General features: G+C 34.2%; 10 protein-coding genes across 12 annotated transcripts; 6 read left to right on the forward strand and 4 right to left on the reverse strand.

Moving 5' to 3' along the window:
• Positions 1-1,922: 1,922 nt before the first annotated feature.
• On the forward strand, positions 1,923-3,510 carry LOC108193275 (hydroquinone glucosyltransferase). Its single transcript, XM_017359865.2, has one exon. It carries the CDS (start codon positions 1,989-1,991, stop codon positions 3,381-3,383), a length of 1,395 nt encoding a protein of 464 aa, XP_017215354.1. The 5' UTR covers positions 1,923-1,988; the 3' UTR covers positions 3,384-3,510.
• A 4,228-nt stretch (positions 3,511-7,738) lies between these two features.
• On the forward strand, positions 7,739-12,651 carry LOC108193302 (histone H3-like centromeric protein CENH3). 3 transcript variants are annotated; one of them, XM_064081430.1, is made up of 7 exons: positions 7,739-7,970; positions 8,070-8,083; positions 8,179-8,197; positions 8,292-8,425; positions 9,095-9,169; positions 11,515-11,590; positions 12,366-12,651. In XM_064081430.1, the coding sequence occupies exons 1-7, from the start codon at positions 7,919-7,921 to the stop codon at positions 12,419-12,421; spliced, it is 426 nt and encodes a 141-aa protein (XP_063937500.1). In that variant the 5' UTR covers positions 7,739-7,918; the 3' UTR covers positions 12,422-12,651. The 3 variants fall into 3 exon arrangements, with proteins under 3 accessions (XP_063937500.1, XP_017215394.1, XP_017215393.1); XM_017359904.2 differs by having other exon boundaries at positions 7,744-7,970; positions 8,179-8,212; XM_017359905.2 differs by lacking the exon at positions 12,366-12,651 and having other exon boundaries at positions 7,741-7,970; positions 8,179-8,212; positions 10,545-11,590.
• A 73-nt stretch (positions 12,652-12,724) lies between these two features.
• LOC108193301 (abscisic acid receptor PYL9) lies at positions 12,725-14,084 on the reverse strand. The gene is made up of 3 exons (XM_017359903.2): positions 13,756-14,084; positions 13,308-13,523; positions 12,725-13,201 (listed from the first exon to the last, which is right to left on the reverse strand). The coding sequence occupies exons 1-3, from the start codon at positions 13,867-13,869 to the stop codon at positions 12,995-12,997; spliced, it is 537 nt and encodes a 178-aa protein (XP_017215392.1). The 5' UTR covers positions 13,870-14,084; the 3' UTR covers positions 12,725-12,994.
• A 6,804-nt stretch (positions 14,085-20,888) lies between these two features.
• On the forward strand, positions 20,889-23,534 carry LOC108194899 (phospholipase A1 PLIP1, chloroplastic). Its single transcript, XM_017361837.2, has 5 exons — positions 20,889-21,576; positions 21,648-22,178; positions 22,302-22,361; positions 22,454-22,870; positions 22,970-23,534. The coding sequence occupies exons 1-5, from the start codon at positions 21,064-21,066 to the stop codon at positions 23,348-23,350; spliced, it is 1,902 nt and encodes a 633-aa protein (XP_017217326.1). The 5' UTR covers positions 20,889-21,063; the 3' UTR covers positions 23,351-23,534.
• On the reverse strand, positions 23,532-25,781 carry LOC108194340 (receptor-like protein EIX2). Its single transcript, XM_017361292.2, has 2 exons — positions 24,017-25,781; positions 23,532-23,924 (listed from the first exon to the last, which is right to left on the reverse strand). Exons 1-2 carry the CDS (start codon positions 25,541-25,543, stop codon positions 23,871-23,873), a joined length of 1,581 nt encoding a protein of 526 aa, XP_017216781.1. The 5' UTR covers positions 25,544-25,781; the 3' UTR covers positions 23,532-23,870.
• A 459-nt stretch (positions 25,782-26,240) lies between these two features.
• LOC135147966 (receptor-like protein 35) lies at positions 26,241-28,183 on the reverse strand. Its single transcript, XM_064082050.1, has 3 exons — positions 27,988-28,183; positions 27,167-27,351; positions 26,241-27,053 (listed from the first exon to the last, which is right to left on the reverse strand). The coding sequence occupies exons 1-3, from the start codon at positions 28,181-28,183 to the stop codon at positions 26,241-26,243; spliced, it is 1,194 nt and encodes a 397-aa protein (XP_063938120.1).
• On the forward strand, positions 28,121-29,867 carry LOC108194900 (uncharacterized). Its single transcript, XM_017361839.2, has 2 exons — positions 28,121-28,987; positions 29,072-29,867. The coding sequence occupies exons 1-2, from the start codon at positions 28,544-28,546 to the stop codon at positions 29,507-29,509; spliced, it is 882 nt and encodes a 293-aa protein (XP_017217328.1). The 5' UTR covers positions 28,121-28,543; the 3' UTR covers positions 29,510-29,867.
• Positions 29,742-30,991, reverse strand: LOC108194901 (uncharacterized). The gene is made up of 2 exons (XM_017361840.1): positions 30,394-30,991; positions 29,742-30,316 (listed from the first exon to the last, which is right to left on the reverse strand). The coding sequence occupies exons 1-2, from the start codon at positions 30,989-30,991 to the stop codon at positions 29,742-29,744; spliced, it is 1,173 nt and encodes a 390-aa protein (XP_017217329.1).
• A 3,222-nt stretch (positions 30,992-34,213) lies between these two features.
• On the forward strand, positions 34,214-40,207 carry LOC108195702 (uncharacterized). The gene is made up of 3 exons (XM_017362675.2): positions 34,214-35,038; positions 38,775-39,357; positions 39,823-40,207. The coding sequence occupies exons 1-3, from the start codon at positions 34,401-34,403 to the stop codon at positions 39,967-39,969; spliced, it is 1,368 nt and encodes a 455-aa protein (XP_017218164.1). The 5' UTR covers positions 34,214-34,400; the 3' UTR covers positions 39,970-40,207.
• A 1,244-nt stretch (positions 40,208-41,451) lies between these two features.
• LOC108195701 (protein REDUCED CHLOROPLAST COVERAGE 1) lies at positions 41,452-55,665 on the forward strand. Its single transcript, XM_017362674.2, has 24 exons — positions 41,452-41,867; positions 41,998-42,059; positions 42,751-42,843; positions 42,936-43,008; positions 43,090-43,413; positions 43,528-43,592; positions 43,691-43,822; positions 44,425-44,466; positions 44,615-45,136; positions 45,675-45,832; positions 46,107-46,635; positions 46,706-46,768; positions 46,844-46,945; positions 47,509-47,826; positions 47,921-48,013; positions 48,118-48,219; positions 48,396-48,500; positions 48,724-48,857; positions 49,840-50,023; positions 50,309-50,440; positions 51,323-51,435; positions 51,908-51,998; positions 52,801-55,018; positions 55,381-55,665. Exons 1-23 carry the CDS (start codon positions 41,804-41,806, stop codon positions 54,883-54,885), a joined length of 5,586 nt encoding a protein of 1,861 aa, XP_017218163.1. The 5' UTR covers positions 41,452-41,803; the 3' UTR covers positions 54,886-55,018; positions 55,381-55,665.
• The last annotated feature ends 341 nt before the right edge of the window (positions 55,666-56,006 follow it).

Here is a 56,006-nt window from a genome sequence, read left to right on the forward strand (position 1 = left end):
ATATAGATGATCGTATATAATGTTATAGACACATATCATATCACCATTATATTGAAGACTACCACTATGTTTTTATAATGTTAAAAAAATAACATATTGTTAATAATCAAATCAAAACATAACGTTAGCGACAAAAAAAATCCAATGTTTCTTTATGGAAAAAAAAACCAACACTAAATTTTATTCTGAAAAAATAAAATAAAATAATTTTTGAAATTTTTAGGAGTCTCAAAATGCGTGTCCAACTCTCGTCCTCTAAGGTAAACTACCTAGGACACTACATATAAAGATATAGACACATATCAGATCGCCATTATATTACAGACTAACACTATATTTTAATAATGCTAAAAAAATAACATAGTGTTAATAATCAAATCCGAACCTAACGTTAGTGACAAAAAAAAGGTCCGAACCTAACATTAGTGACAAAAAAGAAAAAAATTATAGTTCAGTGGTAGGTTCCTAAACAAATAATAAGTTGGGTGGCAAAAAAATCTATTTTCCCTTAATTAATAACATAAAGCTTCATTGACGGGAGCTTAATTCCAAAGAGACGCGGTTCGGAGTCTTCGGACAAGTAAAAGAAGTTGCTTCTACCATGACATAAGGCTTATGTTGGTTTTGACATCACAGCACACCACTGTACTAAATTTCTCTCTCATCTATTATCAGAAAGACAGAAATATGTGTACATCAGCGTGGACATCACCACCACGTGGACCTGCCTCGCCTAGGAGGCCTTCCTCAGTTTCATCTGTCGAATCCGGAATCCCCCACAACCTTATTTAATAAATTAACAGCTACGGGATATTGTATTTACTTTTAAATTTATTCCCAAAAGTGTTACAGAAATCGGGGATCGGACCTAATCGGTTGAGCTACTGATTCAAGGATTAATCGGAAATCGGGGATTAATCGGAAGGATTAATCGGTGTGAAAATCGGATTTATTTTAATATTAAAATATTATTTAATATTTAGTTATTATTATATTAGCTATTTAGTAACTAATATATCTACTATATTCATAAACTTTATAATTACTCATATTTAAAGTGATATAATATTTTAATTCTAATAATTTATTATATATATTTCAATTAAGAAATGTATATAAGGATTAATCGGATTTCAAAAATCGGATCGGTGACCGACCTTGTAGGGGATTAATCGGGGATTAATCGGTTAAATCGGGGATTTTTAGAACACTGGACTTATAAGTTATAAGCTGAAAGATGCGAGAAAGAACCTATTACAATAATACAATATCTGTCTCATAATTTGATGCTAATTTGACCACGTGTGTAAAAAATAATGGGTGGTGTTTTCAACTTTAATATATTAATTTTTATTTGCAAATTTAGCGAGTTATAAATAATCATGAATCTAAATTGTATTAGAATCAGATAAAATCTTGTGAATTTTGTTACTAGATTTTCTGAAATTTAGGTCCAATATTTAAAATCTCAGAAACTATGAAAAGATTTTGAAAGTACATTCACTCTAAATTATTGAGTATTTGTTTTTTTGATTTTGATATCCAAATAAATTAAATTTGAAAATTTTAAAAATAAATTATAATTATAACACTCTTGAGTCTTGACTATCATTTAAATTCAACGACGGTACAATCTGATCGACGTTCAAAGATACTTGACTATCGTTAAATTCATGAACCGATATGTCTCGGATGTTTGATAAAACCGAATTAGATATCAAATTATGATTTTGAATTATTCAAACAAACAAGTTGATATATGATAAATATTTTAAGTTATTTATAAAACCCGTCAAATATCGACCTATTTTATAAATATGATAACCTTAAATAAATCCCCATATCAGAAATCTGAATTGAATATTGCACGCACCACATCACTGTTCAATCTCGTATATAAATAAAGTAGCTACACATCTTTTTGTTTCATTCACACAAATACATTACCATTCTCCTCTCATTTCACAATATTCAGCTGCAAATTTGCAATGGCGAGAGCCTCTCACATAGCCATTTTCCCCACCCCTGGAATGGGTCATCTCATTCCCCTCGTCCAGTTTGCTAAACGACTCATAACCCTTCACAAATTCACCGCAACTTTTATTGTACCTACTGATGGACCTCTTTCTAAAGCTCAACAAAAATTTCTCGACTCGTTGCCTAATGGTTTAGACTATGTTGTTCTTCCCCCTGTTAATGTTGATGATTTGCCCAATGATGTTATGATCGAAACACGAATGTCGATTTTGATCTCGAGGTCTTTGCCTTCGCTTCGTGACGAGTTTGAATCGTTACATGCAACCAAGAAGTTGGCGAGCTTTGTTGTTGATCTTTTTGGCACGGATGCACTTGATGTTGCTATTGAATTTAAGGTGTCACCTTATATATTTTTTCCTTCAACTGCTATGGGCTTGTCATTGTTTTGTTATCTGCCTAAGCTTGATGAAATGACGAGTTGTGAGTATAGAGACTTGCCGGACCCGGTTCAGATTCCCGGGTGTATTCCGGTTCATGGGAGGGATCTGCTGGACCCGGTTCAGGATAGGAGGAATGAGGCTTATAAGTGGGTGCTTCATCATGCAAGGAGGTATAGTTTGGCTGAAGGGGTCATGGTGAATAGCTTCATGGACTTGGAGGGGGGAGCTATTAAAGCTTTACAGGAATTGGGTAGGCCGCCGGTTTACCCGGTTGGACCGCTCATTCAGAGGGATCAGTTAAGTACTGGTGCTGATGGGTTGGATTGTTTAAGGTGGTTGGATGGTCAGCCTTGTGGTTCTGTTTTATTTGTCTCTTTTGGTAGTGGGGGAACTCTGACGGCTAATCAGATCACTGAGTTGGCCTTGGGATTGGAAATGAGTGAGCAAAGATTCTTATGGGTTATTAGAAGTCCTAATGATGATTCTGCCAATGCAGCTTTCTTTGAGAGCTATAGTAAAAAAGACCCACTTGATTTCTTACCACAAGGGTTCATTGAGAGAACCAAAGGCCATGGTCTAGTGGTGCCTGATTGGGCTCCTCAGGCTCAAATACTTAGTCATGGCTCAACTGGTGGCTTCTTGACTCATTGTGGCTGGAACTCGATTCTGGAGACTGTGACGAATGGGGTGCCTGTGATTGCGTGGCCACTCTATGCAGAGCAGAAGATGAATGCTGTAATGCTGAATGAAGATCTTAAAGTTGCATTGAGGGCACAAGTTGGGGAGAATGGTATGGTGGGACGCGTTGAAATCGCGACGCTTGTGAAGGGATTGATGGAAGGAGAAGAAGGCAAGGGTCTTCGGACCAGGATGAGAGACCTGAAAGATGCAGCTGTCAAGGTTCTTGGTGAAGAAGGGTCATCAACAAAAGGCCTGGCTCAAGTAGTTAGCAAATGGTGCAGTTAAGGTTATCATTCAGATAGTGCTCATGTTCTGTTTCTTATCTTGTTCTTTAGAATTTCTTTAGTTTGTTCCCCTGCTGCTAGATGTTTTACATGCTTGGCCTATTTTTATTTAAGTGGATTTCAAACCAGGTTCACCGGTGAAACAGAAACGAAACCGCCCAAAACTTCAAATCTAATGAACCATATACATTTTAATTGTACATTTAAATTGTTTTTTTTTGTTTCTCCTAAAATTACATGATTGAGTAGGTGAGATGGGTTCAAACTCCGCTATATTGTAAAATATAAACTCAGACAATGAAATGGGAAAGAGGACTAGCTTCACAAGTAAATGGTTTCCCACTAAGACTTATTGGAGTTGGTGGCTTGCCTCAACATCCCCTCACCTGGTGAATGGTGCTAAATTCTTTGAATGAATGGTGCTAAATTGTTTTAAGTTGTTAGCATGCGTGGTGAAATAAGATGCATGTGGGGCATTTGTACGACATTTTGAAATTTTAGATAAATCGATTCTGAGCATCGTATATCAGAAAATTCAGATTTCACGTTTAGTGAAGATCTCGAGTCTTTTCATCCATTCAAATATTTTAAAAATATAATATGGACACCAGTAGTTGTCCCGGACCCATTATGACTTGTGCCATTTCTTATATTCCATACCAAAACACGTTGAATTAATAAATTTTACAATTCTGGGTCACGCGGTGTGTTCTAGTTCTACTATTATTTAAGCAGAGTTATGAGAAGAACTAACTAGCATAAAATTGTACTCACTAATATTAGTAACACATGCTCTAGGTCGAAGTGGTTAATTATACCTGTGAACATTACAGAACAATCGTCAAAAGAGAAAAGTCTGAAGAACATGGGTTACAAAGATGTTAAATTGTCTCCATCCCTGAGTTGCATTATTGGGAGGGAAACTTCACCGTCTCCCTTTCATACACTGATTTTCAATGGCCCATCACTTCATCTATCTTTTTTTTCTTTTTTTTCCTATTTTATACATATTTTTTAACTTTCATGTCCAAATAAAATGTAAAGAATTGGGAACAATATCAGACACGACCCAGACCCGAACCCGCAACCCGATTTATTGAGACAAAACCCGAAAATGACCCGAAAATCATCCGATTGACCCGAAATGGACCCGAAATGACCAAAAATTAGAATTTTATTTCTAAACACTTCAATTTTCAGTTTCATTCAATTTTAAATGATTTTAGCTTGATCCGAAATCGACCCGATTGCTGACACAAACACGACCCGTTACTCGAAATTGCCACTCTTAGCATACGGAGGGAGTATAATTTAGTTTTCAGATTTCCGAATTTTGAGATGAATGTTTAAAGGTGTTTTTAATAGTTGTTCTTTAAAAAGACTTCGCGAAATTTATATATATATATATATATATATATATATATATATATTAATTTTGATAAATAAAAAAATTGAAAATTTTCGGCGAATCTTTCTAAAGAACAACTAAATTATACGGAGGGAGTATAATTTAGTTTTCTAATTTCCAAATTTTGAGATGAATGTTTAAAAGTGTTTTTAATAGTTGTTCTTTAGAAAAACTTCGCAAATATATATATATAGGGGAGGGTTCTGGTACAAACTTACAAACTTTTTTTGTTCAACACATATATAACTTGAGTTCAACATTTTTTTAACATATTTTGTTGAACATCGATTAAAATAGTGGTGGAGAAGTACATAAACCAATTTTTAAATGTAAGAACTAAGGTAAACATGTTATTTAACTAATATTTATGTTTCTAGACCCTACCCAAACCCCAGAGGTATAGTTTAAACATCTTTTTAGATATATTCAACACAATGATAATTAGTGTTCAACACCCGATGTTGAACCCCAGTTATAAATGTGTTGAAAACGCGATTTATTTATGCGTTATTTTTAAAAATTGTGATGTTTTTTGAAGAATTTTCAACATGGATACTTTATATAACTAAGGATTAACACGATGGGAGAATAAAAAAAAGTTTGTAAGTTTGTAACTTAAAAAAGTTTTTATTTGATTCTATCCCTATATATATATATATATATATATATATATATATATATATATATTAATTTTGACAAATAAAGAAATTGAAAATTTTTGACAAGTCTTTCTAAAGAACAACTATTAAAAACATCTTTGAAACATTCATCTCAAAATTAATATATAAATATAGTTAATAATCATTTTGAAAGGCACAAAATCTTTATTAAAACATATAAGTACCGTCGCATTGGTTGTGGTCAAAAAATTCCATCACAGAAGATGGAGTAATCCATAAACAAGTAGGAAAGTCGTAAATATGATATAGAATTCACTGGAAGTGATTTCAGAAAAAAGAATTCACTAGAAGTGAGTGCGTAAATATAAGAAAAATGTTAATATCTCAAAAATTATCTTAAGAATGTCTTCAAAAATTGACGCGGGATATATGTAAATGATAAACTTCTAAATAATACTAGCTCACTGCATGTATGTTCATCAACAAATACAAATAAGCCGTCACTGAATTACCTATCAATATTCTAAATATAATTGGCAATGATTAATTAAAATAAGAAACACTACTAAAGCAATAGAGAAAGAAGATTATTAAATTCAAATTTGGAAATTATTAAATTCTAATGAATCAATCATGATTTAAATTGTATCTGATTCTGATAAAATTGAATAATTAGTAAAAAGACTCGTGTTCTCAATTTCTTTTTTCATAAACACGTTTAAAATTGTATATGTGATTGCAGCTTAGTCGAAAACGGTTGTGTGTTCGGTTGTGACAATTGGAATTTTTGATTTTTTCTGGTTTTGGTTGATTTTTAAAACCCCATAAATAATTCACATTTACTATAATTTACTATAAATATAAATAAATATATTAAATATAAATAATTAGTTACGTACAAATTTTGCAAAAACTATGATTTGACATAAGTCATGCCTGACCTTTTTTTTTTTTTACAGAAAGCAAGGAATTTAATAAATAAAAAAAATTCGAGAAAAACCTTGAACTATCAGTTACAACCTGATTAAGAAATAAAAAATGTGTTAAACATATGGCCGGTTTGTTTTTAGATTGTTTAACATATTGAATATTTAAATTTTTTAATCCAAAACGTATTATAACTATATATCGAGCAATCCAACCTATAGAGTTACGATCATAATAGCATCGCAATTGATCATCACATAAGCTGTAATTCAATGTTCAGAATTATCAATTACCCTAATTGATATTGATCAACAATGACATTAAAACATGTGCAATTTTATGTCGTAAAAAGTGAGCTCTTCCGATATTCACCACTATGTCATATTTGATCCAAGCCTTACGGATCACCCAAAATATCATGTAAGTCCTTAGAAACGTTAAACCCATAACAAAATACACAAAAACATCAACAAACACAAATATCTCAAAAAGATGGGTACAATCTTGATGACAAGATACTCAACAAGAATTCATTCAGAAAAAGTTAGATCTTAATTTTATTAATAAAATTGATAAATATGAGAGAAGATGAAAAAACAAAAATGATTAATTACTAAAAAAGATGAAGGTAAGAGGATGAAAGTTGAAGAAGGGATATATGGCACCTAGAGCCCGTAAGAGCAACTCCAATGCAATGCTATACTTGGTTCTATTGCTATATTATAGCATTAAAAGTAAAAAAACTCAACTCCAAAGGGGTGCTATATTTGGATGCATCCATGCATAGATGCATCCTTGGTTCTATATTTGAAACCAAAGATGGATCCATCCATGTTGCCACATCATCAATAAATAGAAATTGGAAACTAGTTAATGAGTTAATAAGTTAGGTAAAAGTTAAAGAGTTGGTTCTATATAGAAGTTAGGTAAAAGTTAATGAGTTGGTTAAATTTGAAACAAGTTATAAAACTTAGCATTGGAGTGCAAGTTTTATTTTAGCACTAAAAAACACTTTTTGGTGCTATATTATAGCAATAGCAATAGATATATAGCATCTAGCATTGGACTTGCTCTAACAGCAAATCCCGACATGGAGCAAAAATTAATCCAAGTCATGATTGAGTTTAAAATTATTAAAAATAAAAATTTATTTTGTCATCTATATTTATTTTAATCATTCGTGATTTGTAAGAACAAATATTTAATTAAGATACATATAAGATTAAATAATTTAAAAAAAGAAGAAGAATATTATGAATCCGTCCTAACAATTATATGTCGAGACATATTGTCGAAGAAAATAAACTGTTGGGTGAGTTAACTCTAAATGCAAGATAATCCAGTAACAAAAATGACATTTTAGGATTTTAATTACGAACCACTGAATTTATAAACAGTACACGTAGACTGAAAATTAGGACAGCGGGAACGAAAATTTGGTCAGTGGCAGTAACGGCTCTTTCGACGTTTAAATCACTCCCTCCGTCTTATTTCAAATTAATCGACAACCATTTGGAATAAAAAAAAATCATAATTTTATAACCGCCCGTTAGAAATCACGGTCATCATTTCCGGCAAGTGATGGCCCGAACGAAGCACCCTGCCAAACGTACCTCCGGTCACCGCTCCCGAGGTCTCTCTCCCTCACACACTTATTTTATTAATTTAATTTGTACTGTTTTTCAATTGCTCTTTACAAGCCCTAAATTATCTTCCTCCTTTTTTGTTACAGGTCCCCCTCTCTCGGTATCTCTCTCTCTCTCTCTCTCTCCCCTCTCTTTCTCTCTCTCTCTGAAATTGGAGTTATATAAAATTTTGAATGCTGATGAGTATTTATACAGGGAACTCCGAGACGAAGAAGTACTGCTACCCCGAGTAAGTCTATAATCTTCGTATTGTTCGAGTTAGGGATTCAGTTTTTGTTAGTCAAATGAAACTGATTTCGTTGATATAGGAGAGGCAGATGCACAGGGACAACAACAGCGAAAGCCCCACAGATTTAGGCCTGGTACCGTGGCTCTTCGTGAGATTCGTAAGTTTCAGAAGACTTGGAACCTTCTAATTCCTGCTGCTCCGTTTATCCGCACTGTAAGTTATCGCTACTTGTTTAATTTCTGTTTATTTTTGTATTTGGTTTGGTATTCGGATATAATTGCCCTTAGTAATGGATGGAAATTTGAATTATATCGACTGTGGAAGTGTGAACGGATAGTAATTAAAGTTTAAATGCTTTGAACCAGAATGGCACGGGATATTGTGGTATGATTTAATTGAAGTTGTACCTAATAGGTTCTTATTTGTTGCGTACACTCAAGATCTGCTAGCTTCTTTATATAGTTAGATGCACTGATTTATTTTCATGACTAACAATGTTAATGTAGGTATTTTAAATGTTCTCAAGAAAACTTTTTATTTGGTGGATAATATGGAAAAGTTCTTTTCTTATTGAACTATTATTTGTTGAAAATTTACCCCCCAAATCTGGTTTTCTTTTCGTGTATGATAGAAGTTATTTGGCAGAATGTGTTATTATGTGAATATCAAACAACCTGAGCAACAGAATACTGATTTAATATGGACTATAATTGTAAATCTAGTTGAAATTGTCTGTAGTATCATGAGTGACTAGAATATATTGTGCATATATGTACCGCACCTTTGTAACCTACAACTCTCATTTTGAAATGGTAATAGTAATATCAAATATGTCTACTTGTGAATTCAGTTGGTATTTGATGTCATAATAATTGTTAACAGGTTAGGGAGATTAGCTTCTACCTGGCTCCCTCAATCACACGTTGGCAAGCTGAAGCACTAAGAGCAATTCAAGAGGTATTTAAAAATTCTGTCCAACTAAATTCTGTTGTTCAGTACTACTTTGTCATTTTTTTTAAAGCATTATAGCTGAATTAGAAACACTATCAAATGACCAAGACTTTAACAGTACTACTCTGGGTACCCCTTTCCGGCTTTCCTATATATAATACAAAGTTTGGCTCTGGAAGAAACACACTGCATATAGGCAAAGGCTTAATCAGCTATTTAATGTTATACTTGTCACATTTAATGCCATAAGCATACATATCAAATTTAAAAGACTTGACCAGCTTATTTTGTTTCCAAAATCATACAGAAGAAATACCATTATTTTACTCACTAGATATTGTAAATTTTCTTATGAAGCTTCCTTTGACTTATTGAAAAGATATACGATAATCCACTTAAGATAAATCGTACTCCTTAGAATTGTAAAAACAAATGATTGTGCATTTGTGCCCCTTCCTGCAATAGACGACATATTAGCTTCATGTAGAAGCCCCTTACAAATATCAAGTATTAGTACAGAATTATGCATAATGACTAAACCTTGACAATTGGAAGTTTGCAATTATTTCATTGTGGAATGAGTTTTTTGTTTCAAAAATTTATCTCTTGTGGAACAAAGTAAGTAAAATTTTATTTAATAATGAAACCAAATAACTATGTTAGTTATTTTATTTTAGAGGTTGTACAATTGACATAGATGAGCATGAGATAACAGAGCAAATAATAATTTCAAATGATATACCGCTCTTTTTTTTAAACATAACTTCTTCCATTATCGCATTCTAGGAACTGCATCTCTAACCGCATATTTTTTTGTTTAGATCAGTAAAATCGATAACCCCCGATTTTTTCGTAAACTATTTCCTTTCTCTACATGCTAGTACATAGAGTTTTCCCTTTCTTAGCTAGGCTGTTTGCATCTTTGCACTTTTAAATCTGCTCTCTAAATGTTTTTTGGAGATATTCTCTGATGTATAGAGACCTAATATCCTGGCTCACAGTTATAAATTTATTAGTCATTTTTTTGGTTATAATATATTTACAGTACCTGTGTTTGAAGTTGTTTAAATATATTTCCAGCAATGAATACCTTTTCTTTATCTGTTTTTTTATGGTTTTATCGTTGGTTATGTTTTTAGTTTTGGTCCTTCAGAGGGTAAATTGTCATGATTTTCAATAATTATAATTGTATATATTGTACTTCTCTAGATAAGAGTCGACAAAGATAACATGAAACAAAAGAAAGGTTCTTTCAAAGCGTTGATATAATCTCTGTTCTTTCAAAGTGCCATCATCATGTTTTTTAGATATGATCTCTTTTACTTATTAAGGCCCAATGTCAAATAGTTACACAGTGGCTCTGAAGCAATCTGAATTCCAGGACTCAATTTACCAATATACAAAATCTGTGCTCTACAAATCTGTTTTTGTGCTTGCAGAGTTGCAGTAATGTTCTGAGTGGAGTATCTTAGTCCTGCAAACCTTTCCACTAAACTCACGCCAACACAAGTCACTACTTACATCGTTGCATATTTAAATGTCTTATTAAGTTTTTTAGTTACTTTTTAGGTCTTTTACAAGTTAAATTCCAAAAAACACCTCCCAGACACGATAAAAGTGGTATTTCTCTTTATATCTTTAAGATTTATTACAAAAAGTGGTGTTTCTCTTGAATCCACGATTGTTCTTCCTTATTTTCTGCTGAAATTCTCACGGCTACTTGTTTGTGTTTAAATTCAATGATATAAATTGGAATCGCATATCTGAATTGCCCTAATTGTTTAGGTTCATATTGAATGATAAATTGATAACAAGTGGTGTTTTTCTTTATACCTATATGAAAATTTCTTTCAAATCCATGATTTATACTTCCTTATTCTCTGCTGAGATTCTTGCGGCTACTTGTTTGGGTTTAGATTTTATGATATTATTTGGGCTTGTATTTCTGAATTTCCTTTGTTGTTTGGCTTCATTTTACTTGAATTCTATGTGTTTAATTGAGCAGTTTATGTTGAGTGTGGTATTTTCAAGAACTGGCTCAAGAAAACCGGAATCAGAACGGATCAACTAACTTCAATTAAAGACACAGGAAAAATACATAATTCAAACGATTAGGACAAGTAAAAGATAATTCAAATAATTTCATTCGATCATATATGCATTTTAGCTGGCCAGCAGCAATTCTATACTGTGAGAATTCAGATTCTAAATTGTATGTTTTTTAGTAAAGGTACTGTTCATTTTGAAGTAGTATTATATTAATGATATTCTTTGAGTTCTCTTGAAATATTCTGGGAATCTAATATACTTGCAAAAGATATACTTTTACTTAGATGTAGCCATCTTTGCAGGCAGCAGAGGATTTTATCATTCATCTATTTGAGGATGCGATGCTATGTGCAATTCATGCAAGACGTGTCACAGTTAGTAAGTGTAAATTGATGTTTTGACATTTTTGTTTTTATCAGCCATTGCATCCCCTTTGTCTCTTTATGTTGCATCCTGAATTCATATTTAGAATATGGACTAGAGTTCGTGTTCTCTTAAATTTGCATATATATATTGAAGCTCACAGATGACAGAACCACTAGAGCATTGTACATCCTATTTCTTCTCTGTGTAGCATTTCTAAGAATTAGATTGACTTCATTAAAATTGTAAGTAATCCCAGTTAGCCATTATAGTCTCCCTGAATGGCTGCTGCACCTGTGAATTCTTGCATTACAGCTACTCACCTAGAGTTTAAATGACAAACACAATTTATAACCAGATCATGGTGACTGGCACTGGCCCAAAGCTTTGTTTAGTTGAATGAGGTATCATATACATGTAGAGATTAGCCACTACACGGGGGTTTTCTTTACTGTTTATTGTTTTTATCTGCTTTTTCATTGAGTTTGTAGAGTGTTGTAAAAAGCGGAAATCGGAATTAATCAGCGGAGCCACCGTCTAGCGATTAATAGATAAGCAGGGATATTATACTAGTTCTAAAGAAAAATGTAGTGATTAATCGGTAATAAAAAATCGAATCCGCAGAGTTCCTTGTAGAGATTAATCGGTCAAATCGGCAACTTTTAGAACTATGGTTTGTACTAGATGCAAATTGACTCAATTAAGATTTTTTTTTAGTTTTTACTAGGGTCACTATTACTCTCTGAGCAAGCAGCTACTTATTCGTTGTTATTATTGTTCTGGCTCATAGTGAAAAAAGACTGGGAGTTGGCACGCCGGCTGGGAAAGAAAGCGCAGCCCTGGTGAAAACTGATCCTGACCTTTTGGAAGTTATTCTGGTAGTTTGACAACAATGTGAATCCGTAATTTATATATCTGTAGGTACCAGGCTCTGTTAATGTTTGAATTGTTATGTTGCATTAACGTCTTTCTAGCTTAATTAGCATGCAGTGTTGCAGGATACAAAGATTTGAATTGTAGAACTTGTAGATCAATGTCTTTCTACAAAAAGTTCAGTTCAGAGTGATTTATATTTAGTAGTTTGTCATACTTAGATAGCAATGCGGCTGATCTAAAATCGACTGCATCACGAACTTGAGGTGCAATACGTTTTCTAAGAACACATAGCTACATATAGGACAGCAAAGATTTATAGTACACCATTTACAAAACTCGAGCAGAAGTAAGACCAGTTTATCAGAGACAGAGACCAACTACAGAGCAAGTAAAATCAAGAAAAGCTTCACCTAGAATCTGTATAAAGCATCTGAAATCGCAGAAAACCGGTTCCAGGTTCCTACTAAGAACTCCACAAAGCTTTAGAGATCCTAGAGAGCTTGCACAGTTTATGAAAAAGAACTACACTCTATTTTTACTAAACTAAACTTGAGGGCAAGCCAGCATGGCCATCCTCTCAGACACTTCCACCAGTGATTTAAGGTTGCAGTTGATCAGCGCTGTGACGAAGTAGCAAGTCTCGTCTTTGGTGTTACCTTCGGGGACATCAACCAGGAATGATTCGATGACCAGGGTGCCAGCTCTCCCATCAACAACTTCTGGATGGACGGTAATGACTGAGGAATAGTTCTGCAGAACAAGTAGAGAGTTAGCTTGTGAATAAAGAATGCAGTGATGCTTAATATTGAATTTCCTGTGACAATTGATCGATGCCTCGACTATGGATTGGTTGTACCTTAAGCCTGTGATCACCACCAACAATTTTGACACCGAGGATATGCTCAGTGTCATCGAAGAGTTCTAGCCTTTCAGTGCTTGTTGTGGCTGGAAGACCTGACTTGACGTTCACCTCTCTAACGCTTCCAATCTTGAGTTCACCCTGCACGGTACACCTGCTAACGAAGGGCTTGTACTTCTGAGGTTGATCGAATCTCCTAACCAATGACCATACCTGATAAAATAGCATATGTGCTTAGAAAAACAAATAATGTGAATAAATTTCTAAATATAACAGAGCAACCTTATGACCATAGGGAGAGAGAGATAGAGATAGAGAGAGAGGGGGGGGGGGGGGGGGGGGGGGGGCGGGAGGGAGACAGAGAGAGAGGGAGAGAGAGGGAGGGAGGGAGGGAGGGGAGAGAGAGAGAGAGGGAGGGAGGGAGGGAGATGGAGAGAGAGATTACAATATCAACAGGAGCTTTGATGTGTTTAGAAACAGAGGAAGTGCACTGATGGGTAGCAGGAACATGCTTGTGGTGTCTTTCTACATACTGAATACTCTCCATCCCCAATTCCATTTTTCACTGAAAATAACTTCTTCTTTGGCTACTTGAATACTGATTACCAAGAAACCTTAAGAATGAATCTTGGGCTACTTCTTCTACTCACCTCTAACAAAGCTTGTATCTTTAAGAAAAAATATGGAGAGGGTCTATTATTTGCTTTCTTTATGTGGTGGTTTCAGTAGTCTTGACTTGTAAGATCAACAACAACATGAACATCTTATCTACTACTCCCTCCGTCCCTCCCATTTCTTATCAAATGGGTTGAGCACGGAGGTTAAGAAATATGTATAAAGTAGTGGAAAAGAGAAAGAAAAGTGGGTAAAGTGGTGGGACCTATTGATTTTTAATGTATAAAAAGAAGGTAGTGGAGTAAAAGTAGTGTTAAAAGGAAAAAAAAGTGGAGAAGTGGTGGGACCCATTAACTATTTTGAGTAAGTTTTGAAATGTAAAAAATTGGATGGGACGCCCCAAAAAAGAAAGTGCAAAGAAATAGGAGGGACGGAGGGAGTACTCTATTATAGTTGTAGTGTTGATACTTCAGAACTTTAAGCCTCCCAAAACGCACCAATAATAATCAACTTGCATTGGTTTGGGTCCATCTATATTGCCCTTTTATGATCACATCACATGCTTTTCATTTTGTATTTTTGTTTTTGTTTTCTGAAAAAAAAATGCACTTTTCGTATTTTTTTTGTTTATAAATTACAGAGCGTCAAATTGAGGTTTTCTGACTTAGCTTACTAGTTGCAGAGATTTGAGATTCCAGTGATACTGACTCCGTTGTGTGTGGTTTGATTTTTGACAACGTATTTTAAAATTTATTGTATAATTTTACTTTTACATTTCATATTATTTTAATAAAATATATGATTAATATTATAATTTAAAAATATATAAAATAATAATTTCAATGATTCATTCAAAACTTTTGGAAATATGGGTTAAAAAGGTAAAATTCAACATAAGGAGCATAACGAAAAGTTTAAAATAATCTGTTTTGGTTTAATAAATTAGAGCAGAGTGACCACATAATCTGCGGTTCCCTTTATATTTCGACAAATCAAGTTGAATTCTGGATTATTTTGGATTTCTCGTTTAATCCCCATACCACTCATATTTTTTTTCTTTAGTTTATCTCTAATTCAGTTTGAAAATCTTAATCGAAACAAAAGGCCTTAAAAGTGAAAGACTGATTCTAATGTTTAAAATATTTTCTTGTCAAAAACATAGCAATGATAAAAAAACAATAATTCCTTACAGGGATCCGAGGAATATGTTCAGCTTATTTAATCAAAAATTATGGCCAATCAAAAAAATTATTCCATCAACTATCAGTATAAATAAAAATTCGTCAATTTGTAATTTCCAAAAAAAAAAAATTCGTCAATTTGTTGATTCTGATATGAATTAATTATTTCATAAATTATTAATTAAATTAATGAATTGAATGATTTACGAGATTTAACGGGTAAAGAATTTTTTTAGTGCGGTCAGCTGTGTAAATAACTAAATATATAGTTAAGTGTGAATAATTGACTAAAACAGGTCGAGAAATATGATAAATCTGGGTAAAAATGACAAAATGTCAACATAATTGTACTTGTTCAACTTCAAGAGGGGCCATGCATAAATAAACTGTTGCACCGACTGTTTGATTTTTCAGTGGAGGACGGTGCACAGCTTTAATGTTTCATTTAAATAATCACATAGTTAATCTCTTTATCTATAGTTATAGATTTTATTTTAAGATAATTGACGAGTTTAAGTTTATGCACTGGTTAGACTGGGTTGATTCGATGATTGAGTAATAATATTCTAGTTTTCCGAAATTAATTTAGTATTTGGAATTTTATGTGAAAAATTAGAAATGTCATTTTTAAAACGACCTACCTCAATGTATTTTAAAGTATACATGTAAAAGATAGATTTGGATAGTTATTTTAAACTAAAGAAAATGAGAAAAATATATAGACTTCGCAAAAATAAAACTTCAAAATGCATAAACATGTATAATCTTTTGGAGGCTATAGTTTTGTTGTACTAGTGTAGAATAAAGCTTCAATTTGTAAGGTCCTCAGATGTTTTAAATTTGTTATATAAATATACTTTAGTTCTTGGTATTATTGTTTGATTTTGATGGAATAAAAGTTTATGGTAATATTCGTTGGGAAGGAATTCGATCAACATCTAAATTGTGTTTTAGAAATCACTTAATTTCAATTGTCCACATAAGCTAACAACTAAGGTTCTAAGGATTGAATTTATCGGAAAGAATTTTTTTGCACAATCATCTATATTTTCAAAAATATGTTTGTCTCAAATTGTATGAACACTATCATCCTCACTTAGAATTCGAGACAAATAACTTACATATCTTTTATTTATTAAAAATATTATTTATCTTAAAGTGGAACCACCTATATTTTCAAGAATATATTTGTCTCAAAGTATATAAACACTCTCATCCTCACTTCAGAATTCCAAGCAAATAACCTATATGTCTCTTATTTATTAGTAATATTATTTATGTCAGAATAGACAACGTAATGATGATTGAAAGGGGTTCGTGTTTTATAACATAACGCACGGTATAGTTAAATAAATATCGGAGACAGGTTAATGAGTGTCTCATTATTTGTTTTCTAAATAGACAGAGAAAAATAGTAATTTGATACTAACAAAAAATATGTGACCAAATTTAATATTAAAATTATACCTATATCTAGTTTATTATAATATATAATATAAATAGTATAAATATATAATTTTCTATGATCGCATATAATCTTATAGATATTATTATTATATAAAATCATATGTTTACTCAAACCTACCAACATTATAAAATAGCACTCAAACTAAAGGTCCCAGCAAAATTTCAAAGAAGGTAGGTAAAATCTAAGATCATGAGAGGTAAGCATCTGGTCATCTCATCTCAAGTAAATTATGAAGCATAACAATTACAGTAACATACAGGAATAGGGCAGTGTTCATTGTTTCTGTCATTTGTCTCAGAAAGCAACTGATATTATAGATAGTGATTATCCATTATTTTATTTTTTATTCCACTAAGAAAAGTCAAATTCCTATAAAGGAGTCTGTTAGCTAGTGGAAATTCTGTTCGATATTCCATTTTAGGCTTCTTATTTTACTAATATCTTTTACGTTTAGCCTTTTTATATGCTTTCGGCATTTCTAAAAGTATATCACATTTTCTTTTTCATGTATTTTTAATTCTGCTTCTTTTGTCTTTATTATATTCCTATTTCAATCCAAATCCCATCTGCATCATCAAGTGATTAAACTAAACCTACCTCCATGATACCCTGAAGTTTGCAACACCACTCAAAAGTGTTCGAAATTATATATAAGATGTTTTATATTGTATGTGAGAATTTTATTTTTAAATAAAAAAAGTTTGTTATATATATATATATATATATATATATATATATATATATATATATAGGGGAGGATTCTGGTACAAACTTACAAACTTACAAACTTTTTTTGTTCAACGCATATATAACTTGAGTTCAACATTTTTTCAACATTTTTTGTTGAACATTGACTAAAATAATGGTGGAGAAGTACATAAACCAATTTTTAAATGTAAGAACTAAGTAAAACATGTTATATAACTAATATTTATGTTTCTAGACCCTACCCAGACCCTAGAGGTATAGTTTAAACATATTTTTAGATATATTCAACACAATGATAATTAGTGTTCAACACCCGATGTTGAACCCCAGTTATAAATGTGTTGAAAACGCGATTTATTTATGCGTTATTTTTAAAAATTGTGATGTTTTTTGAAAAATTTTCAACATGGATACTTTATATAACTAAGGATTAACATGATAGGAGAATAAAAAAAAGTTTGTAAGTTTGTAACTTAAAAAAGTTTTTATTTGATCCTATCCCTATATATATATGGGGGTGGGTTCTGGTACAAACTTACAAACGGACAAACTTTATACGTTCAACACATATATAATTTGAGTTCAACATTTTTTTAACAGATTTTGTTGAACATCGATTAGAATTTTGTTGGAGAAGTACATAAACTAATTTTTCAATGTAAGAACTAAGTTTTTTTTTTTTTGACTAATATGGCTTACAGCCTTACAAAGTGAGTATCTGTTCGAAGATATTCTCGGGGTGAGCCAGAGTCGAACCCATGACCTGGGACGAGAACTAAGTTAAACGTATTATATAACTAATATTTATGTTCTAGACCCTACCCAAACCCTAGAGGTATAGTTTAAGCATCTTTAAAGATATATTCAACATAATGATAATTAGTGTTCAACATCCGATGTTGAACCCCAGTTACAAATGTGTTGAATGCACAATTTATTTACGCATTATTTCTAAAAGTTGTGATGATTTTTCAAAAATTTTCAACATGGATACATTCTATAACTAAAGATTAACACGATGAGATAATAAAAAAAAGTTTGTAAGTTTGTAACTTAAAAAAAATTTATTTGATCCTATCCCTATATATATATAACCGTTTTAGTCTAATTTATAACCGACAATTATATATAAATCCAGTTCAAAATTATTGTCAATATAAAATTTGAACTCCAACTTCATGTATTTAGAGTTTTCATTTGATTATCATCCTATAATTATTTTTTAACAATTATTTACATTTTGTTAAATAGTAAAATAAAAAATGGTGATCGAATTTTATTCGTTTTTGTATTTTAATTGTCTCAATTTCGAATTTACAGAGGGATTAAGGGTCACTTTTATAGATAATCACTTTATTACAAATTCAAAATATTGATCAATAAAACGAAAAGATGGATAAATTTCGATCACCAATTCATACAATATTACAATTTATCCGGTTACCTAAGTCAATAATTTGAGCTATCCATATCTTCAATTCTATTATTGGCGTCAACCAGTTTTAAGAAAGTAAAAGTTGTTATCCCAAACGAAATCCCAAAACGAAGCAATTTCCGAAGCTCATGGACCATCATCTAGGTCTCTTCTCTTGAAACTGGGAAATGACATTGACCTCTTTCAACTCGGAACACACACATATGCACACAAACTTAAAATGTGCATATATATTTATCTTCACGCAAAAAGAATACTCCCTCCGTCTCAATTTATAGATCCACTTTGGAAAAAAAAATTGTCCTAAAATACTTGTCCCTCTCTTCTTTCAATACAAATTTATCTACATATTAATTGTGATTTTTTTGAAACTCAACATTATTCTCATTTCTCAATGCACTAAATCCTTATATTTATTGTGATTTTTTTGAAACTCAATTATATTCTCACTTATGAATACACTAATTAATGATGCATGAGATAAGATTCTATCTAACTAACTTTTTTTCTTAATATGTGTGTTTATTCTAAAATGGACCTATAAATTGAGACGGAGGGAGTATCTTTTTTTTAGTTGTCTTTTGAGAAATGGTACGCATGGTCGCACTGCATGAGGAACCAATAATTTTGCAGGAATCTCAACTGAGCCTTCTAGATGATCCACTTTCGATATCCTGACAAAATTTATGTCATGTCAGTGTCCATTGCTGGATTGTTGTCACACGCTGCTCACTTCATTACATAATTTGGTCCCTCCTTGAAGATTCCAGAGTTTTCACTCGTGATTTCGATATAAATATATGTATTTTTCGGTTTTTGAATTTAATATAAGTTTGAATTTCTCAAGTGGTCATTTTCTCTTAAATTTGAAAGTGTTATGAGAATGATCATATATTATAGTATTCGTGTTATTATTTTCTTTTATTCAGAAGCTTATTATTGAGTTGAGGGCAAATGAACGTCCATCTTTGAAATATAAATTCCTTTCACATGATTATCAATTTTTCTAAAATTTCAAGATCTTTGTATTAAAAGGAGAATTTCAAAGAATTATATCATATTTTAACAAAATTCATCATGAAACTTGCTTTAATTCGGAAAGTAAAAAAATTCTGCAGACTCTTTATGTTATTTGACCATCAAAATCTATACATCTAAAGTAGATGTTTTAATATTGCTGTCCACACTAAACTATAAATTTGAACTTGAATTACAAAAGAGAGATCAGGCTGTCCTATGAATTCAATTCTTCAAAGGCCTGAGCCTGTACGAAGCCCAATATCATACACCCATAATATGTCGCCATGTCCGATTTCTAAGCTTGTCAGCTGGAGAATCAAACAAGGACTAATATGGGCCTGTTCGGGAAGCCGGAGAATCAAACAAGGACTGATATGGATCAAGAAAAGCAGAAGCCAGAAATAGAAGCTACTTCTGGCTTCTGCTTTTCTTGACCCGTTTGTGTAAAGAAGCAGAAGCACTTTTAAGAAGTAAGAATGCTAGCTTCTCTTTCACAGCTTCTGCTTCTTTTCTAAACACTTTATTAACTTATTTACTTCTCACTTTTCCTCTAATTCTTTACTTTAAGCAAAAAATCACTTTTTTTTAAGCTTAGCCAAACGACCCCATTATCAGCACTTTATTAACTTATTTACTTCTCACTTTTCCTCTAATTCTTTATTTTAAGCAAAAAATCACTTTTTTTAAGCTTAGCCAAACGACCCCATTCAGAGTTCATTCTATGTGTATATGTATTATTGCAATTTTTATTACTCTATGGCTCATTAATTTTATACAATTTTTTTTCCGACACATATTTCAATATTTTTGTAAAATATAATTTTATAACTTATTTTTCAGATTATTTATTCTAAATAAAAAAAATTAGATATTAAATTTGTATTCAAGATAAAAAAATCTTTAAAATAAGTTGCACAACTATACGTATATACTACCAAATAGGGGGACAACAACAGTACAAGTAGAAAAATATTTATTGCTTCGAAGTACCGAAGAGCTACCAACAGGCATCACCAAAAGACTATTGTTGTAGAGGATCTAATCTACCATGACTTGTATGAAGATTGAAGGGGTAACATTTGTTTTGTCCGCAAGGATAAGTAGCAGATTCCTACTATTTCGGCACCTAGATATAGATGTCTTTGTTCTTCTTATCTTGTGTTGTCGTGCTTACCAATGTACCTAGAATTTTTTGCGCAGCTTACTTCGACAGTTTGGCCACAATGACTCCACGGACAAGAGTTCATCAACTCCTTTCCATATATAGTAACCTGGTCACACAGATGATTAAACAAGGGTCTGAATAATCTGATTTAATTCGCAACAATGGCATGCACTAACATGTCTAGTTCAAGATCATATATGAAGGGCCGCAAGATTTATCGTGCATTCCCTCAAAATGATGTTTGTTTTCATGTTAGGATGCTGAGATTGAACAACAGATGTTCCTCTAATGCCTTTAAGTTACATCGGTCAGGATCAAGTGTGACCAAGTGTCTTTCGGGGACTAGTGAAGAAGCTAATGTGGCTGATGATCATTTCAAGTCTAATGAAATGGACGAGGAAGAAAGAAAGAGAGGCGTATATAAGGGAGCAGATTGGGTGGAAAGGATCATGCAGATTCGAACTAATTGGTTAACAAAGAAACAGATAAATGAGATTGGCAGTGATAGCTTTGCTTGTGAAGATTGTGATCAAGACACAGAGGAATGTGAAGTGGAGGAAACAAACCGCGAGACCTTCTCCAAGTTGTTAAAAAAGGTTTCTTGGTCTGACACCAAGCTTCTTTCTCAGTCAGCTTTCTTGTGCAACATGGGCTACGCAATTACAGAGATGAAGGTATGGTGTGCATATTTTATGCAAGTCACTCATTTCAATATATGACAGACTAACATTCTACTAACTTATAGGCTATGGATTTGAGAAGATATTTTGGCTTAGAGTTTGTAACATCATCCTTAGAGAAGAAGGCAGAAGCTGCTGCTACCAAAGCCACACTTGATCAGGACTCTAACTGGCCTCCGGTAGATGCCTCACCAGCTACTGAGATAGCATCAGGGGAATCTAGTGATTCAGACAAAAATTGTCTCAACAATCATCCATCTGTTGCTTATGAAATTGGTAAATCAGCAGCTTCTTATGTCCATTCCTGTGCAGAAGATCTGTCACTTCAGGGTTCTGAGAAACAAGACGAGGACAACAGGATGACTTTTGAAATTGATGAAAGCAAATTGCCACATGAAGAAGAGGGATCTGCACCACGAGTGTACAAGACAGAAGTACTAGCTGTCTACGAAGCAGCATCAACAATGACAGCAGTTTTTGAAGAGGGGGAGAAAAAGAAGGAAGCAGCAATTGCTCATCAGTCAATTCTTTCTTTACCTGTTGAATGGTTTGTCTGTGATGACCCGAGCACGTACACCCGTTGCATCATTATTCAGGTGACTGCCAAAAATGCCCCAAGGAAATTCCAACTGGCATTTTTTATGGAAGATAAAACTATTGCTTTTAATGCACATCAAACGTATATTAAATCAGTTCTTTTTATTTTTCTGTGAATTCAGGGGTCAGATTCACTAGCATCATGGCAGTCAAATCTTCTCTTTGAACCGACCAAATTTGAGGTAAAAGTAAAGGCTTCTTCAGTGCATCAAACATGCAATGATCATTAGAATTTAGAAGCAGTACAATAAATAAAATATTCCGCATGCTGCAGGGAACAGATGCGCTTGTTCATAGAGGAACTTATGAAGCTGCCAAGAAAATATTACAGCAATTAGAGCCAATTATAATGGAGCATCAGGACAAGTATGGAGAACAAGCAAAATTTTGTTTCAGTGGCCATTGTTTTGGGGGTAGTATCTCCCTGTTGGTCAACTTGATGTTACTTACTAGAAAAGTTGTCAAGCCATCTGCTCTTAGGCCAGTTGTTACATTTGGATCACCATTTGTATTTTGCGGTGGACACAAGATCCTTGACGTGTTGGGATTAAATGAGGACGACATCCATTGTGTGATCATGCACAGAGATATTGTACCACGAGCATTCTCTTGCAACTATCCGGATCATGTTGCTGAATTGCTCAAACGATTGCATGAAACCTTTAGATCCCATCCTTGTCTCATTAATAATGTAAGTAAATTCTTCTCAATTCTGAATATGTTTTAACTCAAGTCCAATGGTTTAAGTCTACTTTGTGCTCATTCATACATGGGCATTTCGTTTCTGCAGAAAGTTCTGTATACCCCGATGGGTAAGGTATTTATTCTACAACCTGATGAAAATTTGTCCCCTTGTCACCCGTTGCTTCCTTCTGGGATTGCACTCTATGCCTTGGAGAATCCACAATGTTGTTCAAGCAAGAATGCCCTGATGGCCTTTCTCAATTCACCGCATCCTCTGGAAACATTGAGCAATTTTACAGCATATGGATCCAGAGGAACAATTGTGAGAGACCATGACTCAAGCAACTATCTCAAGGCAATCAATGGGGTCTTACGAAAGAATATGAAAGCAGTGGTCCGAACAGCTAGAAGACAGAGGAACCTTTTATGGCCCATACTGAGTTGGCAGTCTCCACATGCATGGGGGTCATGCCCGGAAGATAAGTAACAAAGAACTAGTATTCAAGGATTTGAAGGATCAAGTCCCCTGCACCTGTTGATACTGTTTGCGAGCTCTCTGGTCTCTGTTATTTTTAGAGTAAAATTTCAAAGCAAAATGCTTCATGCACAGAATTGAGATCCCGAAATAATTTTTTAAAAATCCGGTGAATACACTTGTATTTCATGAATGAAAAAAAAAGTTTTAGAATTTCAATTAAATACATTTCCATAAGGTTGCACCTGTCAGAAGGCGTGCAGCCGGTCCAATCAGTTGAATGCCCAAAGAATATGCATACATAATGTCTCACACTCAGGAATGTTTTATTGCCTAGTACAAATGTACAATACGATAATTTATTGCTCATTTCCACGCAACAACTAAGCTCTGATACTGCGGTGATAAAACACTCTGCTGTTACTAACGATTCATCACATCCTCTTGTGCAACCAATGACGATTCATCACATAGGGAATGCCTCTGAATGAATTCTTTAGCAGCATCAATACGTTGAAACAACTTCTGCGGCTCAAGTACTAGACGCATCATCAGTGACACCACCAGCATCCTTGTTGTATATGCACTATTATGTACCAACATAAATTCAGGATTAGACAAAATTATCCAAGAACAAAAAGTATATATGATACTTCAGAATTAACCTTCAAGCCTTACCTTCAATTTAGCAATGCAAGTAGACATGAACACATAAATCTGATCCCTGAAGTTCAACAAGTCTTCATGTCTCTGATCACTGGGGAGTAGTAGAGTTACACAGACGCCACAAAAGGCCGTGGTGAAACCGAGTGTAGCACTTACGCATAACCATCTCTCGTAGAAGATGTCATCTTCATTTCCATTGGATGATGGCTGAGATTCGGGCCTTGTTTCATCACATCTTTTTGTGAGTGGAAAGCCACAAAGTCCGGCATTCCCCTCGTACATGGAAGAGTTAAATAGCTGAAGCTGACTTCCTGATGGAATTCTTCCCGAAAGATTGTTGTCTGAGAGATCTAAATACGAAAGAAAAGTTAAGCCAGACATACTTTGAGGAATTTCACCTGAAAAATAGTTGCTGGACAAATCAAGACTTTCTAATTTTTTCAATCTACCAATCTGTCCTGGAATTTCCCCATCAAACTTATTTCTTGACAGGTTCAATCCATTGAGATCAAGAAGCTTTGTTATCCCAATGGGAATTTCTCCTGTGAGTTCATTGCTAGAAAGATCTATCATCTTTAGATAAGCAAAACTGCTTCCACATTCTCGTTCCTTCCCTTTCCATCCAGCAAATGCATCATCGAAATAACTAAAGATTGCTTGTCTGAAGTTGACTCCATATGTAGCAGTGTAGTAATGATCTGTGATTCCAATTTCATTTTCAACCATAGCAGTTAGATTACTAAAACATGGAGGTATACTTCCCGAAATTCTGTTCTTGGACAGGTCTAAGAAACGAATATCTGAGAGATGACACAGATCATGAGGCACGCTTCCATAAAAATCATTGGATTTTAATATTAAAGCATACAACTGTGTTAGGTCTTGTCCAATCCATTCTGGCACAACTCCGGAAAGGTTATTAAGACCGAAGTCCACAAAACCAAGGCTGCTGCTGTTTCTTAAGAACTCGGGCAATCCTCCATTCAAACTGTTGTTTCTAAAAATCAGTGTCCTGAGTGATGCTAGATATCCAATAGACATCGGAATTTTACCAGAAAAATTATTGTTTCCCAAGTCAAGAAACACGAGATCTTGAAAATATATCCAGCTATCAGGAACTTCACCGGACAATAAGTTATGTGAAAGATCAAGAAAGCTCAAAGTTGTGGCTTCAACTTTAGACAAAGGCAGGATATTTCCTGAAAACTTATTATGAGAAAGATCAATCTTTGAACATTGTGGAGGGATGAGGGGTACTGGTCCTTCAAAGTTGTTAGCACTCAGATCTATCTCTTCAATGTATAATGGTATGGAAGCAAATATGCCCTTGATTTTGTTGGAAGAGAGATCTAACCTCTGCATTGTGGTGGTGATGTCCCAGAACCACATTGGGATGGTATCTGAAATTTGGGTGTTCGAGAAATCAAGGCCAATAATGTCTGTCTGATTTTGGATCCATGTAGGAAATAATGGCCCCAAGTTGCAAGATGCCAAAAAGAGTTCTGGAAGGTTGAAAGGAGGAAACCATTCGGAACTCATATTAAATGTGAGTGAGTTAAATGATGCATCCAACAACCTTATACTGTATAACTTACACAGATTATACTCAGAGATTGTACTGTTTATCAAATTCCTTGAAACATTCAGTTGATGAAGACCAGTGAGTTCTCCGATTGATTGAGTTTCCCAGGTAGTTAATCGATTACCACCAAGTAGTAAGTTCTTCAATGATGAACATCCTGTAAAATCAGGAAGACTCCCAGAAAATTTATTATCGTTAAGGTCAAACCCAGCAGTGATCCAAAGATCCAAATTTGGGGCAGATTACCCCAAATTCTGCTGTAGCAGTGATCCAAATCCTGCCCACTGTTCACTGATCCAAATTTGGATCACTTGGTTTAATAATATAATAATGATTTTGTTATTTGTATAATTTCAATTTATTGAATTTAAAATTGATTTGTGCTATTTTAATTATCTAATTAATATAATATGTAATTAATAATTAATAACATTATATTTAGAATATATCTTATAATAATATGGAAAAAAATATTTCATTAAAATTTAAATAAAAGTACATTAAATCCATAAAATAAAATTGACAATTATAATATAAATAGTTACAAATTATTAAATATTAAACTTAAGAATAAATAGTTTAATATAATATTCATGTAATATAATATGAAAATAATAATTTGGATCAAAATTTGGATCACACTGCTGGAATGGATCAGAAATTTAGATCAGAATTTGGATCAGTTGGTGATCTAAATTTGGATTTTTGGATCACCACTGCTGGAGATGGCCTAAGGGCCAAATTTTTCAAGAATGGAAATCTTGTAAAATTGGGAAGAGGACCTTGGAGATAATTGTTTGACAAATCTAGTGATTGCAGAACTAATTTATGTTCAAAAACTTTTGGTAGGTATCCATTCAACAGATTGGAATCAACATTCAGTTCTTTGAGTAACGAAAATCTTGTGATATCAGGCAGTGAACCAGTGAGTTGGTTTTTAAATATCCACAATTTTTGTAAAGTAGCCCGAGGCAACAAAAACAAGAGATCTTGAAGGTTTCCTGTGAGGCTATTATGGTTAAAATCAACAATTCGCAAACTTGACAGATGATGCAAGGAGTTTGGAATCACGCCCTGAAGGTGATTGAAAGATAGATTTAAATAAGTGATCCCAACCATAAGACCGAAAGAGTTTGGTATTTGGCCTTGCAACTTGTTGGAGCTAATATCAAGATATTGCAGTTTAGAAAGATTACCAAACTGATGTGGAAGTGCTCCTGAAAACTGATTATCTGAAAGATCAAGGTAATTTAAGCTGGAGAAGGAAGCAATAAACTTAGGAACATGACTCAATTCAAAAGTATTCGAGCTGAGATCAAGAAAATTGAGCTTGAAGAGATTCCCAAGCTCATCTGGAACCACACCTCGAAAACCAGCTTCTGAGAGATCAAGGTGAACTAATTCTGTTAGTGAACCAATGAAACTCGGATTAGGCACTGCAAATTCATTATGACTGAGGTCCAGGTACTGCAGAAACCTTAAATGAATCAGTGAGTAACTGATATTGGATAATGAGTGCAAGCAGGAATTATTATTATTGAAATAATTAAGATACGAAATATTAAGGCTAGTAACATGACCAGTGTGGACGTCACTGGCAACACCACTCCACTGGCAGCAATTTTCGCCATCGTGGCTGTTGCCCCACGAAGAAATACGACCATTATGTCAATTAGGTCTCGTTTGACGTCGAGAAGAGCCTGTCTCTCCGTTTCAGTGCATTTGACATTCACCATCATCTTTGTAGAATCTTGAGATACCAGCTCTGATGCAGAGGATAAAAGATAACAGAAAAACAGTAGATAATGGAGATATCGAATTTCATTGCTCATCAGCATCGATACCATCATTATCTAATAAATATAAGTAAATAACTTTGTTGTGCTAAGTCTGCCTGTGTCTGCACCTATTTATATACAAGCTTAACGTGTACTGAACGCCACAAATAGTTAAGAATAAAAATCTTATTTTCAGAGCGAATATAATTCGAACACGATGAAACTGAATCAATCCAACTGCAATAAGACATCATAAATCTTTCATCATCATCACTTATAAATTTCCCTTAAGCCCGAGTCTAGTGCCAAGCAGCTTCCATGCAAATATGACTGATTTGGATTAAATAAATACACTTTCTGCGAAATTTTAATAAACTTGCAGTGCTTAAGTTTGACTGATTCCTAAAACTTCAACATTTCTTAATTTTTGTAGCCTAGCTTGAGCATTTGGTATTGAAATCTGCGAATACAAAGTATTCTAACTCAGCTGATACGTAAAGAAATGGGCAATACATATGAGTCAATAGCTCAAAATATCTAGGCGAACCCGCGGCATATTTGGGATGCATGCCGGTGTTGATTTCATCACAGTAGCTACGTCATTTCTGTTGGTCACCATGTACCGTGAACCGATAGTGAAGGAACAAAAAGGTTAATCCCTGTTAGAGCACTCCCATTGGGAGACTTATCTTTAAATGTTTGAGGATATATATAACTTTTGACCCAAAATACACTTACATTCGGAGCCCCAAAACACAATATAAATTTGAGGACTGAAATTGAACCCCCATACATGGGGATGCACTGCTGATCCCCCATCTCACCAACCCGCCAAATTCACAGCTACCCGCCAGATATTTAATCTTCTTTAATATTTTCACTTCTCAATCTCTACAGCAGAAAGCAAGCTTGTTTCTTTCAATCGGAGTTCACCATAATCAGCATCTACCAGTTCATCATCTCAAGAAAAAGCTTCATCCCACTCAAATTTCAAGGTTTATCACAATCCTCTTCTCTCCTCCCTCTTTTAATTAATTGTTTTTTAGGTATTAAAATGGATATTATTATGTTTTGTATGAATTGATTTTGATATCAAATACTCAGCTATATGATTCAGCATCTTGATTAACCTAGTATTGAAAGTTTATAATGTGATAAATTAATGTTTTGTGAAAAGGAATGGAATCACAAGATCCTGGACATGGGTATTTTACTGATCTTTTAAATGAAGATCATGTACTTGATGATTCCTCTTATGTTTGGCAAAATGAAACAACTCCTGGGATAAATGATAACTCCCCACCGTTTCCTTCTAATGAAGAAATTATCAATATTAGGAAATCAGTTAGGGGAGTAAATTTTACCCCTGGAGAAGACAAGTTACGCGTCTCTGCTTGGTTAAATACTAGTATTGATGCTATTCAAGGTACTGACCAGAAGCACTACCAACTGTGGGGTAAAATCTTTGAGTACTTTGAGCAATATAAAGAAACCACAAATGAGCGAACAGTAAAATCTTTGACACATCGATGGTCAGTTATACAGAAGGCAACAAATAAATTTTGTGCAACACTAGCTCAAGTTGGTCGATTGAATCAAAGCGGCATGACTGAGCACGACAAAGTAAAGTGTTATACCTTACTCTGTTTCAATAGAAATAAAAGTTTTCATGTTTATTTGATATCAATTTATTTGTTTGTTTGCAAGTTTGAAAAGGCAAAAATTATGTACAAATCGCTGGAGAAATGCAACTTTCAATTTGAGCATTGTTGGAACTTGTTAAAAGACCAACCTAAATGGATTGGGCATGCCACTAAAGAGGATCCAAAGCGAAGGAAGACTGTCTCTCCAGTCCCAAAAACCAGTCCATGTTCTGCAGGTACAGAGGATAATGCAATCGAAAATGATATAATTGAATTGGATCGACCAATTGGAAGAAAAGCTGAAAAAGGAAAACGTAAGGCTCTGGACAAACAAATAGAGGAAAGTGTCCAACTCAGAAAGTTAAAGTATACTCTTTTGGAGGAATCGCGTGTTCAAGAGAAAGAGTTTTATCGTCTAAAGGCCGAGAAAATGGAATATGACAAAGAAGAAAGAGGAGAAAAAATTGCATCAGGAGGACGAAAGACTAAAGTTAGAACGTGAGAAAGTAAAACTTGCAAAGAAAGAATCAGATCAACGCATTATGATGATGAACTTGAATGGCATGACAGATATTCAAAAGCAATATTTTCAACAACTACAAAAGGAAATCATGGAAGAGAATGATGCACCTGTTTTGGGCTAACATGGAACAATGCCATAAGTATATTTTTGCCTATAATGTATATATCAGATATGATATAATAGGTTTAGTTTGTTTATTATAAATCTAACATTACTGCTGGGAATGTAATAGCCATTGGTGTTCAATTAGATCTTCTTGAAGCTGGTGATGTGCCGCGCTATCTCTAATATGATGATGACGCTGAATGAAATCTGCAAAGTCTGTTGTATGATTGCTTAAAAATTCCAGGGGGTCATCATCAAGTTGATCATACTCAACTTGATTATTTTCACTATCATCACGTTCATCTTCAATAATCATATTGTATAAAATCACACATGCTTTCATTATATTTGTTAGCTCTTTTACTTTGAACATCCGGGAAGGTCCACGAATAATAGCAAACCGTTGTTGAAGTACCCCAAAAGCACGTTCAACATCCTTTCTTGCAGCTTCTTGTGCTTTCACAAAATTTTTCTTCTTATTCCCCTGTGGAGATGGAATCGTCTTCACAAATGTTTTCCATTTGGGATAAATACCATCCGCTAGATAATAACCCATAGTATAGTTGTTTCCATTAATTGTGTAATTGACTGGAGGAGCACGACCTTGAGCAAGTTCCGTGAACACAAAAGATCTCTCTAGAACATTAATATCATTATGTGAACCGGGCATTCCAAAGAATGCTGCCATATCCAGAGATCGTATGAAGCAACTGCTTCCAAAATAATAGTTGGTTCTCGTACATGGCCAGAGTACATACCTTTCCAGGCCGTCGGACAGTTTTTCCATCTCCAATGCATGCAGTCAATGCTTCCAAGCATGCCAGGAAATCCTCGTTGCTCAGCAACATTAAGCAATCGAAGTATATCATTAGCATTTGGAGGCCTTAAATATTCACTGGAGAAGACATTCACTAAAGTTTCAGTGAACTTTTTTAGACTCTCCATTGCGGTGGTTTCACCAATACGTATGTATTCATCCATGAAATCTCCAGTAACCCCATAGGCAAGCATTCGAAGTGCTGCAGTAATTTTTTGCATAGAAGATAAACCAAGTCGCCCACAATTATCTCTTTTTTGGACGAAATACGGCTCATAAGATTCCACCTCATTTAAAATCCGAATAAATAATGGACGGCTCATGCGAAATCTCCTCCGAAATAGATTTGAGGAATACACAGGATTCTCAGCAAAAAAATCACGAAATAGGCGCTCATGCCTCTGGTTATGATTTCGACGAATGAACTTGCGACGTTGCCTGTTTTCAGAATACTGTCCATGAGCCCTTTCACTTTCAACATCTGTATCATCTTCTGAAGAAAAGTATGCTAAGATTTTGCGAAACAATGATCTAACCATTTGATGATATGTGATACCACAAAGAAATTTCTACAAATATTTGAAAGAATTACAAGTTACTGATGAACTGATGAAAGAAGGGAGTATATGAGATAAGAATATATATTACCGTTATACAGATTCAAATTTTGTAAAAGAAGGATACATAAAAAAATATTAAAAAACCAATATAGAGATGGAGATAGGGACTGGAATGTGGTAACGTTTAAACAGAAAACTAAACTTTTGGGATAATTATGAGGAATTACTATATATAGTAAGTTTTTGGGGTTAAAGAAAGAGACCCCAATGAGAATGCTCTTAGAATCGATAGCTCAATAATATTGCATTATTGCAAATAACTTTAAAAGTTATTTATATTATATATTTTTTTAAAAGTATAAATATTTTTGTAAAAAATAAAACAAAAATTGAGTATCTTATTTAGAAGCCCAATCATGTTTTGTTTGGCTGTTGCCAATTATACCGATTTTAACTTCCGAATTGGACTCTCTTCTGCAGAAGTCAAAGGTCTTAAACCGCAAAAATCCGACCCGATTTACGAACAATAAGTGCTTGTTTGGTTGCATCCGGGAATCATATATATATATAAAGGAGGATGCGGGCGTCTCTAGAATTGTTCGATTCAGTCTTCTGATTTTTCTTGAATTTCGGAGAGAAAATATAGTTATAATTCAAAAAATCAGGTTCAAGAATTCTAAAAGTGATACAATTCTTTTCTTATTGAATTCTAAAGAAGATACAATTCTTTTCCTTTTTATTTAGTATTTTTTATTTAATTCTAAACATGACACAATTTTTTTCTTATTTAGTAATAATCCTAAAACAAATAGGATTATATTTAAAAAATCAGGTTCAAGGATTTCAAAAGTTAATACAATTCTTTTCTTTTTGGATTTTAAAAATCAATATATATATATATAGGAATAGGATCAAATAAAAACTTTTTTAAGTTACAAACTTACAAACTTTTTATTATTCTCCTATCGTGTTAATCCTTAGTTATATAAAGTATCCATGTTGAAAATTTTTCAAAAAACATCACAATTTTTAAAAATAACGCATAAATAAATCGCGTTTTCAACACATTTATAACTGGGGTTCAACATCGGGTGTTGAACACTAATTATCATTGTGTTGAATATATCTAAAAATATGTTTAAACTATACCTCTAGGGTTTGGGTAGGATCTAGAAACATAAATATTAGTTATATAACATGTTCACCTTAGTTCTTACATTTAAAAATTGGTTTATGTACTTCTCCACCACTATTTTAGTCAATGTTCAACAAAAAATGTTGAAAAAATGTTGAACTCAAGTTATATATGCGTTGAACAAAAAAAGTTTGTAAGTTTGTACCAGAACCCTCCCCTATATATATATATATATATATAAATAAAGGAGGATGCGGGCGTCTCTAGAATTGCTCGATTCAGTCTTCTGATTTTTCTTGAATTTCGGAGAGAAAATATAGTTATAATTCAAAAAATCAGGTTCAAGAATTCTAAAGTGATACAATTCTTTTCTTATTGAATTCTTAAAATGATACAATTCTTTTCCTTTTTATTTAGTATTTCTTATTAAATTCTAAACATGACACAATTTTTTTCTTATTTAGTAATAATCCTAAAACAAATAGGATTATATTAAAAAAAATCAGGTTCAAGGATTTCAAAAGTTAATACAATTCTTTTCTTTTTGGATTTTAAAAATAATACAATTCTTTTCTTATTTAAGAATCCTAAAAAGAGTATGATTATATTTATTTAAACTAACAAACATAGATAAAATACAATTTATATTTAAGATTTGTAAGGTAATACGTACAAATTTTATTTTCAATTTAGTCTTATAATTTTAGGCTCAAACTAATTTTGATCTAAATTATAATATTTGATTTTATCATAAAAATAATAATCATGGATTAATATTGTCTTTGACGGGGGCGGTTCGAACTAATTTTATTGATCTTAAAGGTAATACAATTTTTTTATTGGTATCTAAAAATAATAAAATTCTTTTTTTATAATCTTCTTAAATTTCGGATAGAAAATATAATTATAATTCAAAACATTTCAAGAATTACAAAAATTAATATAATTCTTTTCTTTTTGGATTATAAAGGTAATACAATTCTTTCCTTATTTATGAATCCTACAAGGAATTGGAATATATTTATGTAAACTAACAATCATAGATAAAATACAATTTATATTTAAGATTTGTAAGGTAGTGCGTACAATTTTTATTTTCGATTTAGTCTTATAATTTTCTTAAATTGCGAATAAAAAATAAAGGATTGTAAAGATATCAATCATTAAAAAAAGCAATAGCAAAAAAATTAGAGTCATAAAATAATAATAATTTTTAACTAATAAATAGGAATTATAAAATAAAAATAGTTAATAAATAAAATAGATATAGAAAATAGGAATCATATATTGATTTTATGATAGTGTAAATTGTTCTTGATTAGTATTGTGTTTGACGGGCATGGGAGGCGGCCCAAACTAATTTTTATCTAAATAATAATAATGTTTCTATTAATATTATGTTTGATGGGAAAGCGGCTAAAATAACTTTTTATCTATGTTATGATATATTTTTTTTGTTAAAACGGGACCACGGTTCAAACTAATTTTTATCCGGTTATAATCTTTAATTTTATCATAGAATAATTTTTATTAGTATTGTGTCTGAAAGTAAGGCGACTCAAACTAATATCTAAATTATAATGTTTGTTATTAGTATTGTGTTTGACAAGATAGCGGCTCAAACTAATTTTGATCTAAATTATAATGTTTAATTTTATCATAAAAATAATGATTATGGATTAATATTGTCTTTGACGGGAGGGCGGTTCGAACTAATTTTATTATTAGTATTTCTTTTTGACAAGATGGCCACTGAAACAAATTTTTATACTAATTATAATATTTTTTTTATTATTGATATGTATAACGGGAAGATGACTCAAAATAATTTTTATACTGTTATAATATTAATTCGTATCAAAATAAAATCAATAACACCGCCGCGAAGCGCGGCTTTATTCACTATTAACTTCCTATGGGAAGTAGTAATTTCTCGGTAATTAAAATATATAGGAAGTGAAAAAAATTGTTTGGTTGTTACATTGGAATTTAAAATCATGGGAATTTCCAATGATCAAGTGTGGGTTAATAACTTCCTACAAATCATGGGTATTCATACTTCCATTGAAGTTACTCTTCCCTTACTTTTGTCAACCAAACAACTTCATCTATAGTTACTTCCTAGGAAGTTGAAATTCCTGGGTATTAGAGAGGCAACCAAACGAGCACTAAATTAGGTTTGCACACCCTGAATTTGCATCCTCGTCACAAAAATCCATCGTTCTGAAGAAAACCTTCGTTTTCAATCCAACCATGGCTGATACACACCAAATCCACCTCAAACTGTTAAATGGCCGAACCAAAACCCTAAATTTCGCAACCCCATCAATCCAAATCAGCCAAATCAAAACCCTAATCCACTCAATCACCTCAATTCCAGCCCACCACCAGATCTTGATTTCCAAAGGTAAGCTCCTTCAAGAGCCCAATGAATTCATCAAACTCTCCCACAACATCAACCCCATCTCACTGTTGCTCCGGTTGCGTGGTGGGAAGGGTGGGTTTGGGTCCCTGCTCCGTGGCGCGGGCACGAAAGCTGGGCAGAAGAAGACTAATAACTTCGATGCGTGTCGCGATATGAGTGGACGGAGACTGAGGCATGTGAATGCGGAGAAGAAGATGGAGGAGTGGAATGCGGAGGCGGCGGAGAGGAGGTTGGAGAGAGTGGCGGAGGAGTTTATTAAGAAGCAGGTGAAGGAAGGGAAGAAGCAAGCCAAAGGCGGGGAGAGTGCGGCGAAGAAGTATGTCGAGAAGTATGTGAAGGATTCGGAGAAATGTAGGATGGAAGTTGATAAGTCGGTGAGGGAGTCGGTTGGGGATTATTTTAAGAAGAGCGGGAAGAGGAAGGGTGGTGATAAGGAAGCTAGCTCTTCCAAGAAAACGAAGATTTGGTAAGGTTTCCTTCTCGTGTTCGTGTTGTGTGTTTAAATTTTAATTATATATTTAATGTTAATGGTTATGTTTGATCATGTGTTCTATTCTGCTATTTGGATAGTCATAGTGCTATCTCTGGGTTTGGGGTGGGTAATTGGAGAATTTGACTGTGATATCTGGTTTTGTGTCACACACACGCAGCCACACACTTGTATATAACATAATTTGGCATTTTATACTATGTAATTTAGTATAGTGTAGTACTAGCATCTTAATCAAGCTGTAGCTCTTAGGTTATGCTTGTCTACAGCTTGTTAAAGCACATCCAACACATAGCAATAGGCCTGTTCTAGCATTAAGAGTATAGTATGAATTTCATTGTAGCACTAAAACTCACTATCTAAACTATCTAATTAGCATTGGAATTGCTATTAATTTGTCTTTTAAGTTCTCATCTCTGGTATGAATTTGAGAATTTCTGTTGTTCAAATTAATTTATCGGAGGAGGTGAGTTTTCTTACTCTATTGCAATTGGGTTTTTTTTTATGTCACTCTATTGCAGTAGGTTAAATTAAGAAATTATTTTGTCATTTGAGAAACATGCATAAAACCGATCATGGGGAGAAGTTAGCACTCTATAGGGGACAGTGTATTAGTATTACTAATGTTCAAATATGTTGTTTTTGATGTAGTCCTGAGTCTGGTGTAAAATTAAAAGTCCCTTTTGCTTAAAACGATCACATCATGTTGAAAAGTTGAAAATTCACAGGGGATGGTGTGTTACTCTTGTTTAATTTGTTATTCTTGTTATAAGTCCTTATTCTGCTGTAAAATATTAAATTATCTTTTGTTTAAAAAGATTAGGTTTGAACAGAGAAATACCAATTTATCAGGTGTTTTGCCAATACAATGAGCCTACTTATTTACTATAACCTCCTAGTAATTCTGCTTACTCTAGTTCTGTTTACTACCCACATTTCATCCAAATATTAAAATTTAGAAGCTGCATTAGTTTTGACTCGGCAACCAAAGCACGCGCTGTTAATCTGTTATACTTCCAGCGAGCCTAACCCTAAAAACAATAGCGATTCTGGTCTCCTACTCCAGGATTCTTGTTCAGGTTTTGGTTTTTGGAGTGCCATCATACATTTTCTGCCACAAAGTGAGTGCTATACATTTTCTGCCACAAAGTTTGTTAATTTTCTTCAGATGTGGATCGTAAGGACAATCTATGTTTGTGTACATCTTATCTTGCTATGAATAATTAATAATTTGACTCTACTTAGTCATTCGTAGCAGCACAATAGTTAACAGTACCCTTAGAAAGCTTGGTCTTCAAATGTGCACAACAACAATGCAAATATTGACATAATTAATGTTATTGGGCCATTTTAAGGCCAAAAAATACACCCCAAAACAAAAATACAATTTGTAAGCTCAAATAAAAAGATTATATCAGCTTCCAACAACATCAAAGGGAGAACCCTGATTGACCCAACGTCATTGCTTGATGTTGATGAAAGCAACGAGTGGTCGGTTGGAAACCTAGTTGAATAAAGAGTACATGTGAGAAGATGTTTAGCAGATGATGGAGAGGAAAAGAGTTTGAACTTGAAAGAAACACTTCCAGACTTGGACATGATGAGAATTTTAAAGATGTATATGATTTTTATAAAGATCATGAATGAAATATACCACTAGCCTATAGAACTTGAACTTTAAATTTTAATGTTTAATTTTATGTTTTTGCCTTTTAGAAGTATGATTGCATATATTATAAAGAATGAATTATGTTTTCTTAACCCTAATAGTGTAATTTATGACATTATGAAGTATAAATTATGTTATAAACTTAAGTAATTTATATACAACCTAACTATTGTATCTTTTAAAAATTATTTTGAAGTGCACCTAGCTTCAAAAAAAAGTGCTCCTCACTTTTAAGCTTTGCGCCTAGGCTAAAGGGGGTCTTGCGCCTTGGTGCACATAATACTTTAATAAAACTGAATACAACCACGCGAAACTATGTTCCCTTGTGGATTGGAAGGCCATTGTTTATTATCGTGATTGTCAGCCTATGTTTGGACGAAAACACATCTTGAGGTTATCCCACAGGTGTACCAAGATTTTTGTATTTTGTCGATATACATTATTTGACCTTGGTGAGTGGAGTGAGGTTGACTCTCTACCCCAACCGTGTCTTTCTGTTTGGATGTGCTTTGGGGTTCCCTCGGCCTGAGTTATGCTTGTTTGAGGCCTCCTGTCATATTGAGATTTGAAGTGCCTTGATGGATCTCAGTGTTTTGTAGTTGTAATTTGTGTTGTTTCTTGATTCGTGACTATTGTTTTTTAATTTCATTTGTTGTGTTTAAGTAGTATATGAACTTCTGATGACTTTCGAAGTTTTCTTTGTAAGGCTGGCTGTCAATATTAATTATGCATGTGTTTCATGTCAATAGAGTTCATCGTTTGCTGATTTTGATATTTATTTTGCTGGCATACATACATTTTGGTTTTGTCGCCTCTTAAAAGGATTGATACTCTATGTTTAAGGAACACTTTAGTTGAGAAGGCATTAAAGAAGTAAGTTTCAGTGTATTGGAGGGTCAAAATTTATAGAGCTTAGATTGTGACCTTGGTTGCTTCGGTGGAAGCTCTTTTTGCCTCTTTTATGGTGTTTTGCCAAACCAAACAGATGATATATCATCTAATCTCTTCTATGGGAAGAATCTCATTTGCAATATTCATGCCTTGCATAAAAATTGTCAACCTTTGCCACATTATGTACTACATATACTTGTATATGCAGTGGTAGAGTAGTTTTCATTTCAGCTATATACCTTTAATAAAAACTTACCTGTATATGCAGTGGTAGAGTAGTTTTCATTTCAGCTATATACCTTTAATAATAACTTACCTGTATATGCAGTGGTAGAGTAGTTTTCATTTCAGCTATATACCTATAATACTAATTTGTAAATATAGTATTGAGCACGTATGTTAAGCAATGTTATGCTTCTAAACTAATTAAAGTCTATAATGTATTTTGCCTGTCTTGCATGAAAGCTGTCTATTCAAACTAATTTATCAATGACTCTTCAGTATTCATCTGGGGATCACCTTTGTCTCGGACATTAACTAGGTCAAAACCCAAGTCCAACTGCACCTTGATCATTTAATTGATTTAATTAAATCCCTGGATTTTACAAACCTGACTATCAAAATCAACGGCCATCCACTCAGCAAGTGTTCTCATTAAAATTTGATGGTGGGTTGGAATTGAGTTGGTTCTATTGATATCTGTGTGTGTGTGTTATGTGAATATGGCTCTTCTAGGATCAGGTTTGTTACTTTCTCAACTGGATATATTAGCTTTATTAAGTACAGTGTAATAAAGTTGTAGGTTATTCTTGTTTACATTTTGTTAATAATGTTTAATGTCTTAGATAAGGTTAACAATTTCCTTCTGGTTTTATTTACAGTCTTGGATAAAATCAAGATTGTAGCTTACTTTATAGCAAATATGATAATGAAACAAATGAGATTTTTCATCCTTCCTTAAAATTTTGCATAAAGGCATTAAGTCGTCATGTTGAAAAGTTAAGAATTTAAAGGGAACTTGTGTCGCTCATGTTTAAACTCAGTTGAAAGTTTTAATAGATGCGTGACTATCTGAAGTTTAGAGAGGCTATGTATGTTTGAATTTTTAACCTTAAATGGATTTATAATTCACGTTACTTTTTTATTGATTAGGAAGGGGAAGAAAAAAATGGATGCAAGTGATTCGGACGATACAGACGAGGATGACAGTGATGATGAATTGGGTGAGCAAATTGAGAAATCTGATGTCATAAACGTTGAAAAGTCACCAGAATCACATAAAGCTAATGAGAGCTCAGGCTCTGTCACTGGGGGAAAATTAGATGGAGAATCTTCTGTTGGATGTTCATCCGAGAGCCCTTCTTCTGAACAGGAGAAAGATACTATTGAGGATGGAAAGATACAATCATCAGAAAACTCTCCTGATGGAGATTTCATTGAAAAAGAGGGCAGAGTAAAGGAACCATCAGTGGAGAATCATGAACAAATAATGGTCCAAAAGAAAGATTCTGAAGAGTTAACTGAAGCTAAATCATGTGATGTAGAGAAAATAGTAGTTGGGCAGTCACCGGTTGTCACTACTCTGGCAGAAAATGAAGTTTCTCATGTGGAGGCTAATGGTGATCACAACTCTGCACCAGAAAAACATGATGAAACAGTGAAAGCAGTCAGTAATGTTCCAGTTGTGGAGGAACCATTAGATTTCAATGAATATGGTTCGGCAGCAGAGATGGAGGTACACTTATATTTTTATGTTTTGGTTTATTTTATCATGTGGAGTATCTCTGTGGTATTTCTCATTTTGATAAGCTTGTCAATTTTCCTGCCGTGCATATTGTGGCTATATGGGTCTAAAACTTTTTACAGGATAATAATTATCGAACATTTAGCACAGTTTGGCAAAAAATTGTCTTCTCCTCACAGTGTAAAATTTAGTAATCAGCCAGATTGTGATAATCACACTTATTTTGTTAGAGCTATTACTTTTTATAATTTTGTGATGGCTTTATAGCTCAAATGTGAGTGTAAATAGTGATTACTTTTGGCTATATGATCATAGTACGTTAGTAGTTTGAATTGGTACTAATTTTTGGAAATCCATGTCAAGTCTTGAAATATTAAGAGAAGACTTTAATATCGTTGCATGAGGTGTGTATCATAAGAGATGAAGTGATGATGATGATTATTTTTCTGTCTGCAGGTTCTGGGATTGGAAAGATTAAAAACTGAGCTGCAGAAGTGGGGGTTAAAGTGTGGTGGTACTTTGCAAGAGCGTGCTGCAAGGCTTTTCCTTCTCAAGACCACACCTGTGGAGAAGCTTCCAAAGAAGCTGCTCGCCAAGAAATGAAAGACTTTACTAGCCATGTCTTGGTGCCAGAAAGGGTTTGGGCTACATATCTTAATATGACATTTTCTACTAAAAATGACTATTGTCTGTATTTGTTCCATCCAGTACTTGACGATAGCCCTGGCTATATATGCATGTGTATAAAGCTGTTTACTTGTGTGTTTGAGGAGAAACCTGTGTGTTGTACTTTGAACCAAGACTCAACAAATTGTAATAAAAAGTAACTATATTTTGGTAATTGTTCTTTGGGAATTTTAGTTATGTATTCCTTGAAATCAATTCTTAAATTGCAGGTGTAAAATAGATGAACCACTCCCATTCACTTGCTTACTTCCCTAAAAAGAACTTTGGGGCATGAACAGAAATGTACATTGTTTTTGCGAAGGTACAGAGTGGACTTAGCAGAGTTTGTACAAGTGCAGTTTTAGATGTTACATGAAAATGTAGTAGAAAATACAGCCCTCATATATTCACAAATGTCAGATGTGCATAGATGAAACCCTAATATGCTTTTTGAAGAGTCACAGATCAAGTTGCAGTGCCAGCAGTGGTCCTGCAGTCCTCTGCAGCTTACCAACATGTATGTAATTGGGTGTCTGTCACCACTCTGTTTGTTTGCTGGTGCAGATGCTATCTAACTCATAACCCTTACTTACGACAAGTAGCCAGCATTGTTAGCATGTAAAACGACTCTTAACAGCTTACCAGAAGCGTAGAAATACAACTGTGTTTTTCCAACATGCTGTATCTGGGTACTCACTGTATACACGATTCATCGGTCTGTTACATTCTTATTGCATACTAATCCGTAATAGGAAGTGTTATAAGTTTCCGACATGTTTCTTTCAATCGCGTGCATGTCTGCTGCCATAGTATGCATTCCATTCCATAAATTTAGCACCAGAGGTCCAAATTCTACATAGGCAAACAAGTTAAGAAGTTGGAGTCAGAAAGAGTACATTAGTAATAACAGAAGATTTCATGAGACAAATACTAGACAAAGAGTGAAGCATGGATGGTTTAGGGATCTCAAATTGATTGATTATCAGTGATGTGTCTTCATCTAAGCCACACCCTAATGAGCTCTTTCTAGACAGAGCTGCAGAGCAGAGCCTTTTTAAATCACAAATTAATTATTTCCTAAAAATTGAATGCCTGCTTGTTATCTTGCAAAACTCCAAATATAGTATTCCATCCAATTTACAATAAAGCCCTTCTCATTATTCCATCCAGAATCTCAATATAATACATACAAATATAAAATGCAATAATTTCAAAGATTTGTTTTTTGGAAAATTAACCTTGGCAATTAAGACTTTTTGGTGTGGGAAAGTATAAATTTCATTGCAGCCAGGCCAGAAAAACTGCCATATAATGCCATAGATATATCTGACCCTTAAATCTTGACCCTTCCTTCCTTATCATCCTCACAATCTCGCTTCATCTCTCTATATCTTCTTCATTTTCTTTTCAGCTCGAGCTACTCACAGCTTCATTTCAAACTCCTTGTTCATCTCTTCAATAAACTTCAAGTTATATACTTTCTCATATCTTCACCTACTCTGTTTTAATGCTTATATTTATTTGATAAATACAAAATAAACATATTTACACAAGGGTTCTGCACTTCTGCTGTGCCTGTACTGTAAATTAATGAGCCTTCTCTATCAACTCATTGGTACTTCTTAGTACTTGTCATATCAATAAATTCTGTTCTCGCCGTCTTTTTTTCTGGTAATAATCGTTTACTCATTAATAAGCTTCCACCATTGTTTTCGTCGAAGTTAGTAGAATTCTCTATTTGCGAAGTTAAGGCTTTGTTGGCTGAGCTAAAATGGCACCGAACAAGAATGGCAGAGGCAAGACAAAAGGAGACAAGAAGAAGAAAGAAGAGAAGGGTATATATATACATTCTTCACTTGTTAACTTTTAAGAATATATATCAAAACATTTGATTTTTCACTTCATTAGTGACATTGGATTAGTTTTAATTCAAGATTGAACTAATAATCCGGGCTTAATTTGCAGTTCTTCCTGTTGTAATTGACATCACTGTCAATCTTCCTGATGAGCTTCAAGTGGTTTTAAAGGTTTGCTGTTTTTGCTCAACTTCTTGATAATATTTTTGTGAAACTCATTTTTAGTAACCATCTGCTTGTTCCAATTTGGACATGTGGAACCTTATCATGCAGTTTGCATGTTTCATTGTCAATTCTGAAACAGTAAAGATATAAATAATCTCCACTTATTTATCTTCTCAAACTCAAAATATATTTATTTAAATTAATTTAAGAAAATTTGAATAGATAAACATGCTTGGATATAAAACAGAAGAAAACTACCAAATATATTATAGTTATTTTCAAATCTAAGTTAAAAACTAAGAATATTAAGATAATGTCGTACAAGTCTAGACAGTTGAGAATATTAAGATAGTCGTATAAGTCTGAACAATTGTTATCTTCTTTCAGAGATTTTATTTACACGTTACAACGACATGTTTGGATTTTTATATTTATTCAATTCAAATTGAAATATTATAAAATTATACAACTTGTTTATTGTACTTTTATAATAATTTAATCAAATAATTATACAAATCAGAAAATAATTGGGCAACTAAGAAGTAGGAACACTGTTCTTAAATTCAAAATTGCGCGCATGAATTTGTGACCTATGTCTTTTCCATCTTTGCCCTTGAATCTTCAATATTTCTATTCTTGAATCTTTTATATTTGAAAGAATTATAAAGTACAATAATTAATGTAATTTTTTTATCAGGGGATATCAACGGACAGGATTATAGACATTCGCCGACTATTATCTGTGAACACGTTAACTTGCAACATCACCAATTTCTCCTTATCTCATGAGGTAAGGCTTCATTTGTAATTTCCTAAAAACTTTTTATGAAATATTAATATAAATAACAATTTCTTTAATTTACCGTTTTGTCCCTCAAACAGATAAGAGGGCCACGGTTGAAAGATACCGTGGACGTTGCCGCACTGAAGCCCTGCATACTCACTCTAACCGAAGGTGAATATAATTTATTTATTTACGTTTAGCTCACCGACGTCGTTTTTATTGAGATTAAATTGTCTATTTTACCCTTGACAGAGGACTATGATGAGCGGAGTGCAACGGCGCATGTTAGAAGGTTGTTAGACATAGTTGCTTGCACAACCAGCTTTGGCCCGTCGGTGAAAAAAGAAGATCCCGGCGAGACTACTCCGGCGGCGCAGGATAGCAAGGTCTCGAAAAAGTCGCAACGGAAACGAACGTCTCCGCCGCCGAAGAAAGACTCATCAGTGCCACCTCCACCACCTCCGGCATCGAAAGACGTGCCGGTAGATGGTGATGGAGAGTTAGGCAACTCGTCTCCGAAGCTCGGTAGCTTTTATGAGTTTTTCTCGCTTTCTCATCTCACTCCTCCACTCCAATGTTAGTCCTCTCTCTCTCTCTCTCCCCCTCTCTCTCCCTCTCCAAGTGAGAACAGCTTTAGCGTGTGTGCTCTGCACGTTTTGTTCTGACTCGAAAAATGTGTAATGATTGCAGTTATAAGGAAGGTAGAGAGACAACAAAATGATGACATTTTTGTTGATCATCTTTTCTCTCTTGAAGTAAGTGCATGTCTATCTGCCATTAGATATTTTTGTTGCAAGTTTTTCAATCTATAATTAATAGTACAACGATTGATGTGTTGTTACAAATTCTACAGGTGAAAGTTTGCAATGGGAAGCTGATCAATGTTGAAGTTTGTCGAAAAGGATTTTACATTGTTGGAAAGCACCGAATCTTATGCCACAACCTTGTTGATCTTTTACGACAACTTAATCGAGCTTTTGATAAAGTTAGTACGACTCTTTATGATAATATGTATTGTTGATCATTTTTTATGCTCTTATGCTAATTAATTTTTCCATGTTAGTTTATAAACCTTGGTGGTTATACTAGATTCATACAAATATTGCTCTAAGGTTTTATATTGTTCGGTCAGCATTGGCTTATTAATATGAATTATTGATCATATTCATATGCTATGATGCTTATTAACTGTTTGCATGTTATTTTGTTACTCTTGGTGGTTACTTAAGCTAAGCTCTTTTCGATGTTATTCCAACTTTATCTGGAGTCAAGTTAGTATTGGCTTATTGATGATTGTTTAGGATCATTGGCGAGATCTAGTTTATTTAATGCGTAACTTGAGTGCAGATCTATGATTGAGTTCTGACTTCACATTAGTGTATTGTGTTTCATAAGATAAAATGTTGGTAATGCCTGCAAAGCTATATTTACATCTTTTTCCTTGGCGGAAGGATTTTATTGAAGAGTTGATTTCTAGGCCTTAATGCTTTTCACAAAATGGAGTTGTGCATAAGATGGTTGCTTAATTTATGCATCGTAATGACCAATAAACTTTCTGAAGTTTTGACACGTTCTGTACCTATTCAGGCATATGATGATCTTATAAAAGCATTTTCGGAACGCAATAAGGTAAATATCAGTTTTTTGAATCTCCTGTTTATGGTCTGCCTTTGAAGTTTAAACTGATCTTCATATGTTTTCTAATACGCCCTCTTTCACGCTAACTTAACTATGCAAGCAGTAGTGTTCTTAGCAAATTTATTGATTTTGTTTGTAGTTTGGGAATCTGCCCTATGGCTTCAGAGCCAATACATGGCTCATCCCTCCTGTTGCTTCACATTTACCATCAGTTTTTCCTCCTCTTCCCATGGAGGATGAAACATGGGGAGGAGATGGGGGTGGTTTCCGAAGAGATGACAAAAGTGATTTGCTACCTTGGGCTAATGAATTTTTGTTTGTGGCATCCATGCCTTGCAAGACAGCTGAGGAGAGGCAGATTCGAGACAGAAAAGCTTTTATTCTACACAGCCTATTTGTCGATGTTGCCATCTTTCGAGGCATTTCTTCCGTGCAACATATAATGGAAAAAACAAGTTTAAATGGTTCAGATGTAAAAGATGAAACTTATACAGAGAGAGTTGGGGACTTGAGTATAACTGTCATGAGAGATGCTCTCAATGCTAGCTGCAAGTTGGATACTAAAATTGATGGAACTCACACAACCGGAGTAGAACAGAACAAATTGGATGAAAGAAACCTTCTGAAAGGGATCACTGCTGATGAAAATACAGCTGCTCATGTAAGGACATCATTAAATTTTTATTGTCTTGAGAACTATATGGCTTTGGTGTTTTTTGTTTCAATTTTACTAGCAGATAACTGGTGCAAGTCAAGTTTAACCTTTTTGTTAAAAATTATGATTAAAATACAATAAGTTTCTAAAATTTATCATGTACATTAACTATTTGACGCTTAACATTACGATGAAGTAAAATATAGAACTATTGTGCCATGATGTACTGTCTAAAACTAAAATGAGTTTTTAGCTTTTCATAAAGACTTAGGGAGTAATAGATGTTAATATAGATTTTTCATTTAATGATTAATATGGTATCTAGATTTTCTAGTGCAAAAATTAAATAAATCGTATAATATATATTTTGTGGTGAATGTTAGATAATAAAAATAAATAAGTAGATGTGTCAACCAAATTATGGTACCATGACATATCACATACCACTGAAGTGGTCTCTAGGCGTTTTGTCATAGATTTGTTTAAGTAAACTAAAGTGGCTCAATTTAAGACAAGCTGAGCAGACTTTTGATATTCAATGCAGGATATATCCACTTTGGGGGTTGTGAATGTAAGATATTGTGGTTACATTGCTGTTGTGAAAGTTGTGGTGAGTGCCAACACCAAATTAGGTCCTCCATCAGAAAATCCTGAGCTTCATGATCAACCTGATGGTGGTGCCTGTGCCCTCAATATCAACAGGTTGGTACAAAGTGACCTGTCTAAATAACATATAGATTCAGAAACCTTGTACTTGCTGCTTTGCTCTTATTTCTTTATTTGGTGCAATGTGTTTTGTCCAGTAGAATTTTCTATTTCCCCTTCATTTTTGTCAGTATTTAAAATCATACATCTTAACCGGTATCATGCATATAACCTCGTACATATCACAATTGAATTAGCCACACAATAGTTCTGTATGTTACTCATTTCAAGTGCACTTATTGGGTAAGTTGTAATTCTTTGTTTCTTGCAGTTTGAGAAAGCTTCTTCATAAAAAATCAGTTCCTGAAGATAACAAAACTTTACTAGATTTACAGAATTTGAATCATGTTGAACTAAGTTCTGACCGGGAATTCGTAAAAGATCTTTTAAAGGAGAGCCTCAGTAAGCTTGATGAAGAGGAACAGAAAGGGCATACATTCACTAGATGGGAACTTGGAGCTTGCTGGATACAACATTTGCAAGATCAGAAAAAATCGGACAAAGAAAAGAAGCTGTCTTCTGAGAAAACCAAAAACGAGGTGAAGGTTGAGGGGCTTGGTACATCGCTCCGATCCCTAAAATACAAAAAGAACATTGTTGGTAGTAAAGATAACCTGCAGCCTGACAACTTGAGTATGACCGCAAGTGATGTCAATGGAGAAGTAGACAATGTGGTTCTTCCTTCTCCGGCGTCGCAACAGGAGGTGAATGCCAATGAAAATGAGGTAGAATTGCGGAGATTGATAACTGATGATGCCTTTACTAGACTAAAAGAGTCAGAAACTGGACTACACTGCAAGGTTTTTTTCTTTAAATTTGTAGTATATTTTTTACAACTCAGGTATTAGTTACTGACTATTGTTTTGACAGTCTTTGCAAGAGCTGATTAATTTGTCTCGAAAATATTATGACGAGGTTGCACTTCCGAAACTGGTAAGTTCAGAAATTATGTTATTTTAAGATTTTGTGAGCATAAACTTTTCAACGTAATCATTGTATAAATTGTAGGTTGCCGATTTTGGTTCGTTGGAACTCTCCCCAGTTGATGGAAGGACTCTTACTGATTTCATGCACACACGAGGTCTTCGGATGCGTTCTCTAGGACAAGTGGTAAGTGTTTGGTGACCCAGACTCTAAAATCCTATCATCTATTCAACATTTGATTATGCCTTGCAGCTTTCAAAATCCTTTAATCTGTATTTTTTTAGGGGAAAAATGCTTCCTTGTCAAACTTTGACTTCAATATCGTGTACTCTGGTATCTTGTGCACATTTTGCAACATAAGGGTGCCACCATAAGAGTGCCATAAGTCATGCTATTTTCCTGTGCACTGATTGGGGTCCATAGTTTTAGTTTCTCTCTCTCACACACACATTGTTCTTTTTTTACCACAACCTGTTTTGTAATATCATGTATAATGTCTGAATATTTGTCCTGGATCTCAATCCTAAGCAGTCATAACAATGTTAACTAGGAAAGCTCTCATCTTCACTCCAAGCTTATGATATTACGTCTTAATTGTTTTCACAATTCGATATTGTGAGACTCAAATAAAAAATTCTTTACTCTACCATTGTGTATCCATCCTCAAAGTTTAATACCAAATGTACTCACTCAGAAATATATTTGCCTGCTATCGATTATGTCACATGATAATGCTTTCTTCTAAACAGGTCAAGCTATCAGAAAAGTTATCACACGTGCAGTCTCTGTGTATTCATGAGATGATTGTACGGGCATTTAAGCATGTTCTCCAGGCTGTGATTGCCACTACTGTTAATACACATGATATGGCTGGGGTGATTTCTGCTGCATTGAACTTGATGCTTGGAGTATCCGAGGGTGATCAATCTGGTCAACTTTGCGGGGTTGATCCACTAATCTGGAGATGGCTAGAGGTATTTTTAAAGAAACGTTATGAATGGGATCTTAGCATCATGAATTACAAAGATGTAAGGAAATTTGCAATTCTTCGTGGGCTATGCCATAAGGTATTTTTTTTTAACCTTTTGGTATTTGGTTTTTTCTTAACCTTTTGGGATACACTGTGGATCTATAGATTCTCATTCTTGCGATAATATATAGGTGGGTATTGAACTAGTTCCAAGGGATTATGATATGGATTCTCCTCAACCTTTCCGTAAAATAGACATTGTTAGCCTAGTACCGGTTCATAAGGTAAAGAAGCACGGAATGCTTTTAACTAGGGTGATTAGCTTGAGTTTTACCTACCTAAGATAGTGGATACATTATTGTGTTCCCTGTTTCTTGGCCTCTTGCAGCAAGCAGCATGTTCTTCTGCTGATGGTCGACAACTCCTGGAATCATCAAAAACAGCTCTAGATAAGGGAAAGCTTGAAGATGCAGTCAGCTACGGGACAAAGGTATTCTGTCTGCGAATGCTTTGATTATGACTTTGTGTTACAAATTGATTTAGCTAAAGTATGGATAACCTTGACTAAAGCCAAGAATACATCTTAGTATCTACTATTCTATGTTTATTTATCCAGTATCCTGTCAAACTGGTTAATGGTGTTGTGTGTTTCACTGGCATTTTCAGGCTCTTGCGAAGCTGGTTGCAGTTTGTGGTCCCTACCACAGGATGACTGCAGGAGCTTACAGTCTTCTTGCTGTAGTTTTGTATCATACAGGAGACTTTAATCAGGTCTTCTATAAATTTGGTCTTTGCTATTTAGATTTAATTTCTAAAAGTAAAGAGAAATTATTGCCAGACAGTCACTAAAAATCCCTATATCTTTGACTAAGCAAGCTGCTGGTTATTTTCTTATGTATTAGCCGCCAAAATTTAATTCATAACTATTTTATATGTCCGAGTCCAAAAAAATCTAAATTATAATGTAGCTGATATATATAAACATCTATTACAGGCTACAATCTATCAGCAAAAGGCATTGGATATCAATGAAAGAGAATTAGGACTAGATCATCCAGATACGATGAAGAGTTATGGAGACCTTGCTGTTTTTTATTACAGACTCCAGCATACGGAACTTGCTCTCAAGTATGTTTTGTTTCCTTTGGACAATATCAGTTAATCTGAACTATTATTTATGAACTTCCATGCTTAGTTGTTCACCATTGCTGACTAGATGTTGCTGATCTGAGTTACAGATGTGCCAGTTCATGTTCTTTTCATTACTGCTGTACTGTTGTAAACTTCAACAACAATCATAAGAAATATTTTTGTGGGTTGTAGCTATAAGTATGGAGTTACAACTTCCCTCATTCCCTAGCTTTGTGGGAATACTTAATTTAGGTGAAACCAATGATTTGGTTCTTGATAGAGTAACTTGGATAGCTACCCCTGTGTAATTTGCAATTGAAACCTAGTTGAGATAAAAATCAGATAAATTAATTTAATGTCTATATTTTCATCATATTAATAACCGTATATACTTCAAGACACATGATAACACATCTCCTTAAAATTGTATGACCAATTTATGCAAATCCAGGCTCATACCGGGAGCATAAATCGACAGTATCTATAATGTAAATTTAGCAGAACTAATATAGTAAATTTCTCCAGTTGTGTAGATCGGGCTAGATTATTATGTCTATCTGAGCATTTAGCATGCAAATGAAGCAATGAATTAATAACTTCTTCCTTTTTTGCAATTTTAGCCAGCTAGATAAATAGAGGCAAGTAGGAACTATAACCTTACTAGGACTTGACTAGATTTATGCAAGCAAGGACTTTTAAGTTTTGATTAACGGTTTATGTGTTCCAATTGAGTGATATAGACTCATAGTTCTTGTTTTTTTATGGTCTATTTTTGCCAAAATTTTCGCCATTTTTCTATGATTATAATTGTAACTTCTTAATATATAAAATTTAAGTTTGTTTGAAGGTGATTTCTGAGACTGAGAATATATCACTTTGTTTGTCAGGGGTCGTTGCTGATAAGTTTTCATGTAGAAGAGTATTGTTCACTTTTGCATATTTTTTTCTTTATTTTACATATCTTCTTGTCCATGTAAAGGTATGTGAAGCGTGCACTGTATCTGTTACATCTCACGTGTGGCCCATCTCATCCAAACACTGCTGCAACATACATCAATGTAGCTATGATGGAGGAGGGCCTTGGAAATGTACATGTTGCCCTTAGATATCTCCATAAAGCACTGAAGTGTAACCAACGATTACTTGGTCCAGACCATATACAGGTTACTTTCGTTGATTTATGTTTATAGTCTGCCCTGTAATTCTGGTCTTGAAACTTATGTTCTTTAATGAGATATTTGCTAATGTGATCTCAGAAACAGCTATGTTTCTATTATAAAAACTCACATACATTTATTTTCTGTTGTGTTTGTTGCTAGAAATAATTGGCTCAAGTCATGTAATCCCATATTACTTGCTCTACAGTATTTGTACTTTCATTCCGCTTTTAAATCTGCTGTTTTTACCTTTGATTAATGATTTTCTTATGGCTTTAAAATGTTTTGCAGACAGCAGCAAGTTACCATGCTATAGCAATTGCACTATCCTTGATGGAAGCTTATCCTTTGAGTGTTCAACATGAACAAACAACCTTGCAAATACTCAGAGCAAAGCTGGGCCCAGATGACCTGCGCACACAGGTACCTGCTATGTTTGTTAGGTTTGCAGATATTCTCAACACTAGTGACTGTCATTTAGTGCCTCTTCATCATACACGGCCATCTACTAAATCATGACTACCTAGGAAATTCAAAGCATAATGATCTCTTGGATTTATACGAGAGGATAGTCCCTACCAGGGGTGAACAATCTAACTGTAAAAACCCCGAAGCCGAGACAAATCCATGTTAAACTGTGATAAACTGAATCATAAAACAGTATCACACTTTGGTTCAGTTTTGGTTTTTCTAAATAACCGAAAAATATAATTTTCTAAGCGCTCACAGTCTGAACATCCTCAGCAATAGCCCAGTTATGGTAGATAGAATCTGTTTTTTTGACATACTATCTTATCCAAAGAATAAGATTTTGTAGCTCTGTATCCAGTAGAATGATCATGTCAAATAATTAAATCAGATTCATAATTCTAATATATAGATGTACACATATATATATATATATTAATTTTATTAGTTTGAAAAGCAAAACTAAATACAGGTAAAAGATGTGTGTCATTCTCTCCCCGGTCCCAACAATAAAGATGTTGGGTGTTTGTAAAAGTTGGTATCCCTGAATTTTGTCGTTGTGTGGTCCCGTATAAATGATTTCTATACACTGGAAGGTAGAAATTTTTGAATAGATTGACTAATTTAAAAATAACTGATGGCCTTTAAATATGTTAATTGTTTATAATTAACTTATGATAACTTCCTTAATGATGTAAATATGCTTTAAAATAAAACATTTGGTTTTGGTAGGTTCGGGCATATAAAAACATATGCCACTAGACACTAATCTTACTGGGCAGAAAAGAATAATGACCCCTTTTTAAGACACCAATATAACAGAAACATATATTGCAGGATGCTGCCGCTTGGCTGGAGTACTTTGAGTCAAAGGCTTTTGAACAGCAAGAAGCAGCGCGAAATGGGACCCGAAGACCTGATGCATCTATTGCCAGCAAAGGTCACTTGAGGTATATTTATTTTGCAATGATGATATGACCTGACCTCATATGTAGTTGAGCATTTGCCCAGTTCAAAGATGCATCTATTGATCGTGCACCTAGGGATTACTTCAGCTTAATATAGATTAATGTATTCAGATCGGAGTTCTGGATTCCAAAGGAAAAGTTATGTCTTTATTACTGTCTTAACTCTCATCCTCCCTTCTAGTAACTTCAGTTCCAGTATGTTAGAAATTTACATACTAAAAGACAGTATGCCAAAGCCATAACATTTGTGCCCTGCTCCCCACCCACCCCACCCCACCACCCAGTTAGGAACTTTAAAAACAGGCCTGCTTAAGATTTTATGACAGAAAACTGATAATGCATTGATGAGCTTCACTGTGTCTATAAATTACTGGACAAATCTTATACAAGAAACTATTTCATGTATAGAATGTATCTATCAGTAAAGTAACTGGAATTTGTTTTGCTTTAATAGTGTATCAGATTTGCTTGACTACATCAGCCCAAGCAATGATGGAAAAGGAAAGGATGCTGCACTGCTAAAGAGGAAAAGCTATATAACAAAGGTCTGTTTATCTTTCAGCTATATACATATTGCTCTTTTACTTTTCAATTAATTTTCTGTGAGAATTGGTTTGCTTCATCCGTATGCTTTCTACTTAATAAACAAAGTTCTAACAATAATAAAAATAAAAAATAATAATAATAATTTAATACTCGTTAATTTGAAAAGTTTCATTATGGGTTAATTCTCGAGCACAGTGAATATATTATGCTGTTTAGAATTTCTTTGCTTTTTATCTATCAGATTTTGATTTCATGAGTTGTTCATATGTAATTACGTAAATTATTCATATGTTTAATAGAGACTGTATATAGTTGCACTAGCCCCAGGTTTACATAATGAGATTTCCTAAAATGTGTGTGGCTGAATTACTAGGCCTATTACTTTGGTGTTGAACTTGTAAGAATCTTCTGCAGTGATAACTTAGTTTCCCGAACTTTGCATGAGTCTTTTTGAATCTTTTGAGTACTACAGAACCAGATTTTAGATAATCTTATTAATCAACATTTTAATTTTTAATTCTTTATAAGGAAAAAAAGACATATACTTCAGACAGGCACATACCCTGAAGTCTGAAAATGACTAGAGCTGTCTCATTGTAAATGAAACCTAATGTCATTCTCTAACAAGTATAAAGTTGTTAAAGAGTCTGGAACTATTTTTAACTTAAAAGTCATACACTCTGAAAATTAATATTTTTGCCTCGTAATATTCACTACCCACTATTGTATAATTTCTCATATGCGGGTGTATCTCTTAAACTGTATTTTCTCCATCTTATTTACATCTCTCTTGTTTTCCAGCTGAAAGAAAAATCGTATGAGAACTTTGGCTTAGCAAGTTCAGAGGGATCTCCTAAAGAGGTTCTTCAAGAGCCATTGGATGAAAATGAACAAATTCCTGAACCTAAAGATGATACGAATGTAAAAGTTGAATTTACAGATCCACCTGTAGAGCTTAAACAACCACTTGAGGAAAAAGCTCCTGAGGAAGAGCCTATTCAGTTGCAGCCTTTTTTGGAGGAAAATGCTACCAAAAAAGATGTTATTGCTCATGATGTCCCGCTTGAATCACATGGTGAAGGAGAAGATGGGTGGCAACCGGTTCAAAGACCAAGGTCAGGTCGCTCGTATGGGAGAAGACTAAGACAGCGGAGAGCAGCTATGAACAAGGTCTACACTTACCAGAAGAAAGATGTGCTTTCTGAACAAGACTATTCAAGGACGAGGGGTGCCAATCAAAATAGTAAGTATCAAATGCTAAAGAAACAATTGTTGTCTCCAGGAACTTATGTTGAGTATCACTCAGCAAAGAGTCCCTACCAGGGTACAAGATATGGTCGTAGAATTGTGAAAGCTGTGGCATACAGAGTGAAGTCTGTTTCTTCTGCCAAGGATTCTACTACAGAGAAATCTAAAATTGGTAGGGAAGAAGATGCCAGACCTGTTTCGGCAGAGAAAGAAGTTGTACCAGTATCAATGAAAAGTTCAATAGTGAGCCTTGGCAAGTCACCTTCTTACAAGGAAGTAGCACTAGCACCACCTGGTACTATATCAATGCTGCAGATCCGGGTGTCTCAGGATGACTTTCCTGACAAAAATGAACTCATTGTGGGAGATGAAGAAACCAGTAAAGCAGAAGATAAGGCATGTGACATCGTTGATTCCACTGATCACTCTAAAGTTGAGACTATAACTGTCGCCGAACCAGAAGAAACATGTTCAACTGTTCGGAATGAGCATGAACAACCGGAGGTAGTTCCTTCTACTGTGGAAATGGCTCATTCGAGCACTACTGAAAATAATCAAGTAGAAAAAGAGAGCACTGAGCAGGATCCATCTAGCAGTGTAGAAGGTAAAGATCATTCATACTCCTCTTTGAAAGGAATGGAGGATTCAGATAAAAACCCTTCTGTTCCATGCTTTATTGATACTCGAGAAGTCCCCAACAAGAAGCTGTCAGCATTGGCAGCTCCATATAATCCTTCGCCGACTACTACACGTGTAGCTCCTTTGCCTCTGAATGTTGTTCTTCCTCCTGGTCCTGGTGCTGTTCCATCTGTTGCTCCATGGCCAATGAACATGCCTCTTCATCCAGGGCCAACTGCTACTCCATTGTGTCCAACCCCTCACCACCCATACCCATCACCTCCGCCAACCCCAAACATGATACACTCTTTGCGATTTGTGTACCCTTCTCCTTATACTCATTCACAACCATTACCAACCAGTAGTTTTCCTGTAACTAGCAGCCCCTTTCATCCCAATCATTTTGCATGGCAACGCAGCACGAGCCCTAATACACCAGAATACATACAAGGCCCAGTTTGGCCTGGCTGCCAGCCAGTGGAGTTCTCTGTTCCAGCACCTGTTGTAGAGCCAATTGCTGAATCCTTTTTGCCTCCGAAGGAAGAATCCAATAACGTTAATAGCTCTAGTGGTTTGAATTTGTCTGTTAATGTTGATGTTACTAACCACACTAAGTCCGTCGAAACTTTCCAAGCATTGGATGTTGGTGAGAACCTAAATGCCGGGGTAGAACCAAAAACTATGCAAGAAGACCTCAAACCAGATTTGCAATTGCATGGTGTTCAATGTGCCGAGAACTCAATAGATGACAGTAATAGTCCCAATAAAAATGCTGGAAGCGGTGGGGATAATCACACATCAAGTAACCCTCGGCGATTTGACAATGAAAAAACCTTCAACATTTTGATAAGGGGAAGAAAAAACCGCAAACAAACTCTGAGAATGCCAATAAGTTTACTTAGTCGGCCCCATAATTCCAAGTCTTTTAAGGTCATATATAGCAGAGTAATCAGAGAGAGTGAAGCTCCCAAGTCTACCAGCTTTTCTTCAGATGATATAAGTACTCCTGGTACCATGTAAGGGTTTATTAATATATTAAAAGTATGCAGGATGATTACAAGGTAGAGAGAAATCCGCTGCTATACACAAAAGAAACTGGATTTTGTGGAAGGGAGCTCCATCAAATCTGACCCTTCTCTAGTATTATTTTAAGGTAAGTTCTTTAGATCAAGTATTTTTAATGTACTCTCTCTAATTTGTTGCTTGCTGTATAAACTTCTCAACTCCCATAGAAGGTCAGAGCCCAGTTCTAAGCATCATCTTCATGAAAAAAAATAGTGTCTAAATTTTTTAATGCGCATCCCTATTCCTCATGTTTGCTTAAAAGAAGAGTCTCTTATTCTAGTAAACTGGATCTTCCAACTGGTTGCAAGAATAATCTTAGTTAGATCACACTCAACTATAATTAGTTGGAACTCAGATTTGCCGAGAATAATTAAATATAGATATTTTACTTGTCATAGTTCTTAGTTGATTTGTCAGGAACTTATTGTTAATCTTCTTGTTGGTTTACAGGCCTACTACAGGAAGTTTTGCTCTTCGGATTTTGAGAGTTGTCTTTTCGGCAAATATACAGTTCAGTTAGACACTTCTATTTTTTTTCTGCTTCACAACATAGAAGGCTTTTTTTATTCACAGCAATAGAAGACTGACGTGTAGTTTTTAATATCTTATAGCATAGACCTGAAAGTTCAATTTGATTTAGTTGTATATTCGACATTCCAAAATTCTTTTTAATGGCTCTAATGTAGAATTTATGTAGTTTAAATGAATAAAAATCAGATTCTGCGGATTTTTTTAGGTCTGGTTCCTTTCTTGTGGAGTTTCAGTAGAATGGCACATCGAAATGTTATACATGGTTTGGTGCCAACTTATCACTTAGTTTCCAAAATATAGAGTTTAGAATTTAGATGTTCAGTAAGAGTTCCGTCGATAACAGGGAGAAGATGACATAAACATAGAGTTGTTCACGAACCGAGCCGAGCCGAGTTTTGACCGAACCGAGCCGAGCTTTAATTTTTTTTCTGATGAGCCGAGCCGAGCTTTTTAATCGAACAAAAATTGTGTTCAAGCTCGGCTTGTTAACTAACGAGCCGAACACGAGCTTGTTCGCGAACAAATACGAGCCGAGCCGAGTCGAG

The sequence above is a fragment of the Daucus carota genome, chromosome 7, assembly GCF_001625215.2.
Source record: "Daucus carota subsp. sativus chromosome 7, DH1 v3.0, whole genome shotgun sequence".
Taxonomy (NCBI): Eukaryota; Viridiplantae; Streptophyta; class Magnoliopsida; order Apiales; family Apiaceae; genus Daucus; species Daucus carota.

Excerpts from the sequence above, each read along its gene's own strand:
- LOC108194899 (XM_017361837.2), top strand. The coding sequence starts at position 21,064 with ATGGCATGCACTAACATGTCTAGTTCAAGATCATATATGAAGGGCCGC. Across the intron at positions 22,179-22,301 it reads CCCGTTGCATCATTATTCAG|GGGTCAGATTCACTAGCATC; the intron begins GTGACTGCCAAA and ends CTGTGAATTCAG. Across the intron at positions 22,362-22,453 it reads TTGAACCGACCAAATTTGAG|GGAACAGATGCGCTTGTTCA; the intron begins GTAAAAGTAAAG and ends CGCATGCTGCAG.
- LOC108195701 (XM_017362674.2), top strand. The coding sequence starts at position 41,804 with ATGGCACCGAACAAGAATGGCAGAGGCAAGACAAAAGGAGACAAGAAG. Across the intron at positions 42,844-42,935 it reads ATTTCTCCTTATCTCATGAG|ATAAGAGGGCCACGGTTGAA; the intron begins GTAAGGCTTCAT and ends TCCCTCAAACAG. Across the intron at positions 43,414-43,527 it reads TCTCACTCCTCCACTCCAAT|TTATAAGGAAGGTAGAGAGA; the intron begins GTTAGTCCTCTC and ends TAATGATTGCAG.
- LOC135147966 (XM_064082050.1), bottom strand. The coding sequence starts at position 28,183 with ATGGGGGATCAGCAGTGCATCCCCATGTATGGGGGTTCAATTTCAGTC. Across the intron at positions 27,352-27,987 it reads TCCTTCACTATCGGTTCACG|AGCTGGTATCTCAAGATTCT; the intron begins GTACATGGTGAC and ends CCTCTGCATCAG. Across the intron at positions 27,054-27,166 it reads TGCCAGTGACGTCCACACTG|TACCTGGACCTCAGTCATAA; the intron begins GTCATGTTACTA and ends AGGTTTCTGCAG.
- LOC108194901 (XM_017361840.1), bottom strand. The coding sequence starts at position 30,991 with ATGGTTAGATCATTGTTTCGCAAAATCTTAGCATACTTTTCTTCAGAA. Across the intron at positions 30,317-30,393 it reads CTGTCCGACGGCCTGGAAAG|CATTCTTTGGAATGCCCGGT; the intron begins GTATGTACTCTG and ends TGGATATGGCAG.
- LOC108194340 (XM_017361292.2), bottom strand. The coding sequence starts at position 25,543 with ATGAGTTCCGAATGGTTTCCTCCTTTCAACCTTCCAGAACTCTTTTTG. Across the intron at positions 23,925-24,016 it reads CTTGCATTGCTAAATTGAAG|TGCATATACAACAAGGATGC; the intron begins GTAAGGCTTGAA and ends GGTACATAATAG.
- LOC108193301 (XM_017359903.2), bottom strand. The coding sequence starts at position 13,869 with ATGGAATTGGGGATGGAGAGTATTCAGTATGTAGAAAGACACCACAAG. Across the intron at positions 13,524-13,755 it reads TCAAAGCTCCTGTTGATATT|GTATGGTCATTGGTTAGGAG; the intron begins GTAATCTCTCTC and ends CTATTTTATCAG. Across the intron at positions 13,202-13,307 it reads GTGGTGATCACAGGCTTAAG|AACTATTCCTCAGTCATTAC; the intron begins GTACAACCAATC and ends CTTGTTCTGCAG.
- LOC108195702 (XM_017362675.2), top strand. The coding sequence starts at position 34,401 with ATGGCTGATACACACCAAATCCACCTCAAACTGTTAAATGGCCGAACC. Across the intron at positions 35,039-38,774 it reads TCCAAGAAAACGAAGATTTG|GAAGGGGAAGAAAAAAATGG; the intron begins GTAAGGTTTCCT and ends TTTATTGATTAG. Across the intron at positions 39,358-39,822 it reads GTTCGGCAGCAGAGATGGAG|GTTCTGGGATTGGAAAGATT; the intron begins GTACACTTATAT and ends TTCTGTCTGCAG.
- LOC108193302 (XM_017359904.2), top strand. The coding sequence starts at position 7,919 with ATGGCCCGAACGAAGCACCCTGCCAAACGTACCTCCGGTCACCGCTCC. Across the intron at positions 8,426-9,094 it reads CTGCTCCGTTTATCCGCACT|GTTAGGGAGATTAGCTTCTA; the intron begins GTAAGTTATCGC and ends AATTGTTAACAG. Across the intron at positions 9,170-11,514 it reads CACTAAGAGCAATTCAAGAG|GCAGCAGAGGATTTTATCAT; the intron begins GTATTTAAAAAT and ends CCATCTTTGCAG.
- LOC108194900 (XM_017361839.2), top strand. The coding sequence starts at position 28,544 with ATGGAATCACAAGATCCTGGACATGGGTATTTTACTGATCTTTTAAAT. Across the intron at positions 28,988-29,071 it reads GCATGACTGAGCACGACAAA|TTTGAAAAGGCAAAAATTAT; the intron begins GTAAAGTGTTAT and ends TTTGTTTGCAAG.
- LOC108193275 (XM_017359865.2), top strand. The coding sequence starts at position 1,989 with ATGGCGAGAGCCTCTCACATAGCCATTTTCCCCACCCCTGGAATGGGT.